Source organism: Protopterus annectens, chromosome 4.part1 (assembly GCF_019279795.1).
Source record: "Protopterus annectens isolate FY-2018-M chromosome 4.part1, PAN1.0, whole genome shotgun sequence".
In the NCBI taxonomy this organism is placed as follows: Eukaryota; Metazoa; Chordata; order Ceratodontiformes; family Protopteridae; genus Protopterus; species Protopterus annectens.
The window spans coordinates 821,152,227-821,224,315 of record NC_056734.1 but is presented as its reverse complement, the minus strand read 5'-3'; positions in this window follow the sequence as shown (position 1 = coordinate 821,224,315).

The window sequence follows — 72,089 nt, the reverse complement described above, 5'->3', positions numbered from 1 at the left end:
CGTCTACTTTATTAATCTTCTATTCTACATTCCCTTTTTATGATCTTATTTTTTATTGTGAAATTTTCCATATCTGGATGCCTTTGCCTGCATTTCTCTTTGAATATCTTTGGGGCTACCTTCTTTCTGTTGATTAATTTGGTTTTCTCCTTTGCATAAATTTTGCTCTATATTAGATCTATCTTTCCCATGTCCATATTTCTTTTTTGTACCTTTCAAAAGTCTCTAGATTTTGTTCTTTATATTTTTGCATTTCCTTCATCATATATAGCAGTTAGAAGTCAGAGGTGGACTGGCAGATCTGTGTAGGTGAGTGCTGTTAGTGAATGCATGTGATATAATGAAGGACTTATTACAGGGGAGTATGCAATTGGATTTTAAGGTGATGGTTAGAATACATACTAATGTGGAAGATTTAAATTGAGTAATGGAACAAAGATCATTAGGACTAGTAAAGAGTACAGGAGAATAGAGGGGAGAGTATATGTTTGGTCAGGATAGTGGAATGTGGTTAACATTTGAGGAGGGTGGAAGAAAAGTGGAGGATAGTGTGTAGTGGAGAGGAAGTTTAATGATGGGTAGGATGGAAGAGTGAGAGTTTAGCATGGTATGGAAATTATAAGTAAATGTAAAGCAGCTTAAGGTATTGTAGGATGATAGGTATATGCAGAATAGAAGAGTTATGAGGGTAATATAGCCAGGAGTTTTATTGAAGTTATCCTGGCGTTATACATAGGCAAAGCCAGAATTGTGCTAGGAATTGTCTAAGGATCCATTTGAATTTGTGTTTGTTGTTGGACTGTGTGGGAGGTAAAGAATTCTATATTTTGGAGACATGATTGGAGAAGTGAGCATCCCCAGCAGAATTTTGTTATTTAGTTATAGTTTAGTTTAGTATTATTTCCTTTGAAGTGGAGTGGGCCTGTTGGCGAGTAGGGTTGTATCATATTTCATAGTGCAGGGCAGATTTTAGAGGAGTGTAAAGTGTTATACGATGTGGTAACATTGTAGTGTTGTAGTTGGTTGGTGGGTAGCCATTTTAATTGTTGTAGTGATGAGTCCTGTGAGGGAGATTTCAGGCAAATTTTGCAACCTTATTCTAGCACTGTTCTAGCTTTGCTTTATGGGTTGTTTTAAGTCTGAGTGTACAGGAGTAGCATATAATAGAGTAGGAATCAGATAAGCTTTAGCAAGTCTTTTCCTCATCTTGTCTGTAAGAAATATTTTACTTGATGTACTAAGCCAAGTTTTTGATGTTTTTTTTTTTCATGGCTGTTTGGATACTTACTTCAAATTTCATTTTTTTTTTTCATCTGAACACACCTAAGAGTTTAACATTTGGAAACAGTTCTGTTTTAATATTTTTAGCTGAGATAATGTTAAAGTTGATTTTGGAATGACAGTGGAACTTGGGAGTGAGGGCGGCCACAGTTGTGCAGCGGTTAGTGTTGCAACCTCACAGCAAGAGGTTTTCAGGTTCGATCATCGGCTGGGGTGCCTTCTGTGCGGAGTCTGCATGTCCTCCCTGTGGTTGCGTGGGTTTCCTCTGTGTGTGTGTGTGTGTGTGTGTGTGTGTGTGTGTGTGTGTATGTGTTCGTGTGTATTCCATGGAAGGTTGGGCACAGGGCTGTAAAACTCCACTGCCAATCATAACCAGACAGGTGATCCACTGTGGTGACACCTAACTGGGAAAAGCCAAAAGAAGAAGAAGTGGAACTTGGGAGTGAATAGGAATAGTTCATTATTTAGGGTTTAGTAGAAGTTCTGAGTTGTGGAACCAGTTGTGTTGCAGAGGTACAGGAGATCAAATAGGGTTTGATCCTTAATTGTAGCAGGGTCAGACATTGATGTCCATGTAGGAGTCTATAAGAAGTATAGAGTACAGGGATATATGTAAACCCTTCTTGGTATTAGAGGGTCTGTAGACCAATATTTTTTTATTTACTAACCTCTGTGGCCTTTTTAGCTGTGTGATATGTCTGGATATGTGCATTCTGAAGGGAGACATTGTACCCTATAACTTGAATGATACAGATTAGTACAGAGGAATGATAACTTTTGATCTGAGTGATGTGCCTTGAGGTGACATGTGGCCTGATAGAAGAATTTTATTGCTACTTAAGCTATGTGGTGGTCAAAGGAGAGGGAATTGTCATCCAGGGTGCTAAGACCCCTGACTACTGTGTCAGTTTGGAGTGAGGTGCTGGCTGTACTGTAAGCTGCAGATGAGAGGAGTTTAGTAAATGTGATAATACTGCACTTTTTCTGCATTTAATTTACCCTTTTCTATACACACTTTGTAAGAATTAGTTCTTCCTTTAGTGATTTTGTATCTGGAGGTTTTCATACACTAATGTCCAGATGACAGTCATCAGCAAATCTAGTTAGGCATAGATCTGGAGGTCTGAGAGGTGTATGCCAGAAATTTGAGATGCCAGTACTGAACTGTGAGGTACACAGGTAGTTATCTTCTTGTTTTCTGAGGTGGCACCTTCTATCTTAACTGTATGGGTTCTTTTAGAGCGTTTAACATGTAAGTGTCAGCAATGATATCTTTTAGCTTATTCACAATAGCGTTGTCGCCTCACAGCAAGACGTTGTCCCGTTCGATTCTCAGCTAGAGCGTCTTCTGTGGAGACATGCGTGAATGGGCGTACCTTCGTTGAAGGTTGTGCGTTAGGGCCAGCAACTCAGCACGTAAAAATCAACTGCCAATCATTAGCAGACTGGAGTTCTGCTGTGGTGACCCCTAACCGGAAAAAAGCCGAAAGACACAACAACAACAATACCAGAACTGGGGGATGACATGAGATGCCTTGGTCAAATACACTCCATGGACTGACTTATCAACCAACCTTTAACTATTGCTTCCATGACTTTTTCAAAGAAGTTTACTAAATTAAGTAAACGTGACCTACCCTTAACAGAATCTGTCTGTTAAGGATCTGGTTGTGCAAGGTTTTCAGTGTAGTAGTTTATGAAGTTAAATGCAATGTATTCCATGGCTTTTCAGATTAAGATGCTTAGACTGATGTGTTGTTAATACTCAGGACCTGTAGTAGGGTCCCCTTTTTGAAGGGACATTACAGCCATAATTTGCCATACTTGGAATACATTATCCTATGACTCAGATTAAATTAAGTCTAAGATGGATTGCATGGGAGGATGTTTGGCATTGTGTATTAAACATCCAGGTAAACTGGGCCTATGATGTAATATTTTCAGTTTTTGAGAGCGCAGTCAATATCTGTCCCTTGATATCTTGGGAGAGTGTTAGGAGTGTGGGGATGTGTGACATATCAGTTACTGGTTCAGGAGTAAATTTAGTAAATTTATCGTTAGCTGTGTCTTTAGAACCAGAGTAGGTGATGCAATTTTGGATTAGTTGAGAACATTATTGGGCATTATTTTCGTTTTCTGATGTACTTAGAGAAGGGTAGCTTTAGATGCTAGTTTCACTTCTTTTGTTTTTATCTTCTAATGACAGTTTATGTTTTTGCTGATTCTTTTGATAGAGTTGTACATTTAGATTTTCTATAGGAATATTAGAATTTTTCTTTCATTATAAAGCTTGTTTTTACTGAGGTTTATTTTTAAATGTTCCCTTGTATTTGGTTGGTTCTTGTGGGGACTGTTAGATTCATCCACTTTTTAAGATGGGGCAGAATTAATTTGCATAAGTAGCAGTTGAAGCTGTACGCAGACTGTTATTGTAAGTAAATTTCAAGTGCTCATCATAAAGTTTGTCCATTTGAAGTCCTTAAATTCTGAATTGTTCACTGCAGTCATGTTTAAGACTTTAAAGAAAAAGTTCAATTTGTAGTCCAATTTAATCAGAGATAATACTGTAAGAGCGGTACATGTAGGGGCTATGTTGCTAAGGGTAAGGTTTAGAATATTCCAACTCCTAGTTGGCTGGGTTGCTATTTGTCCCAGGGATTTGTCATTTATTAAGTCCAGGAATCTTTATGTGTATCCTATTTTTGAGTTGTAGGTGTACCTGTTCTGTACATAGATAATTGAAATCACCAGTCATTAACTTTTTTGTTTTTTAATGGTTAGTTGAGGGAGTACCTTTAGGAATGTCATGTGGTTCTGTTGGGTAAGGGAATTTGTACTACAGCCGGATGCAAATTGATAATTTATTTTATCTAGGGTAAGCAGGAGTTCAGCAGGTTTTGTTTCTGGGTTTCATGGAATCTGCCTAGAGGAGATGTGGTTTCCTGACAAATATGGAGAGGCCATCACAGCTTCTACCAGTTCTGAATTTATACTAAGTACTAAATCTCAGTAGAAGTGTGTTGTACACTGGAATCAGTCCCTCTTCTGACAAAGACATGGATGTGTTTTAGTCATCGAAGAGTCTGAAGATCAAGAAGTTTAAACTTCTGACACTGAATAGAGAAACCTGATGTATTCAGAACTGCAATGTTTGATTTTATCAGAAGAGTTAAGATGTCCATTAGCCTGACTTTACTTTAAAGACTGTGGAGCAACAGGGCCATTTGCCAGTAGAATTAAGCTATGGAGTGATACATGTATGCCATCTCTTGCAAAGCAAGTTGGACTACCTGTCTCCACATCCTAGGTCTGCACATACTGGATCACCAAGAATGACTCCAACTACTTAGCCAGTTGTTGAAGCAATTGTTTTCCATGAATTTAAAAATCATTCTTTGTGAACAGATAAAGCACACAAATTAGAAACAGCTGTGCCCAGAAATGGACCATAAGATGTTTGCATTACTTAAGTCTTTTTATCCCAAAAATTAAACATTTAAAATACTATTTTGATAACAACATGCGACTAAAGTCCCAACTATAATATTAAAAATCCAATCAAGTTAAATAAACCTCAGTCCAAAAAGATGCGTGACTTTCCAATGAGCAATAAAATGAAAGTAGAAATTCAAACAAATAAATCCATGTAAGTTAGCAAATTGTTTATTCCAAACGAGTAAGCGCTTTCGCCAAAGGCTTCTTCAGACTCTTTACACAAACTAAAACTTTGAACATCACTTTTAAAACCAACAAAAGCTTGTGATAGGATCTCTATAATCACATGTTTCCTTCATTTAAAAATACAGTAACCCATTAAACTCAGTTCCATGAATGTTACCTTGTTCAGCTAAGAAAAATACTGGTATATTAAAAGTAAGAACTGAATAGTTCAAAATAAACATACATAAAAAAACATACATAAAAAAACATACATAAAAAATGCATCGGTGCCCAAACATACATTATATTATATTAAACAATTGAGTATATCTCAGAGCCTTGTCATATTTACTTATCATCTCATGGTGCTTTAGGAAAATCTCGTACTGAACTTTCAGGCAGTATATATCAAAAAAGCCATTTCAGACTTGGTTAGTATAACCCAAACTGCTTGTAATGCACATATTTACAAAGTGTGACTTTAGATATTTCCGTGTTTTACTGGAAGTTCATACTATCCAGAGTAGACTCGTAAAACAGTCAACAATTACAGGTGGTTAAAAACTTGTATCACATTAGTTAGGCTATTCTCGTATAAATCAAAAGTTAAAAACAGTTTTTCAAAATTACTTATTTTCTGCAGACTCTGAAACGCTTTTAAAAATCACAGCACAACAAAGTATTCCTTGCGCGTATGTGCCTGATTAATTCTTGAATGCAAAACAAAGAACGCTACTGTGCGTACTTACGTACCATAGCGTTCATAAAAATAAACATTGTGTCTATTTAAAAAAAAAAGCCGATTAGGCTTACAACAGGCATAAGTACATGACGAGCTTTTCAATAGCTGTCCATTAGTTCATGCCTTAGTCTCTTCAATCTCCGTTAATAAACAGGGACATTTGACATTTCAGGATGTGAACGTAACTTACAAAAATGTGGGTGGAAGAATGCTTCAACAATAAACGAAGCAACAAAACGTCTATATGGAAACAGAGCAATATCTTAATAATTAACTTGACTCTCGTACAGATCCACAATGGTGGAAATAGGCACACTGACTTAAGCAACCATTAATTGCACTTTATAATTGTTACATCCTTGATACCCAAATTTAAAATATAGACATTGTGAAATGTTAAAACTCTTATGTGGTGAAGCGGAAAATATAGGGAAGGAATACATGAGGGGGAAGGGGAAAATGGGAAGTATTTTGGCACATATATTCTGTTAATCCCGAATGGCATCCTGAGGTGTCTTACATTAGTTTTATAAACAGTACTTTTCAATACTAAATATATGTGTGCAAAGATTCATTTCTTATGACAAATGTTGAAAGTATATGAAATGCCTACAATATGTCTGAGTATATAGATAGGTCATCTACACCATGGTCATAATGTTGTGAGGAAAATGTACCTAACTAATGTGGAATTTAGAACAGTTAGTGGGAGATCTCTTTACCTCGTAATCTTCTACTTTTCAAAAATGGCTTTATTTGGATTTTATCGTTAAGGCCTGGTGGTTTATCGGACCTTAATCTTATGATCCATCTTGTTTCTTGTTCTAAAGTTCTGTTAATTAGATCACCACCTCTGAATCCTTCATACACACATTGAATGGTACAGAACTTAAAGGAATGACTGGTACCAGTTGAACTTTTATGTCTAGCCAATGCATTGGTTTCTGTACCTACTCTAAGGTGGTACGTGTGTTCCCTAATCCTCTCCTTAAATGATCTATTTGTTTTCCTATGTAGTAACTATTACATCCTAAACATTTAGCCATATATATGACATTTTACTTTCACAGTTGGTGTTAGTGTTAAAATTGTAAATGCGTCCTGTAGTAGGGTGCTCAAAACTAGTTTCTTTATTAATATAAATACATTGATTGCAATGACCACAGGGTACTGTGTTTCTATTCACTGTCAACCTGTTAACTAGTGGATGTCTTGGTCTACATAGGATACTCTTCAGATTGGGAAGGTTTTTATAAGCTATACGAGGTGTGGGGCCAGCAATCTCACTAACTTCTATATCTGAATTCAAAATACCCCAGTGTTTCTTCATAATGCTTTTCACTTGCAGGCTCATTTTACTAAAAGTAAGGTTAGCTCTAACTTCATTCCTAGGTGAACCTGAGCTAGTGGTCATTGCTTCATGTGCCATAAAATATGGTTTCGCAGTACTTGTTCTTAAGGTCTCCACTGTGTTAATAGTGTCTAATATTTCTTTTTCTTTGTAACCTCTCTCCAGAAATCTCTCCTTCATGTCCTCTATTCCTGAAACATAAGTTTCTTGTTGTGGATTCAATCTAGATACCCTCATAAATTGTCCTTTAAGGTCGTTTTGAAATACATGGCGGGATGCATACTTTGTCTATGTAATATATTGTTTCTTTGGCAATCTTTCCTATAAATAGTTGTGTTGATCATACCATTGGTCATTCTAAATACTTCCACGTCCAAAAATGGAAGATTGCTAACTGAGAAGTTTGCAGTAAATTTTAAGAAGTCCGTGGTATTGTCCAAGTAAGAAACAAAGTTTAATAGGGAGGGTTCATCTCCAAGCCATATAAAAAGAGGTCGTCCACAAAACGACAGTACATTGCAGCATGTTCTATAAATGATAGATTATTGAAGAGAAAAATATCTTCCCATCTGGCCATGACTAGGTTGGCGTAGCTATTTGCACATGATGTGCCCATAGCCACGCCATCCTTCTGTAAGTAAATGACTTCTTCAAATGCAAAGACATTATTAGTTAATATAGTCTCTAATAGCAGGGTCACAAGGTCAATCTTTCTATCAGTGAAGTCTGAATGTGCTTTCAAATATTCAGTGATCAGTCTTATTCCTCGTCATTGGGGATCACTGTGAATAAGCTAACCACATCAAGTGTCACAAAGAAAAATGTTGGTTCGTATCCAATGAGTGAGTTTGAGAATATAGGTCTAAAAGAAATTGCTTACTATCTTTCAGGATCTTCTTATTACCATTAACTAACAGTCTAAGTACACTCTCTAGATAAATAGATAGGGGTTCTGTTACCCACCCTTGACCTGCAACAATAGGTCTAAATGGTGGGTCTCTGCTGTTCTTATGGACTTTAGGAAGTCCCTGTATGATCGGTATAGTGGGATTGTTCACCTTTAGGTATCCATACAGCTCTTGTGTTATGTCATGCGATAGTACCAGGTCATCTAGGGTATTGTAAACACTAAAGACCATGTTATTTAAATTAGCCTTAGTTACTTTTGTATATGTAGTTGTATCTTCAAGCATCTGAAACATTTTATTTGCATAGTAAGTATAGTCCATAATGACAACCGGTCCTCCTTTATCTGCTGGTCTTATTACAATAGACCTGTCATTTCTCAATGAATTCAAAGCTTGCCTTTGTTTATAGTTTAAATTACGTCCATGTTTGGATGGTTTATTCTCTTGATGACTTCTATATATTTCATCTTCCACTACATTCCCAAATACCTCTATAGTCGGGTTCAGTTGTGGAACATATGTACTATTTGGACGATGCTTACTCATAACTTGGCTACTATCTGAGTTGCCAAAATCCAACCTTAATTGTAAATTCGAACATACATTTTGTTTCTATAATAGTATCTACTAGATCGTTAGGTTTTGTAGGAATAAAACCTAGGCCTTTACTTAAGACCTGTATTTCATATTCATTCAGTGCCCTACCAGATAAATTCATGATTAACGATTTTGTCTCCCCACATTTTCTTGATTGTGGGGCCTAGTTGTTCCTGTTCGTCTATTGAGCCTTTCCTTTTCTGTCTCCCCCTGCTTGTGGACCTTCTTTTGTCCAAAAAATGGTTCTGGGCTATGGGGAGGGGCCGGACATCTGTTTGAATTGAAAATGGCACTGTTTGCTTTTGGTCTAACTACTGCTGCACCTGATCTCTGTACGTCTGTGATGCAACCTGTCAAACTCTCACCTAACTCACCTTGGTTCTCTCTCCCATTACTTAGTATCTGTGAGGGGCTGTGAGTCTCTGTCTCTATATGATTAGATTCTGTCAACTGTGGATCAGGTCCTGTGCTGTTTCCAATAATTGGAACTTCAGGACCATCACTCTGTTTATTACGTGGGGTGAGTTTGTTGGACAATCTATTTTCTGTGTTAATATTTTGTTGATAACTATCTGGTTTGTTAACAGGTGTGGTTAAGGTAGTATTCCTGAAACTTTTACCTGTTACACCTGATGGTCTCTGAGATCCATTTAAATCAGAATTGAAGTGTGAGTTCGGGTGTCATTTCCCTGGGCCAAGTGAAAACATTATTATTTCTAAAATCTCGTAAATCCCTGGTAATTTTACTTTTTCTGGTCTAACATCCGTTTCTCTAAAAATAACACATCTTCTATAACTTTTCTTAGTTTACTCATACATATTTCATTATTACTATATTTGCATTCAAAATCTTTAAACAAATTGTTAACAACCAATCTCAATCTCTCCTCTTCAGGTAGGTGAAATTCAATCAAAAGTTTCATATAGCTAAAACTCAACTCAAGGTTGAGTTGCTGCCAACGATATAGAAGATCTGGCAGTGAAGTACCAGAGGTGGGCATTTTTAGTACTCTTAGCCCACGAGGTATGATTTGCTTATTTAAACATACTTCAAAATAATGTCTCTGAACTTGTAGTTTGATTAATTTAGTAAACACAGTCTCTAATTCATGTAAGTCTTTGGAAACATCCAAGTTAGTCATACCTAACTGAGTATCAGTTCCTCCATCTACGACTGGATTAAAGTCCATGAGTAGGTTTGTACTCCCAGAGACACAAGTCTTAAATCTGTCCAGGACACTTGAAGTAGGTTCTAACACTCTCGGTACATAAGGCAGTTCAATATTCACATTACTTTCATTCGCCATCCTCACTCTCTGCAGCTCTGACAAAAGTAAAAAGTAAATGCACAAATCCAAAATTCAGAGCTGCTGTTAGTTGAGGTAGGATACTCACGCTAAAACACTAGTTAAATAAAAACCTGCTTTATCAATTAGTAAAAAAATGTATTTTAAACAAGTAAACAGCATCATAATTAAAACATTATAACTTTATCAACTTTCTGTTTCAAATCATTTTGTTTTCAGAGTAATTCAGACTGCTGTCTTTGTTGTTTGCATCTTTTTAACTGCCAGCAGGAGTTATTGGCAATGTTTTCTTTGTCTTGGAGGTAATGAGGCAGAATTAATCAGTTTGTAGATTTTGTAAATAAACACTACTAATTTTATACAATTTACAAACCAGGTAATTTGGACATTCTGTTGTCTTTCAAGATATCAAAATTTTAGTTGATTCAGAGAATGATGCAGTAAGCACGTCTCTATTTTGAAAACCAGCATTTAATCACATTTCTGTACTCAATACCAGATGCGGCAAATGAATTACAGCTCTTAAATAATACAACAGTCTAGCAGTCCATTTTGGTGTGTTGTTTTTTTCAGTTTGTGCTATTAAAACACACTCCAGCATTGTTTTGGTGTGTAATCAGTTAATGGAAATTTCACTCTTTAGAAATGTCTATGGTATTGCAAGTTCTTTGCTCATTGCACAGTATAAACCTGGTTAGAAATAACCAACAAACCCAAGATGCTGAACTAAAGGAAGTGTAGAATTTGGAGTCAGTATTACAGTGTCGAAAGACCTGCTAAAATCCCAAATGGCTGAGTGAGCGGATGTTTTCCCAGGGGAAAAAAAAAATCTCTCGGCCGTACACACAAAAAACACACTTTCAAACCCTACAACGTTGGGAGCTTTACCCCCCCCACACACTCTCCAATGTGGGGGGCTGTGCCCCCCTAACTAAATATACCAACTACGAGATCACACTACAGTGGGGAAAAGAGCAAATCCCCGATGACGGCTGAGCGATTTTTCCCCCTGGGAAAAAATTCACTGACTCGGCCAGTCGGGATTTTAACAGGTTGATATTTCCATGTCGACTGAGATGTGTTTGGTGAGCATGTCTTTTTTAACAGTAATATAGACCCAGAATTTGCCAGTACCACTCCTAGTTGTAATAGTGAGACCATTACAGAAACAGTGCAGCCAAGAATTAACAAGAAGCTAAATCAGATCAACCTATAGTGACAACTGCATAGTAACAGCAGCAGCAGCAAGAGATCAGCTAACAGCATGCTGAAGCTCGCACTGCAGCTAATGGCAAGTAACTGTTAACAAGAGCAACAGGTAATAGAAGTAATATAGCGCACAGTTGGCATACTCATGACAGCTGAGGCGACTTGCAGTACAGCTAAGGGCAGTTAATAGTTAACAGGTATAACAGACCATCAAATCATTATTTGATGAGTTAAGTAGCACAGAGGGTGGTGCAGTGCTGCAGCGATTAGTGTTGTTGCCTCACAACAAGTTCTCTGGTTTGATTCATGGCTAGGGTGCCTTCTGTGTGGAGTCTGCATATCCTCTTTGCATTTGCATGCGTTTTATCCCACATTCCAAAGACATGTGTCTGGAGCATTTATCCCCAGGCATCTGCTGAAAATGGGCTCTGTCCCAGTTGGACTTTCCCAGTAAATAAAAATAAATAAATGCATCTGTAGAGTACCCTGCCTTTGGTAGTTGCACAGCTCAGTGCAACTTAGCCAAACAGAATGCAATGGCACACAAGTCTCAACATTTTAAATAGCAAGAAAAGAAGTCCACCTGTTAAATCAAAGCCCAGCTTGTTCTCCGGTACAGTAAATTGCTCAAATGCTTGCCAAGTACTTCCTCTTTCAAAGCAAAATTATTGCATTTCAAAAGCAAAAATCCTTTAAAGAACAAACACTGTTATATAATCAGAAGTATTAGATTAACTATTTAAAATAAAACAAAGGAGTATTTTCAACCTCCCTGATGTTATTCTGATCAGTGTTTGATCAGGTCCAGTAACCAGAATTCATTGATGAACCTGCAAATGGAAGAACTACTGCAATAAACATGGATAGATTGAAAAGATGTATACTAAGAAGCCAGTGGCAGAAACCATCATAAGAATGAAGGTAGAGAGAGGTTAGAGTTTGGGAGAGAGTCCTGTTGAGAAATAAAGAGCCATAGTCATGAAAGCAAATGCAGTGAGACTGTGAAGAAGGAGGAACCATAGTCCTGCAGGTAGATGCAGTAAGACTGCACAAGAAGTCTTGAAATGGCAAGAACTCACTGAAACAAATTGGTGAGTAAAGCTCAGAAATGGGACTTGGATAGCATGGACTTGATTACAGGAGGAGAATGGAGCCAGAGTTGCAGAACCCCTATAGACAAAAATAGATGGTTAAAATGGGTCTATGAGTGAAAAAGTGCGAGGCAAAATCTGAGGGCTGATGCAGTCATTCATTTGTGTTTCAGTACCTACTATCCACTTCAGTCATAGAGGAGCTTATCCCAGGAAGCAGCAGGAGTAAGGCAAAGAGACAGTTTTAGAAAGCCAGTCCATCAAGGAATGTACATACAGACTTGTTCACATACCCATGGACAGTTTAGAGGATTACAGATCCATCTAGTATTTTTCTCTGGAATGCAGGAGGAACCCCTCTCTCAAGTGAAGAACAACACAAACTCAGGGAAGACATGTGGACTACACACTTGAGGCACTCTAACAGGCTACTGAGCTAAAGCCTTGCCCTAAATATTACTAGACTGTATTATCACACTTAGTGGCAGCACAGTTGTGCAGCGGTTAGTGTTGTCACCTCACAGCAAGAGATTCAATGGTTTAATTCATGGCTGAGGTGCCTTCTCTGTGGAATTTGCATGTCCTCCCTGTGTTCTGTGGGTTCCCTCCAGGTGCTTTGGTTTCCTCCACATTTCCAAGACATGCTGCAGGTGGACTGGACATACTGAATTGGCCCTAGGTATGTGTGTGTGCTCGCTTGTGTGTGACTTCTGAGGAAGGTTGGGTGCTGGGCTGGCATCTCAACAAACTTTACTGCTACACATTCTGTGGACCAGTGATTTACTGTGGTGACCCCTAACAGGAGTAGGCAAAAGTAGAAGATGATTATCACACCTAGTACCTAGCCTAATTGGACTGAAATCCCCAGTAGTGTGCTCACATTCCCCTCAGCAAAAGTTTGATCCTGTGTCTTGGCCAACCTCCAATCAATCCAAGACTGTCTCATTGCCCTGCACTTTGAGAACCTGCATCAGTGGAACACTAAAGTGCTTTCAGCTACACTAGTTCTCCTCAGCAAAAGTTTCATCCTGTGTCTTGGCCAACCTCCAATCAACCCAAGACTGTCTCGTTGCCCTGCACTGTGAGACCCTGCGTCGGTGGAACACTAAAGTGCTTTCAGCTACACTAGTGTATGTTAGAGTTGTATTTAATCTGTCCTCTAAACTGAAGACTCCTTCCCCTTTCATTGTACACATGCACACTACTGCCCCCCCCCCCACATTTTTTCCTCCTATTGTGGTCAATTACTTAAAACTACCTTCTCTTGGAAAAAGTTTACCTATATACCTGCAGCCCATACTTCAATTGTTTTTGCCTGTAGAAGTGGTGGTCCTTTTCACCACACTGTACAAGATTAGTAGAATCTATAGTATATATCTATAGAATAGTAGAATTAGTAGAACCCCTAGAGACAAAGATAGGTGGCCAGGCAGGAAGACAGCTGGTTACAATGGGTCTATGAGTGAAAAAAGTGCAAGGCAAAATCTAAAAGCTGATGCAGTCATTCATTTGTGTTTCAGTACCTACTATCCCCTTCAGTCATAGATGATCTTATCCCAGCAAGCAGCAGGAGTAAGGCAAAGAGCCAGTTTGAGAAAGCCAGTCCATCAAGGAATGTACATACAGACTGTTGTTCACATACCCATGGACAGTTTAGAGGATTACAGTTTCATCTAGTATTTTTCTCTGGAATGCGGAGGAGCCCCTCTCTCAAGTGAAGAACAGCACAGACCTAGGGAAGACATGTGGACTACACACTTGAGGCACTCTAGCACGCTACTGAGCTAAAGCCTTGCCCTAAATATTACTAGACTATTATCACACTTAGTGGCAGCACAGTGGTGCAGCGGTTAGTGTTGTCACCTCACAGCAAGAGGTTCAATGGTCTGATTCATGGCTGGGGTGCCTTCTGTGTTTAGTTTGCATGTTCTCCCTGTGTTCTGTGGGTTTCCTCCAGGTGCTTTGGTTTCCTACACATTCCGAAGACATGTTGCAGTGGATTGGACATACTGAATTGGCCTTAGGTGTGAGTGTGTGCTTGTGTGTGCCTACTGAGGAAGGTTGGGTGCTGGGCTGGCAACTCAACAAACTTTACTGCCACTCATTCTGTGGACCATTGATCTACTGTGGTGACCCCTAATGGGAGCAGGCGAAAGGAGAAGATGATTATCACACCTAGTACCTAGCCTAATTGGACTGGAATCCCCAGTAGTGTGTTCACATTCCCCTCAGCAAAAGTTTCATCCTGTGTCTTGGCCAACCTCCGATCAACCCAAGGCTGTGTTGTTGTCCTGCACTGTGAGACCCTGCGTCGGTGGAACACTAAAGTGCTTTCAGCTACACTAGTTCTCCTCAGCAAAAGTTTCATCCTGTGTCTTGGCCATCCTCCAATCAACCCAAAACTGTCTTATTGCCCTGCAATGTGAGACCCTGCATCAGTAGAATACCAAAGTGCTTTCAGCTACACTACTTCCCCTCAGCAAAAGTTTCATCCTGTGTCTTGGCCATCCTCCAATCAACCCAAGGCTGTCTCGTTGCCCTGCACTGTGCGACCCTGCGTCGGTGGAACACTAAAGTGCTTTCAGCTACACTAGTGTATGTTAGAGTTGTATTTAATCTGTTTTCTAAACTGAAGACTCTTTCCCCTTTCACTGTATGCATGACCACTACTGGTCTCCCCCCTTTTTCTCTTCCTATTGTACTCCTAGGTCAATTACTTAAAACTACTTTCTCTTGGAAAAAGTTTACCTATATACCTGCAGCCCATACTTCAGTTGTTTTTCCCTGTAGAAGTGGTGGTCTTTTTCACCACACTGTACAGGATTAGTATCATAAGATTTGTAGTTATTAGGAAGATACTGTACTACACTGACCTGGAATTGACTTAGCTTGGTTTTCCTTCTTTTTATCAGCTGACCTAGTCCAGTTTTTCTGACTCACAACCTTGTATTACTTTGTGTCTCCCCCACCTTGAACCTGCACACCTCCCACTCCTGCTTACAGAGGTCTCAAATAACCTGATGTAAAAAGGCACCAACTTTTGACTTAGCTTTTCTACCTTGCTTCGTAGGAATTCCCAGTGGTGTGCTTGCATGTAAGTACTACCTAGTATTGTTTTTGTTTGTGATTCTTATTGGTATTTTTTTAAAGTTCATCCTAAGGGCTTCTGTAACCACTCTGCCTCCCCAAGAACTAACTTTAAATGTGTGTGTACTCTATTGTAAAATAAAAACATATCCTATACCTACCACTGTTATATATTAACCGTTTGTGCATTGCTAGCAGTCTACCATGGATTTTATCTCCCTTTACTCTCATAGGCTCTTTCCCCCTCATCTGAGTGCTTGTAGCTTACCATTGTACTTACTCAGGCCACGAAAACAAGCAAAACAAACTACTTCCACTGAAACACGACACTGGAGTGGCAAACAAGCAAACCAGGTCGGCGGACTTGGTTTGCTCGTTTGCAGCTCCAGTGTTGTGTTTCAATGGACTTACTCAGTTAGGCAACCAGGTGGCATTGTTCAACCACTACCTATCTTTTAACTCATTCACTCCGGAGCAGCTCTGAAAAAGCTGCCTGCTTAATTCCACCATAGGAACAACAGTGCAGCCTGAGCTTCTTTTCAGAAAATCCATTTCTAATACCATACAGAAAACAAATGTTCATAACTCTTTAACTGTAGGAGGTAGACTAAAAATGTAAACGCAGAAGTTGTTCAGCAGACACTGACCTTTCCAACAGTATAAATGTTGATAGTGCATATCAAAGTCAATATTAAATATTTGTCAAGGAATGCTGATATTGTGCATATTTTTTACCTTTTGGAAAAGCAAAGCACAATATCTTGGTCAATGTACCATGTAGCCCCATACAATGTGTATTTAATTTGTTAGTATGAATATCAGCTTTAAAATGATACCTTAACCATTAATGTGTGATGCTCCTTTATGGAGATATTTACAGAAATATGATTAATATAATATTTCTCATAACTGATAAATAAACAAAGCATAATATCTCATCACCTGTAACAGACAGAGTCTACATATCTGTGTAGAAGTTGTGCGTCTCAATGTCAGCTTCAAAATGATGCATCATTTGTGTGATCACCATGCTCCCTTGCAAAGATATGGGCATAATAATGAGAAGTATTGGAAATGTATAATTTTCATAATCCTACAAGACTAAACAAACTGTGATATATGTAGATGTGTACAGTGCACAGATATAGTTCTTTTACCATGTTGTAAGGAATAACACTGTCTTCAAAATGAGATATTACTAGACACACTGACATGCTCCCTTGCAAAGTTATTTACCAAAATATGAAAAAAAATCATAATTTCCATAACCTAACTCCAAAGCAAACGTTGATATATGCACATGTCTACAACAGACAGCCACAATTCTTTTACCATGTTGGAACCAGCAATACTGTCTTCAAAATGAGATATTACTTGACACATTCAAGATGCTCCCTTGCAAAGTTATTTACCAAAATATGAAAAAAATCATAACCTCCATAACCTAAGTCCAAAACAAATTTTGATATCGGCACACAAGTACAACATACAGGTACCATTGTTTTACCATGTTAGAACTATCAATACTGTCTTCAAAATGAGGTATTACTTAGTACATTCAGATGCTCCCTTGCAAAGTTATTTACCAAAATATGAAAAAAATCATAATTTCCATAACCTAAGTCCGAAACAAACTTTGATATCTGCACATCTGTACAACATAGAGGCACAATTCTGTTACCATGTTGGAACCAGCAATACTGCCTTCAAAATGAGGTTTTACTTGGCACATTCAGATGCTTCCTTGCAAAGTTATTTACCAAAATATGAAAAAAAAAAAACAATTTCCATAACCTGAGTCCTAACAAAACTGATATATGTACATGAGTACAACATTCAGAAGCAGTTGTTTTACCATGTAGACACATATGATTGTAAATGTACACATTCTTGGTGTAGCCAACATACTGCTGAATTGGTACATGTAAAGAGAAAAAGCACGGTAAGGACCGCCATTCCAGTAATGAACCCAGGACAGGCATGGGACTTCAGTGGCAGGCAAGGCCATCTGATCTGTCCAATAGCTGTGCCGACTACCCACTCAGCTGATACCACTGCAGTCTCACGACCTCCTTCAGTGTCAGAAGTCTGCCTTACCTATGCCTTTTCTCTTTACATGTGTCCATTCAGCACTGTTCCCAAGGGATCAAGTTCTGTATTACTAAGCCCTTCCTGTCATCTAAACTCTACACATGCCTGATAAAAGCAGAATAAAAAAAAATATTGCAGGATGGTTACTGACATATTGTACATGCTAGAACTCTCCTGAAACAGTTCTTTCTCAGCATCTTCACCAGCTCCTTACCACAGTTATTTGCCAAACTCATAAAAATATATTTTACACAACACATCTCATAATAGAGTTTTACTTACCATACTGGTCCCTACTTGGTCATGGGTGTTTTCTATTCTTCTCACAAGCTGCATATTACCAACCCTGCATAGCTCTCCTCATGCCATTGTGGAGGTTAGTCAAGAACAAGGCAATGCCCTCCTCAGTTAGGTGAATGCCATCCCTTCTGAACAGGTAAACATCTTCTGCTGTGATGCTGTCATGACAGATTGTAGATTCATCAACCCTGTGCATCAAGCCATGCACAAACCCATTCTGTAAATGTCTGGCCTTGTGTGCTGCTCATTGACTGTTTGCTGTTTTCCACATCTGTCGAGGATTTATGTCAGACCACACAAAATGACAACATGGCCACCATGACTGCAGGTGTTCAAAAATTGCTCTAACTTGAAACCGTAGCCTTCCGAGTGTTTGACTGATGACATCATTCCCTCCAATGTGCAGCACAAGGATGTCGGGCTCAGGGTAGATGGAACACTTCTCTTCCAACAACTGCAGTACTCCACTCCAGTGCATACCTCTTCTTGCAATCCAGTATACCTTCACCCTGGATGTGGGGAAGATCAGGTTGGACTAGTTTTCAGTTCTGGAGGCATGGCTGGCAGCCCAGTGAATGTAGAAATGGCCACATACCCACACTTTTACTTGTCGTTCTCCTGATCATGAAGCCATGTTAGTGTCAGAAGGTGGAAAACTGCACAGGAAAGAAAATGCAAACTGATTACTACTGATGTTTGACAGATCTATTGGAAGAATACATATATATGTATATCATAATGCATTACCTGGTTAGACCATCCAAATCTTCACTCCTATCCACAGGGGTATTATTCTTTTCATAAGGTACATGTAAATCCCCTCTAAATGAACTACAGACAATGTATGCAGATGCATCACCCTATATCCCAAGAGAGGCCACTGTCATACTGAAATCTGTGTGTATATGTATATATGTGCAAATACTTCATGTACATACATACACACATATCGATATACACACATATATGCACAGTCACATATATATATATATACAGGAAAAAAAATCAGGGGTTTTGGAGGATAGCTAGTTGATGAAGAATGGGGGGTGGCTTGCAATGACTGCAAGCAGAGAAAAAACACAACCTGGCTTGTGCATTCATCAAAGTGATAACGACTTCTACTTATGTGAATAACAGTGACAGCAGCTGAGACTTTTACCAGAAAAGTGATAATGACTCACTGCTATATTGTAACTGCACTTATTGCTAATGTGATAATGACCTTCCTTTCAGTACTGCAAAGTTATGCATGCTCAGACAAAGGTGATAATTGCTGCACATAACCTGTTGACTAGGCATTCATTATATTACCTTGTGCAGCTGTTGTGTAACACAGACTCATTATCAGCACGAAGAACACCTGAGTAATTCAGTAAAATAGTACAACACTTACATATTACTGACCCCTTCCTCCCACCTAAATTCCACACATGACTAACAAAGCCAGAAAAAATGCACAAAAATATGGTAGTTCCATGCTGGCAGTAGTCAACAAATGATAACCTTTATCTCACTCATCCAACTACTAATCACAAATAGAATAAAACAAGCAGACGTGATTTATTTTCTGCTTATTTTACATTATACTATTAATTAGTCAGTGGTGTATCTGATGTCTTATATGCTGGCATATTACACTATAATTACATTTATGTGCTGTATTCTAAGTAATGTAACCATACGTAATTTTTAGAATTAATTTCTATGTTTCCCCAGTAACCAATTCACTTGTTTGCATTGTGTATGCACAAGCACCAAAATGGCACAATAAAATATTCTGACCAGCGGTTACTTCAGCAATCAGACCATGTATGCACAAGCACTTCCCTGATACACAATGAATTATTTCCCCAAGCAACATCCTCATTACTATGTCCAGGTATACATGCACCTAAATGAAATGCTTCCCCCAAACAGCTCTTCACTAACATTTCCTGGTATGTGCAACCACCAGCATCATTACTTCACTCAAGCAACCCCTTCAGTAGAATGTTGAGCTATGCACAATCACCAAAATTAAACGCTTACCCAAATGAAACGTGTGTAACATTTATAGTATGTACAACCACCAAAATGAAGCATTCACCCAAGCGAGCCCTTCAATATAATGTAAGCACAGGCACCAGAATGAAAGATTTCCCCAAAACAACCGTTCAGTAACATTTCCTTGTATGTACAAGCACCAACAGGAAAATTTCAGAAACAAACACTTAATGTGCAGGTGGGAAATTGCATCACATTATCTGTTGAGTGGCCGTTCATTATATTCCGGGTACAGGTGTAATACAAGACAGTCATTACCGTCTGTTTGGAGAAAGACCAGAGTAATTCAGTCAAACTGGTACAGCATTTATATCTTACTAAGCATTTGATATACCATGGAACACAGTGAAGACCATCAAACAGTGGTTTATGGAACAACAGTGATGTTGCAAAGAACTGGACGTCCCTCCAAAATTTATGAAAAGACAAGACACTGTGGATAAATACCTTATGAGAATACTGTCTTCGGAGGAATTAACTACAGCCTTCTTATATACAGCTAAGAAAACCAGTGATGGCACTCTGCCCAGTTTCCTGGTAGTGGGCTAATAGAAGTCTTCACACAATCATGGGTAAAACAAATGTTCAGAATGGATTTATGCTAAGTCCTAAGCAAATAATTTAAAAAATCATCAGCCAAAATATAATTTCTCTTGCTGCATACATGGTGTGACCTACATTCTGTATAATGTCAAAACAGGGAGCTGCCTAATGCATCAGAATGTAGATGCAATCAAATCCATGGAAGTAGAATAGCATTTTGTCTAATACCGAGAATAGCATTTTTGAGTGAATTTTGCAGTGAACTTATTAAAATCTCTAATTATGTTAAACTGTTTAACTTGTTATTGTTTTATTGTAATTGTTGTATGTACATTTGCGTATGTTTATAATGAAAACAAAATAAAAATGTTTTCGGAAAAAAAGAAAAAGCATGCTCATTTAAAGGTACTTATTCTAGCAATGTTCCAAGACAAATGGTGCGATTTGGAACCCCTTGCCCCCCAATATCTTTGGTTTGGACGGTTGACAGGTATTTGCAGTCATCAGTAAAATTATAAAAATGGACGTAGGACATGTACCCTTCTTTTCTTCAAAATTTTAAGTCATCTTGATTCAGATCTCATTTATGACAGATATGCTGTCTCTTTTTTCTTGTACTGATTTTACCTCTATCACATCATCATTTAAGAGCTTTATCATACATCTGTCTTTCCATTTTCATGTGAAACTATACATAATGTCACCACTACATTTTCTGAACACCTAACTAGTAAACCACTATTCCATTTCCATTTTGTTTGCATGAAAAAGATTTTTCTCCGCTTCATCTACCTTGTCCTACCTTGCTCCATTTTGTAAGCCACATTAATACCCAATCAGCCATCTTTCATACTTTCCACATCCTGTCTTTATTCAGTTCTTGTCCTTCAGCTTTACTTTTTCTCTTTCATTTTAGATCAATCCACTGCTATGCCCATCTTTCATTCAGCTGTCTTGTGCTCACAAAAACTAACCTTCTTCTTAGTTTCTGCATCTAGCTTAGCGCAATAATTTTTACAGATGCCTTTTCCTATGTTCTCCATCTACACTTCTACTCATAATGTTGTATGATCTGGAAGACCCATGCCTTCCTTTCTTTGTTGTACATGATTACAACACCAGTGGTCAGAAATAAACCTGTACAACACAAACAATCTCCTTGTGTGCCCCAATTCTAGTATTTGTTTTTGTAACCTAACACCCACCTCTTACATTTTCCCTCTTTGCCTTCTGTTCAAGTCACATAAATTGCTGTTGAAATCTGCTGCCTTCAACAACCATTACTTGCATCACACAAAGGCTTAATTTTCAGTAATACCTTTGGTGTATATATATTAACATAGTTTGCCCGTTATAGGCTGCAGTCCTCCAATTATTCCCATAAGCAGTTTCAATCTTGACTTCACTTTGACAGAAATAACTGTTAGTAACCACTCCTCAAGGGGACCAGATACATTCAAGTTTCTTACAAAATGTTACTCCTGTAATTTGTTGATGTCTTTAACACCTGTTTATTTCTTACCCATTCCAGAACCCTGTTAGCATTGAGTGACAAAAGTTTCATTTTTCAAATACAGGTTTCTGGTTAAAGCTTTTGTATTTTTCCATATTCTTCCCATTTACCCCTTAACCCGTAGTTCCCAGTTTTATGTCTTCCAGCTCTGCTTCAGTTTCCTCTTCTGTAGCTTGAGTAAGAGCTGCAAATCATTTCTGTTCATATTATTTGCTCTGTCTATAAATGCTCTTTTATTAACATTTACTTCCCACTCTTCCTCCCATCACTTCTCTGATGTATTTCTTGTTCACATTGTACTCCACAAACACTTTTCATTTATACCATTATTTTCCTAATTTCACTCTCTGAAGTTGTTTTACTACAACCCCAAAATGACCCTCACATCTGCACCATATGTACATTTTAATATAACACTTTTTTTCCAACTCCATAATATTTTTCTGGTTCCCCCTCTTTCTGTAGTGTTCACAAATTAATTTATTATGGTTCACTTTAAAAATGTTGCACTTACTTTTTTGTTGTTGTCAGTATGTCCATTTCACCAGTGGCTCTGAATTTCTTTCTGCAGATCGCTGGTTAACAGTTACCGTTATCGAATGCGCAAGGGATTATGGGGCGCAATCGTTACTTTATGAAGTGGGGTAGATTGCTAGCTTAGTGACCAGCAGGGTCTAAATGACTATCCAGGAAATTAACTTCCCTTCAAGTGGCTTAGGCTGTCGCCAAATCATTGCTTTAGCTTTGGAAAGAAATGTTACCTCACGAGGTACTTTGCAAAGTTAAAAGGTTGGATGTGTGCATAAACACAGACACACGTGCACCAGCACGCGCACACACACACTATTACTGTAGAAAAACGCTAGTGATTTTTATAAAATACATTCTGCTGCTTGGATACTTTCTATTTTAAACTTTTGAAAGGGGAATCAGGACCTCATCTGGTATGCAGAATATCTAGGCTGTAAAGAGTTTAAACATTTAATCTGTCAGCTACTACCTAATAATTAAATACGCATAATCTGGAGAGTGTTTCATCTCATTATACACCCACAGCAAGTCGAAGACAGAATGATCATTTCTGTTTACCTATTAGTGCGCTGGTTCTATATAAATGTCAGAAACTGTTAAAAATATGATCTTTAAAAGCAGCTCAAATGGAAAGCATTCCGAACAGCACTTGTTGAAGAAAACAGAGTTGTACAGCTCACAACTACATTTTTAGGAACTGGAATCAGGCACGCAATCTACTGGTGTGTTTTTAATTACTCTTAGGTTTCTGGAATCACCCAGCACAGTCGCAAAAGACACAGCTACAAAATCAGCTAACACACCTACCTCTGGTGATCGATAACACAGTTTCAACTATCTCCCTGCAATTCAGTAGGATCGGAGATGAAAAGATTCCGGTGCCGATGTTTCTTTGAAGAACCAATGTCCAGGATAAATAGAGGGATCCAACAGTAAATTCTGCAAGAAGATGAAACGAAAGGGAATATCTACTGTTGGGTCCCTTATTTAGTCAGAACAAAGTAGTATTGCGTGGCCACTACTCACTTGACTAACAGCATATGAAATCGGAATGCTGTGGAGAAGTACAGACTCCGTTGTAAGCCATTTTTCTCGGGAAAGCCAAATATGAACACCATGTAACTCCACGCTAAAAAATAAGATGACAAGGTAACTGACAAAGTTCAGTTACTTTGTCAACTTAATTGTCAGCAGTGGAGGTACAATATGACTGCAAAATTAGCTGCGCTGCTAGAAGGCACTCGGGTGTAACTACATGCAATTCCTACCGTCTCACAGCGCGCTCGGATGTAAGCACAAAGGCACCATGAGACGGTAGTCGGGTTTAATGAGTTAATACAAGCCAAAAGTACTGTAACTGTGCTATTAATTTATCACTGCCCTGTTTTAGCCCTATTAATACTTACTATATTCTACTAAAGTGCTACTGCCCTGTTTTCAACTCCTATCAACTCTCTGTATCCTTCTAATTTCACACACACAGTGCCTTATGCCAGTGCCTCCTTATCTCTGAGCTAGTTATCAGTTAACTTCACTGATAACGTTTCACTAACTTCTTCCTTCTCCTTGGCTCTTGGCTCTACCCGCTCCGTTCGCCCTGTGGGCTCAATCCACTCCCCTACCCCACCCCCAATTCCCACCCAACCCCACTACTTCTACTTTTATTTCAACTACTTACCACCCACTCAAGAAAACCATCCAGTCAAAGCCTTCCCCTCTTTACCCCTTCTCCTTTCGCCCACAGTCAACCATCCAAAGCCTTCCCCTCTTTACCCCACCTCCTTTCACCTACAGTATTTAAATACATCACTAAATACATCACTCTTTGTCTACCCTCTCTCACTCCACAGCTCTTCTCACTAGCTACAAATTCTCCCATATTAAACTACCTTTTTCTAACCATGCTTTCCTTACTGTTCCTAACACTCTGATCCCCCATTTCCCTCCTACTACTCCTAACAACTTTTTACCATGTCAGCTCCTATACCTCCAATCAGCTTCCACTCTCTACTCCTTACCATACTCCTACACAAAACCATCTCCTCCCTTACACAAATAATCATTTCTTTTCCATCTCCTCCTCTCTGTTTCAGCTCACCCCTCTGCACCTTTTTAATCCTAAAATTATTTCCACTACTGCTAAGACACTTACTCTTAAACAAATACTAGACCATCCAGAATACTCTAAATCCAAACCAAAGCAAACAAATAGCTTCCTTCAATAACCTTGTCTTAGCTGGAGACATTCACCCAAACCTGGACCTAACCCATCCACAAAAAACAATTACCTTCCCCTTTCCTCTAACATTTCATCCCCCTACAATACTCTTAAATTTTTCACGCTCAATGCCCAGAGTCTCAACAACAAAGCACATCAGTTTCAAGCATGGCTAAGTCATAACCAATCTGACATTGTAGCCATCTATGTAACTTGGCTCAAACCCCACATCTCTGACTCTGAAATCTTACCCTCTGGATTTCACACTCTTAGATGTGACCATCCAAAGATAAAAGGTGGCGGTGTTGCATTAATCTATTCCAATCTACTTACCTTAATTCCCCTACCAAACCTCATTCCTAAATTCGTCAATGCAGAACTAACAGTCGATCTATTAAAAATGAATAATCACAAAAGACTCTGTATCATCGCCCTTTATATCCCACCCAGAAATAACATCTCAACCCTTGAAGAAATACACCAATGGGCCTCAGCTGAAATTAACCTTGAAACTTACATACTAGGTGATGTAAACATTGACTGAAATAAAATCAACAGTCCCATACCCTCCCTGTTAATTAACCTCTTTAACTTTACTCAAGTAACCCACTTTATCACCAGAACCAATAAAACAAATCCCCCAGGATCCACACTTGACTGGATCTTAGTCACCCATCCAAATAAAATTACCAACTCTGGCACCATCCCTGACTCTATTAGTGACCACCTCCCAGCTTTCATTTATTGTGCAACCACCTCTCATCCACACCAACATCAATATATTCAGACCCACAACCTTAGTTACTTTTACCCCAAACCTTCTCTAACTATCTCAAACAAATGAATTGGAACATTCTAAAAACCCTTCCACTCGATAAAGCCATAGACCACTTTACTTCTGCATTCCTAGATGCTCTAAATTCCCTAGCTCCACCAAGGAAAAAGAGAATAAAAACTATAACTGCCCTTTGGTTTGTGACACCCATGCCCTGGCCCAGCAATCAAGGAGCCTCAATCCTCACCACTAACACCAGTGAGGGGCATCTCATATAGGAAGAAAGGATAACAAATACACACAGTAAAGTGAAATTTCCTTTAAGAGCACACAGAGATCACAGTCAGTCCGGGGCTGGTTGCTCCCTTGCTCTCCAGGTCCCCAATAAGACTCCCCACTGGTAGAGCCATAGGGTCCAGATCTCAGCCTAGTGGACAACCTAAAACCTCCAGCACCTTCTCTGTCCAACCTGTGCTTTGTGTCCCTGCCCAAGTAGCTGACACACACACACACACACACACACACACACACACACACACACACACTTACACACTTTGAGAAGTGTTTATACAACCGCAAAGACACTCCTGGCTTTTCTGACTAAAAAACAACTTCTTATCCCTACCCAACATGACATCTGACCAGGAGATAGCACCATAACAGCTCTACTCTCATTCTTAGAAACTGTCACTCAAACCAGAGATTCTGGGAGATTAGTATCCACGGTGCTCCTAGATCTCTCTAAAGCATTTGATACTGTTTCCCATCAGCACCTTCTAAGTCACCTTTCAAATCTAAATCTCTCCCAAAACACTCTTTCCTGGTTCTCAAGCTATCTGTCAGATAGATCTCAAGCTGTGAAATGGAAAAAAAGGCACCTCACCTTTCTTACCCACCCCTACTGGAAGGTCAATCCTCAGGCCAGTGCTGTTTAATATCTTTATCAATAACTTTCACTCTGCTATTCCTAATGCCAAAGTCATCCAATATGCAGATGACTCTACACTTGTCTCAGATTGCCTTCTCAACTACTGAGATCTGGATGCGCCAAAATCACCTTTCTCTCAATGCTAACAAATCTAATATACTACTATTCACACCCTCAAAATCTTTCTCTTTTGATTAAAATTTCTTCCAAGTCCTTAGCCAAAGCAACTCTCCTATTGAAGTTGTTCCCTTTCCAAACTACTTGGTGTAACTATAGATGAACACCTCAAGTTCGACATCCATATTCAGCAAAATATAAAGAAAACCCACCATAAACTAGGTATGCTATACAGGAACAACCACTTTCTCTCTACTTCTACCAGGCATACTCTGGCCTCCTCTTACCTCCTTCCCTGTCTTCTGTACGGCGCCCCGCTACTAACTAACCTATCCTCTTCCATCACTTCCAAACTTGAAAGCTGTTATAACAAAATTTCTAAATTTGCCACCAAAGCCAAACATTCCACTCATCACTGTGTTACCCTCCAATCCTTCAACTGGTTAGAATTCACTAATTACCTGGACTTCCTCCAGCTCACTACAGCACATAGACTATTTAATCCAACCAAATGCCTCACTCTAACTAACATCTTTCCCTCATACACCCTAAATAGAACTCTCAGATCTGAACACCAAAACTTAATTACTGTCCATCAACCTAAACGTCCTGCTGGACAACTTCTCCTCTCCTTCTACTTATGTAAGAAATGGAACTCTCTCCCTTCCACACTAAGGACAATGTCAAACACAAACAACTTCAAAACTCAGCTTTACATTTTCCTCTCCTCCAAATGGAAAGGTAACTGCATTCTCCCTACCTAGAACTCTTTAACAAAAGCCCCTGGGAGGGTATCCTCTTGCGTTCCTAAGCACCTTAAAGGTGGCTATAACCTTCTATAGCTAATTCCCATATGATCTCTCAAACTCTGTAAATAGCTTTTGACTTTAACTGTGTGAATTTGTTAAAATGTATCTGCACTATATTCTTCCACTATGGGCAATATTGCTCACGCTTTGTATTATTTAATATGTATTTATACTTGTACTTTTATTTTTTTTATTGGACTGCTATCTTTACTGTAATGTCTTTCTTGGAGCCTTTCTCCCTGGACCGCCACTGAAAATGGGCTCTCTGGGCCCAGTGGACGTCCCTGGTAATCAAACTGGAAATAAATAAATAAATAAGTTTGCTGACTGATGACTCTGTGTGTTTCATAATGGGATATCTACCAACTAAGTATGCTTTCTCAGGGTTAAGACGGCACCATCATCCTGAAATGTAGTTAAGGTGGAGAAAAGGAGACAGGAGCCAGGAACCCAAAATGTTCCAGGCTGCAATGAGCTGATGCAGCTCAGTGAATTTGAATATTGGTATTGTATTTGTGGTCAGAACTGAAGTGCTTAACACAGTGTGTGTGTGTGTGTGTGTGTGTGTGTGTGTGTGTGTGTGTGTGTGTGTGTGTGTGTGTGTGTGTGTGTGTCATAAGCTGCAGCAGCTGCTTGTTACAATTTAAAAGTAAAGAATATTGTTTTTATTTTTTTCCCAGAACTGAAGTGCTTTATTATTCAAATGTTTTGAATGAACTTTAACATCTGCTTGCTACAGTTTAAAACAAAAAAGAGCATCTGATAATGTAATTTTCATTCATTCCTCCAGTGTTGGGTTTGGATCCAGTCTTCGGATCTCACTTGGTCACTTCTTCGAGATTGCACAACACTGAACTCATGTTTCTCCCTTTACCCATAATGCAATAGACACTTAACATATCCCAGATCTCGTTTGCCGCCATAGTGTTCAGATGCAGATTGTGAACTCTCGAGTGTGGTTTTCAAGTTTGTGAATTTAGCTATTATTATTCCTTAATGTTGTTCCTATACTTTTTATACTTATTACAACTATTGTCTTTACCTCTCTTTAACCCCTTTTTATCTCAGATTATAAACTTTACATTGCTTCCATACTTTTAAGAGTATTTTCAATTACTTTTTTTGTACTTCTTAGTACTCTCCATCAGCTTCAACTTCGTCTCCATCCACGGAGGCACCTCTGAAACAAACAAAAGAGTTGGATCAAAGTGCTTTGTATCTGAAGTCAAGATCCAAAAATATCCCAGACACATTCTTCTCAACTGCTGTCAGAGCCGATTACCTCTCAGCTCCCATCATCTTTTCTGGAGCAGTCTCCCCATCACCATTCAAGACCCTTGTCCATGGCTTCATCCCATCGTCCAGGAGCTTCTCTGAGGCAGATGTGGATGGGGGGATGAGGAAGTTCCTCAGGATGCAAATACAAATGGGAGTCCTTTCGGCTCTGACCCCATCAGGTCCGGAGACCCTCATTAGTACTATCTATCCATTCTTAGCTCCTTCTTTGATCTGTGCTTTCATTTCGGAGATTTCAGAACCAAAAGCCTTGGAGTAGTCTTCTGCAGATCTGAGGTTGCTGTCATCTTTGACTCTGATGGTGTCTATGAGCTGTCTAGCCCCAAGTACTTCAGAGCTGGATGACTCTCAGAGCCGGTTCCAGGGTGTTGGATTTGACTCTGAAGTTGTCTGAGCCATCTCTTCCCCTGGGAGGATCTGCACTAGATAGCTGGGCTTTGACTCGCTCCTCAGGTGGTTTGCCTATGGGATAGCAGGGGCTGATGGTCTGTAAGCCTGCTTTGTCAGATCTGTTGGTTTCTGTTACTCCCCAGCACTCTGCCTTCAAGGTAGTGGGGAGAGCTTTCACTATACCTAGAGTTCAGACCTCTCTACCCTTCTCGGCTCTGACTTCCCAATCCCATTTGAGTTTGCATCCAGAGCCTCAGTCATCCATTCCACAGGGGAGAGCCTGACTGACCTGGTCTCCAGATCATCCAGCAGGGTATTATTATCACTTTTGATACCACACCATAGCACCCCACTGAGGAGGTTCCATGGAAGAGGAAGTGCAAAAAGATGCACTTAGACTCTCCACAAGAGTCTGTCACTGAGGACACTGACTTTGATGAAGGGGAAGGGTCCCCCAGATCTCCATCCAATAATGTTTTTTTTGGAGACATCTTAAAACTCTTAAAACAAGGTCCCTCGATAACCCTTCAAAAAGAGGAGTGTTTTTTCCTGCAGGCCTTTGGAGCTGGCCCGTCTACCTCCTGGGTGACTCCACCCACCAAAGAGCTCATTGATTTAGTCTGAAAATGAGCATGGAAGGAAACAGACACAACTGAGTCAATCCCTAAAAGACCAGACAGGATCCTGGTACTACCTAAGAATAGACCACACTGGAGTAAAGGAGTACCCGTTGATGCTATGGTCATAACGGTGTCCACTAAAAAGCAACTGGCAGAACAAAGTTCCTCTGTCCACCTCCCCTAACAGGGAGTCCAGGGTGCTGGATAGGTTTTGGGTTGCAATAGATGTTAAAGGTTTGTATATAAATATCCAGCATCAGTTTGGAATTGAAGTATTAAAATATTTTTTAGGAGGTAGTCCTTTGACCTAGTTTATTTTTGTCTCACATATAATTTTTTTGAGTTTAATGGAAAGAGCTATCATCAGATTAAAGGAACAGCTACGGGGGTGTCTTTTGCCCCCATGTATGCTAATCTTTTTATGGGACTCTTCGAGATTGAGCATTTGTATAAACTGGAATTTTTTTAAACATCATGTAGTCAAGTACTACAGATTTATAGACAATTTAATTTTTTTTGTGTGAGGCCAGTGAGGCTCTAGTTGAGTAGTTTGTTTGTGATTTACAACAAAGTAGATTTGGTTTGGATTTTGATGGATTGGTGCTAAAGTTGTTTTTTTGGACGTGGAATTGTTGGGCCATAATAGTGGTATAATAAAAACAAATATACATAGGAAATTAGAAAATTTCAGCCACTTTTTGTGTGGTAAAATTTGTCACCCCCCTCACTTAATTAGGTCCTTTCCCTTTAATGAATTTTTACGTATTAGTAGATAATGACAGAGATGTTCTTTATGTTGAATTGTTAAAAAATGGCAAGATGTTTAAGCAGAGGGGATATGATGATAAACTTGTGCAAGAAGGTATGGATACAGTGTTTTAGGACAATGTTATATTGCAACACCCCCATATAGAGATACAACTAGGTCCAACATAAATAATAATTTAGATAGTTTAACTCAGAGAATGTATTTTGTAACAACATATAACTTGTTTAATGATAAAGTAAGTGATATTACTCTGTATTATTGGAATTTTCTTCTAAAAATAAGGATCTTGTTAGAATTTTACTAATAGGCCTTCTTGGTCTTTTAAAAGAGGTAGAAGTGTGAAAGCTATGATTGTACATAGTCATTTTTTGTTACCTGAAGTGTCACAGGATATACAGCCCTCAAATTTGGGATTAATACCATGTGGACATTGTTCAATTTGTAGTTATACTGTGCAGGCATTTACTTGTATAAATAGTATTAATTTTAGGCCAATTGAAATATTCTGTTGCAATACAGACGGTATTGTATACATATTATAATGTGACTGTAGTTTTTTCTATGTGGGTGAAACTAAGAGAACAATTATAGTGAGGTTGCAAGAACATTTAAGGAATATTAAAAATAAAAAGTGGAAAGTCCTTTGGCAGTCCATTTTGATTTATGCCATGGAGAGGATGTTAGTTATTTAAGGGGTAGTATTTTAAAGAAAGTTAAAACTTTTCATGGCATGGTTTTAAAAAAGCAGTTACTGTATAAAGAAGCAGTTTTTATTTTGAAGTTTGGAACACTGGTTCCTAAGGGTTTGAATGTAGATCTTATTTGGAAATTGTTATTATAATTATATTGGATAATTGTTTAATTATGCTAATTAATTTTGTTAGTATGGTGTATTTAAGTGTGCTTTTGTGTCCCTGGCACTAGAGTGTTGTTATTTTAATAAACTAGTTTGGATTTGCTGGTATTGTGGTTTCTTATATATTTTTCTTTTTGGTCAGTTTGGAAAGTTTAGGAAGTGTGCCTGTGCTTCAGTGACCTTCGCCCTTAGGTTGGTGAATTATTTGGCATATTTAAAAAATTCAAAACAGTTAGTGAAAAAACTGAAACACTGACAAACAACATGGAAAGCTACCAGGGAAACTCTGTAACAATGAATGTTTTTTAGAGCTTTCATTCTTTTTATTAAATACACAACTTCTTCAGAAAATAAATAAATGTAAAGTAACTCCAATTTAAAAAGATCCGGCAATATCAAGGCCCGATGAACAAGTAGTTCAATACATGAGAGCTTTTCCTTTGCCTATCACCACTGATTTGAAGGCAATAAGAAAGATTGTCCAGGACAACTGGAAGATAATCTTGGGTAGTCTTGAAGTGATAGCAGCTTTGGTTCACAAACCATGTTTCACATACAAAAGGTCGTCCAATGTCAAAAGCTTGCTTGAAAAAAGAAAACACCATTGCCCTAATGGAACTACCATTGTTGGCACCTTTAAATGTGGTGCATTTAAAATCTTTATAGATACATTAGTAATTGTTCCAGCATTTTCATAAAGAGTACAAACAAAACCATTACAGCTAGAAGCAAATATAATTGTAGCACACCTGAAGTTTTTTATGTAGCCCACTGTGAGACATGTGAAAGTTTTTACATTGGAAAGACAATTAGAAAGCTTTCCAAAAGAATGTATGATCACGTGTTGGCCATAATGAAAAAAGACAGTAATAACACATAGGCCAGACACTGTTTAGTGTGTAACAACTTTAGGAAATTTACCTTTTTTATTAGATAAGGTGGACATAGAAAGATTTAAAGGTAATTATAACATTTTTCTAGAGTGAAGGGAAACTGACTGACAGGGAATACTCCAGGCTAGTTGCCCAACACAATGCATCTGAAATTCTCCAGGTGCAACTAACACTAGGTAAGACTGCAATCCAAATTGTAGCTTGCTACAGATCCCCCACCATGCCCCAAGATTCTCACTACACCTTTCTAAACATACTGGAAAATATTAAGATGCAACCAAACACCCTAATACTGGGTGATTTCAACTACCCTGCCATTAACTGGGAAAACTACTCGGGTACCAACACCTTTTCCCAACGGTTCTTGGAATTCATAAATTCCAATGCCCTGGATCAACTAATCCATTGTCCCACCAGGGGCTCCAATATCCTAGACCTGGTCATTACCAACATGGTAGATACATGCTCCACACCAGTGGTCACCCCCTCACTGATCAGGTCTGACCATAAGCAAATCACGAACCAGACGGTTAAACACAGCACAACACGATAGTGAAAAAAGAGTTGGTACCACAAAAGCATTCAAGACGGCCTTCTTCAAATAATGTCCACCAGTTTGTTGCACGAACAGTACTCTTGTAAAAAAATGGTTCACGTTTGAACAGACAGTACTTTTATTAAAAACAGATCACGTAAAACACTCCAAGCGTTTTTCGTTCGGAACAGTGTCCGAACTTCTTCAGACAAACACTGACACTGTTGAAACTCCATATTTAAGTAGTGCATTAATTATGACATCATTCGTAATTAATCAATTAGTTAGGTTAGATACCTAAATCAAACCAGTTAGATTAATTAAAATAAGTAGATTAATCCGACTGCTTAAACTAGTCCAACCCACTCAAAGATACATACACCAAGTCCAATATATTAAATGGTCGCCAATATATTTAAAAAATATATGTATATAAATGCATTTGCTTTCCTTTCTTTAAAACAAGTGTGTAATAATCCTTATAAAAAGTCAATAAAAAAATCCAACTATCATATGGTCTAAATAAAATTATAACTACATACAGGTCTTCTTTAAATAACACTTTACATACTTTTTCGACTAGTCAAAAAAGAGACCTTTCTTCCTATGAACCTATTAGTACATACAAAATTCCCTTTTCTAATGCTAAGGTTTTCCTTAAATTCATGGTCAAACATCCATGGAACTTATAAACAAAGACATTGGCAACCTTCAAACACTGGACCCCACCCAGTTTGGGTTCGTGAAGGGTCGATCTTGTTTCCTGAACCTGAATGACTTCTTTAAATCAGTCTCCAGAGATGTGGATGAGGGTAAGGCAGTCCACACAGCCTGTCTGGACCTCGCCAAGGCCTTCAAACCATCCCCCACTCTGGAATCATAGATAAACTTACTAAGCTGGGCATAAATCCCTATGTCACTCTATGGATTGCCAACTGGCTTACTGACAGAATCCAGACTGTAAAAATAGCCGACTCCAAATCCAGCTTCAGACAAGTGACAAGTGGAGTACCTCAGGGTTCAGTCCTGGGACAGCTCTTGTTTGGCATCTACTTCTCTGAAGTACAGGCCAACACTAAGGGACTTTGGCTAACAAAGTTCACAGATGACTGCAAACTGGGAGCCATTATTGAATCCCCAAATGATGTGGATATTCTACAAAAGGGCCTTACAGAAACAGATGCTTGGTGCCAGAGCCATGGGCTCAAACTGGATTCAGGCACCTAGGTGGTGCGACATCCACCTGTGAGACAGCTGGATGTGGACACATGGCAGGATGACAAATTAGCTGCAGTGACAAATGACTGTGGACAATTCCCTGTCAGAATTGAGGAAACCCCTACACCCTAACCACAGGTGGCACATACAAACCCCCACAGTGATACACTGTGCACCCCCTTAGAAGCCACCATGTGCAACTGTCAGCAGAACATGTGGCTGGCATGGCATGCCACGTGGGCATGAAAGTGGTACCATGTAACCTGTGTGCTGTGGGCAAAGCCTTTATTAATTGAATATGCAATGTGATGTGTGTAGTGCTTGGTGCGTACTAAACTCAAATAGTATCACAACTTGTAGAAATGTGCCGCAGCACGGAGGAAATCCTGCACCTCACTGTAGTCACACTTATGTTGTAAGATGTGCTTTAGGTGACGCTCCCTTACTACAATAGCCTTTCTACGTGGTGTTACAGGCATCCCCCTCAGAAGAGATTCATGTTGGGTATCAGTCAGGTTCTGCTCCTGCTGCAGAACACACAAAAGGTCGGCTAGCTGTACAGTAGGGCGTCCCAGTAATACCTTCAGCCGACGATGCCACGCCTCCACCTGGTTGTTAGTCCACGGGAAGTTCATTTCTGACACATCAGACACATTCCAAAACCGCAAAGGGTATGATGATGGCATTCGTGTCTGTGCTGAACAGTGGGATGCATACTTGCGTAGTCGGCCTCGTACATAATGATGATCTAGAAAAACACCAATTGGCTGAGCACATTCCGGTAAGGAAGCCACAATGTCCAGAAATGCAGAGACAACATCATCCAATGGTAGGAATGCCAACGCTATTAGCTTGCGGATGGCAATTGAGAATGCAGTGTCCGTGCCATACAGGGCGACAAGGTGATGATGCTGGATCTGACGCCAGATGATCTGTGCAAAATGGAATAGGCATCCCTTCAGAATACTCCTAGGGAATGCCTTCCGGCTGGCACGTATTGCTGCCTTCTCAAAATCGGTCATAATATACTGTGGAGACAAAGTGCATCCCTGATCAGCAGCCATACCCTTCAGTACTTCCCACAAAGCGGTGTATGCAGACTCCAACTTCCGTGTCATAAGACAGCACACCAGGGGTACAATCCTTGTTGAGGTGGGGGTGCCAATACATCCATGCAATGTATATAGCTGGCGACATATATCAGCCCCTGTGGGGAAGGTGCCATCTCAAAGAATGATGTCGGACCTGCACAATTCTGTCAAATTCTGGGTAGTAGTAAGTAGAACCAAAGAATCTGTCCCATCCATATCCAACCATCTACGGAGGATGAAGCTGCCACTACGGAGTGGATACTGGCTGACATCAATATCCGCAAGTGTTGCTGGAGGTGTAGCCATGGATGCCCGTGCCTGCTGCCGTACCCTGGTTATGCTACGCCGAAGTGTTGCATGACAAGGCATCTCCTGTAGTACGTTGTCATCTGCTGTGCCTAGGACACCCTGCATTACCAAGCTTGGCAATTCATTACCGGTTACTGCCCTCTGCCACAGTTCTGCTCGCAGTGTAGCCACATGGGCCATTGTTGCATCTGGGCCATGCTGGTGTGGCAGTGATTTCAGCAGTTCTTCCCCCTCTTCCTGGCATACAGTGATGGCACATCCTCTGCATGCCTTTACTCTCCGCTCGATATATCCCCAGTACCGTTTCAGTGGTGCTTCACATTCCAAATGGTAGAGGTATCCCTCAACCACCAGCATTGGTTTACCACATTGGCTGGGCACTGTGGTGTATCTGTTGCCAAGCAGACCGGGGCTATACAGATACATAGATTCCAGCATGGTAGCAGCACTTGTTGATGGCCTCTCAGTATCCATTTCAACCAGGCTAGCTGGGAATGGGATATACAACCAGCCTTGGAGCAAGTCCCTTCCAGACGGTGGGTTACTCGCTGTACAACACCTTGTCTTGTACCATGTGTAGTAGCACTGTCTGCCACAGTGGCCCTCTACAGCTGTGTACACGCCACCCGTCTCTGACTGCCTCTCCGCTATAGTGTCACTGTTTGCAGTTAACACAACCCTGGTGTTGCAATATGCTTGTACTCTGGTAGGTGTCTACAAAGCCTAGTTGCAGCAAAGATTCTCACTGTACTGCACCAGCCCCCTTTAACTCCCAGTTCTTGCTGCTGGCCAATCAGGGTGTTGGGTCCAGTCTCAGTTTCAGTGGCAGAAGTTACATAGGGAGGTACCTGTGTGTTGCACCCTTGTCTGCCTACATGGGACTGCGTACTTGTGTACACCCCTATTGCATGGACAAATGGATGGGTTTGGTTACACCTGCAGGACATACACTACCATGGTGTGGGTGGTGGGTTAATACTACTGTATGTCCTGCTACTGGGTTAGCAGTCCATGCTTGACCAGGTTGGCATGTTCCCACCTAACACTGCGCCCAGGGGGCACTACCAGGACAGGTACTGTTTGTTACAGGCATGCCTCTCATGTGAGGTGGTCCTATGCTAAAGCCCTCATGCTGTGACATGATTCCTCCATGTGCACAGACTGCTGTTTCATTAGGCTGTACTGTGTGTGGGGTATGGAGTCTGCAACTAGAGTGTATATCCCTTTAAGCTCTTAGCCTGACACATGACTTAGTGTTGTATGCACTAGTTCACATGGTTAGCTGTGCTGTGTTGTGGATTTTACTTCCTGCTTCTTTGGGACCATTTGCTGTGTTTTTGTGTTCAGCAGGGGCTGTGGAGGTAAGTGATACTGTTGTGTGTGTGTTTGCTGCACTTGTGTGGCACTACCGATGTGTCGTGTGTCTTTTCAATCGGTTTCCCGTTGCCAGCCGTGTACACTGTCACTTGACAGCCTGCGTTTACACTTTAGGGGCCATCTGCATTTGTCAGTTTTCCTGATGCTGTAGGTTTCCACAGCGGGTCTTTCGTTCGGCAGCACCACTCTACGATCTAGCAGTGCTGCGGCCTTCTGGTTTCGCCGATGTAGCTCACGGGCATTTGTCTCGCGATCTACACGCCGGAACCTGCTCAAGCTTAATGCCAAGAAATGTATAGTTATCCCCTTTGGGAAAAAACGTGTACCCATGAATTACCACATAGGTGGCAGTATACTAAACACCGAAAGTGTGATGAGAGACTTAGGGACACAGGTGGACAGTGGTCTCACCTTTGATAACCCATCGCCACAACAGTCAGGAAATCCTTCTATGTGGCACACCTCATCACTAAGGGCTTTTCATCTAGAAAAAAGGAGGCCATTGTCCCACTGTACTCATCCCTCATTAGACCCATTATAGAGTACAACACCCCATTTGGTATGTACCTCACAAGACATCGGCAACAGCTGGAAAGGCTGCAGAAATACCCCACTAAAAGAATCACAGGCTTAAAACAGATGCCCTATGCTGACCATCTAAAAAACTCCAGCTATACTGTGTGACATATCGTCTACTCAGAGGTGATCTCTGCTTAACATACAAGGCCATGTCAAACCCTGAGCTGGTGGACATGCTCCACTTAAAGAAATCCCAATCCCTCAGAGCCACACGCTCCAGGGATCTAAACCTTGTCATCACAATGAGCAAAACATGCTGGAGGGATAGGTTCCTGACCCAGAGACTCCCCATACTCTGGAATAGACTGCCCATACATGTCAAGCTGAGTGCCTCCTTGGCCATCTTCAAAAGGAACCTTGATGATTGGATGGGAGATAGGAAATTCACCCTGGGGATCATGTCCGTCGCCCTGCTAGACAGGGGTCCAGGGAAGTAAATATTGTGGGAAGAAATATCCAGGGAATTGTTATGGCTAGGCTTGTATAAGCCCGAGGGCCGATAGCCTAGTACCAACCTATGAACCTATGACAGATTCGACTTGCTGCTGATAAACCACCATGGCTCAATGAGCAAACCAATTTGAAGTGTTTTCTTTTGACACAGAGGTTGTAAAAACATTGTTTTAATCCTGCTAAATGTTTTTGTGCATTTTGCACATTTTATATTTTTTCTATACTATTTTTACTGATTAACATTTTAGATCAGGTATTTAAGAATTTCAACACGCATCCTTCGTAATAAGATTATGTTGCTTTAAGATTTTTTTCTGCTTTCCATATGGTGTTCTGATTTGTTATTATGAATACATGATGCATTGGCAGATCTTTTTAAACTGGAGTCGCTTCACATTCCTTTATTTTCTGGAGAGGTTCGTACTCTATTTAATAAAAAGAACAAACGTGCTAAACAACATTTATTGTTAATTTCCCTGGTAGATTTCTGTGTTGTTTGTCAGTATATGGCACATTTCATGAGACTTCAGAGGAATTTAATCAAAGAACTTTCCAAATCCCTCTATGGGACCATATCCTCCAAGGTAGAGAGTACTATTTCCTCACAGTTGGCTACCCTTCAGTCTATTTGAAACTCTTCCATGAGGCTTAACTCCTATGCAGCTGAAGGTACCCCACTGGTGGCAGGTTCAGGCATTTTCATTAAGAGACATGCCTGGATGAGCTTAAGTGATTTTGCAGAACCCTTCAAATCTTCTTTCATCAATGCTTCCTTTGACAAAACCTCCTTGTTTCGCCCCAAAGTGAAAGACACTCTCTAGGTGGAAACAGGAAGGGTACACCTTGTATGCTGTGGCCGTACATTTTGTACTCCTCAATGGACCTTTTCTAGGAAACAATGAGGTGGATGGAAAATGTGCTTCAAAAAATCCTAGAGCCCCTTCCAAGATCCAAGTGGAGACAGTTTCCCCAGGAGCAGAGAGGGAACTCAAATGGAAGATGCTGTCCTCATGGCAGAGGTGGTCCACATAATCAGGGATCCCTACTCTGACAGATCCTATCAACGCTCCTGAAAGGAGGCCCAACTGTCCATCTCTGGAGGCAGTTGGGGGTCATCTATGCCTGCACCAGAGAGCCTGGCTAGAAATTACAAAAGGTTCATAGGTGCAGAGCATAATATCCAGAGGTTATACAATGCCATTTTTCCATCCACCCCCCTCTAGTATAAAACAAATTCCACAATGTTCCACCCAGTCAGAGGGAAGCAGCAGCACTAGAAATAAACAAACTACTAGAAAAAGAGAGTCATCCAAGCGGTCACCCCAGACCTGACAGAATCTGGAACTTATTCAAGATTAGTGCCAAAAAAGACAGGGGACTGGAGACCAGTCTTAGATGTCAGCAAACTAAATCAGTTGGATCAACATACAAAGTTTCAGATGGTCATTGTTCAGTCCATTCTGCTGTTTCTGCACAAGGATGACTGGATATGCTCAATAGATTTTCAGGATGCGTACTATCACATCAAAACAAACAGATGATCCAGAAGATATATATACGCTTTATTACCTCATTACCAATTCAGACCACAGCCCCCAGGGTGTTTACCAAGTGCGCGAGTAGTTTCAGCTCACTTGAGACTGCTGGGATTCTGAGTGTTTCCATATCTGGACAAATGGCTCCTGACAACTCTGATCAGGCATCAACTAATTCAAGCATGGAACTACTTACTGCAGCTGGGGTCTCATCTGTGGATTTCTGTCGGTTACAGCAAATCTCTACTCAGTCCAATGCAGACTCTGGAATTCATTGGTGCTCTCTTCAATACGGTGACTCAAGTAGCTTCTCCCCCTCTTTCTTGTATTCAAATAATTTGGTTCCAGGTCAAAAAGATCATTCAGATTTCTTCTCTTTCAGCAAGTCTGATATTCCAAGTATTGGGATTCTTAACAGTAGCAATCACCCTTGCACCACTGGCAAGGTTCCATATAAGAGTCTTTCAATGGATATTTGCAACTCAATAGTCTGTTCAACAATCATTATCCAGTCAGGTCAAAATAATGCAAGCTTGCAAAAATTGCCTTCTCTGGTGGTCCACTCCAGTCAAATACAAGAAGGCTGTCCCTTTGTTCTCCCTCAGCCAAAGGCCACAGTGACCATGGTTACCTCTCAGATTGGGTGGGGGAGCACTTCTTGGGAAGGACAATCCAAGGCACATGGTCCCCTGAAGAGGTTTACATGCATATCAATGTCCTGGAGATGAGAGCTGTTCTCCTAGCATTGCAGGTCTTCCAAGACATTCTCCTATTGTGATTCAGATGGACAATATGTTGATGGTCTGATGGATCAGCAGACAAGGGAGAACCAGATCTTACTCTATTTGTCGAGAAGTTATGAGGGTATGGCAATGGATGATCTCATCCAATCTCTTTCTGATAGCAATGCACATCCTGGAGAAGTCCATGATTGCAGACAAGTTAAGCAAATCTGTTCTGATGCTTCATAAGTGGTCTTTCAACATAAATGTGGTGGAGAGGATTTTCCATTGATGGGCCAACCATGCTATGACCTTTTTGCATCTCCCCTCAACAGCAAGTGCAGCAGGTTCTTTGTCCTGATCCCCCACTGGGAAATCACCGAGGGATGCTCTACTTCACGACTGGCCCTCTGGTCTGCTTTATGCCTATCCCGCATTACCTCTCATTCTCATATTTCTCCAGAAATCAATTCAGTTGAAGAGCACAGTTATCCTCATTGCCCTGTACTAGCCTCATCAGATCTGGTTACACTTCCTTTGGCCTCATCTTCTACATCCACCTTTGATTTTGGATCCAACTCCAGACCTGCTGTCTCACCTGACATTCATGATTCATCTGGACATTTTAAGTCTCAAAAAAAAAAGAAAAGATTTTGTTTTTTGGGCACACAAAAATTATTTAGATCCCTTCTTAGCACCAATTTCTAAAGTTCTTGATTTTTAGCTACAATTTTCTTTAAGTGGCTAACTCCTCAAGTGTCAGAGTACAATTAACAGCCATTTCCAACTTTCATATAGTAGTAAATAACTCATACCTTAGCTTCATCCAAGCTTTGCAAAGCCTTTCTCAGAGGAACCTATTTACTTAGCCCCCCTTTAAAGGATCCTTCTCCACCTTGTGATTTAATTGCTGTTCTTCAGGCCTTGATCCAACCCCCTTCAAACCATCAGCTAAATGTGAACTAAAGTTTTTGACCTGGAAGATTGTTTTCCTAGTTGCTGTTACTTCTGCTGGAAGAGTGCCTGAACTTCAGGCTTTGTCTTCTAAGCTTCCTTATTTAATTTTTCACAAGGATATGGTTTCTTTATAGACCAATCCTTCCTTTCTACCTAATGTGGTGTCAGAATTCAATATTAATCAGGTTATGAAGCTTCCAGTGTTCGTTCCAAATTTTTCCAACAAAGGAGAATATATAATACACCTTTTGGATGTTCACAAACAGTTACATTTCTACCTTCACAGAACCAAAGATTTGAGGAAATCTGAACAATTAGTTGTTTCCTTTTCTGATTCAAAATTAGGCTAATTAATTTCTAAAGGGACTTTGGCCAAATGGTTGGCTGATTGTATTACCTTTGTTTATAGAAAAAGGGGTTTGTCTTTACCAAAACCACCAAAAGCCCATTCCACAAGGTCTATGGGAACTTCCTCAGCCTTTTTTGTCAAGAACTTCCTTGGATGAAATTTGTGCAGCATCAGCCTGGTTAATCCTCATACTTTTATTGCTCATTACAGATTGTATCTGGTCTCTAGGAGAAGAGCATGCTTTGGCTCAGTTGTGCTCTCAGAATATCCTTCCTTCGAGTCCTCCTGAAATTTAGGTAGCTGGGGACTCTGTCCCAACCGTTGAAGAATGAATGTTAATGACAACATCAGATAAAAAAACGTATGCACTCACCATAATGTTCCATCTCTGTTGTCCATTTTCATTCTTCCTTAACTTCCCAACCACCAACCCCCTGCTTGCATTACTCCTAGAAAAATTGAAGGATATTGGAGGAACCTATGTTCCTTGTTTGAGCCAGTTTCCATCTTTTCCTTATTTTCCACTGTTCTGTAAGTCTGTGTGCAGCAAACTGGATCTGAAGTATGTTAGGTGACTAGGGCATTATGAGTAAAGGGAGGAACTTGAGAGTTCAGTGTTCTACGATATGTAAGAAGTGTCTGAGTCAGATCTGAGGATCAGATCCAAACCCATTAGTTGAGAACGAAAATGAACAACACTGATGGAATGTTATGGCAAGTACATAACTTTTTTTTAACTGTAAGTAGAGCCAGATCATGGTCAAATGGGGCCCTAGGCAGGGTAATGTATCTGGACCCCTGTAGCCAGGCAGCCCCAGGCCAGCACCCTCCTTCACAGCCATTCTAGTGCTCTATTACTTGGCGATGTCTCCCCATTTACCATAAACACTATTCAAATTTGTCTTTCTGTGTGCATACTATTTTTTTTCTTTACTACTACAATGATTAAACATATTTGGATTTAATTTAAAACTTATTTCAAATTTTAGAACACAAAGACTGATAGCCACTTGCTAAACAAAACAGTACAGTCTCATAGTGAAAACAGACTTAGCACAAGCAACAGCAAACATCTCTGCCTTTGAAACTCACATTTAATGAAACTGCATTGAAACCCACATTCATAAAAAATGCATTTAGCCAGTGGCAGATTGTGTAACTCTGGACTGTTTTCAAACCACAGGCTCCATCCACACATTTGTAAGACCATGCAAAAATGCATGTATTCTTTAAATGATCTTCCTGATTGTATTTAATTATATTTCTCAAGTCTGATGTTGTCCTTTTCATTCTTTACTCAACTGATGGGTCTCAGATTCAGCTCGACCGTTTCTACCAGATTCTTGGATCCAAAAACTCTCGAGCTCCTCCCTTTACCCGCAATGCCTTGCCAGCCTAACATATCTCAGATTTCATTTGCTGCCTTTCATTTTCGGATACAGCTCCTGTCACTCTTGAGCTTTTGGTAGTTTTTCTTGTAGAATAGTAAGTTTAACTTAAAATTTTAAATCAAATGAATATTACAAGTACATCCAGGATTGAAAACAAATATAATAATGTTCCTTTATATATAACTACCTATAACGATTCGTATAAGAACATAGAATCAATAGTGAGAAAGAATTGGAACATGCTGGTAAATGAAAGAACTTGGAAACAAATTTTTCAGGGATCAATAAAATTTGTTTATAGAAAAAGTTCATCTTTTAAAAATTTATTTGAACATAAAGGAAGGATGGATAAATATAATAATAGGATCAAAGGAAATTTTAAATGTGGAAAATGTACTGTATGTAGCCATATACAATGTACAGGTATTGATGTGATTGTAAACGGTTGCAGAATTAATATAAATGGGCATTACAATTGTTATACATCGAATGTTGTATATTTGGCCTTATGTCAACAATGCAAAGCTTTTTATGTAGGAAAAACTAATAGGCATTTTAGAGAACGGATAAAAGAACATCTTTTAGATATACAACACCGTAAAACAACAAATGCTTTGGCCAGGCATGTTATTGATAATGTACATCATAAATTTATGTTTTGTGTTATTAATCAAATAAAATATGATCAGCAAGGGAAAATTATTAAATATCATTTAGATATGGAAGAGTTAAGATGGCAACTCCAATTGAATTCATACAATCCACCAGGGTTGAATGAATATTTAACGATTATGCCATTATTAAGAATAAACAAATTAAATGGCACATAAAATATCCATGTGGGTTTATTATTATACAACATTTAGCATTGTGATTGTTGATTGATTGAATAGGTGACACGGTAGTGGATGTTGTAGTAGGTCACTATTAATTGATATATACATATATAATTAGTTTAAAATATGTTTAACATGGTTATATGGAAACAAAGTGTATAAATTTATATTATTTTTATTATGTGTAATTTATATTATAATTATGTAAACACATTTCAATAATTGAGCTAATTAAATAAACATTATATATTATTATTATCAATATATATCAATTTAGGATTACATTTGATACAATACCTTTTAAAAGGCAATAAGATATGTTTTGTTTAGTTATATTAGTTTTAATTTATATATAGAAGTACCACCATGACTTGTTAGTAACATTTAGGTAGTTATAAGTTTTAACTGCAATTATATTGTTGTATATACATTTATATACATGTTTATGTAAAGTAATATATATTTGCAATGTTTTAGGATATGCTTAAGTTTTTAAGTTTTTAATTGTAAATAAGTTACATAATTAAATGATGTTTTTGGAGCAGATTTTAACATATACAACTATTTTATAAGTCAAAGTTGGTGTCCCTTTAAGGAATGAAGTAATTAACAGAATGGAAAAAGGGAATTGATATCAATTAAGCAATTTACAACATTTAAAACAGTATATAAATGTGGTGGAAAAATTGTTGTTTGTATTCTGATGAAGTTCATAGGAACGAACGAAACCTAGGTAAATAAAGGACTCTTCTGTGTGGTACGTTGTGGTTGTGTTCAAGAAATCAATTGCAGTTTTGCCTAGCAGTGAAGGTTTATCTTGTAATTAGCTGTTATCATCTACTTATTGGCGTTAATTCCATCTCGCTGTCCAGGGAGAGAGTTTTTTGTGTTCGTTTTGGTTATTAACTTAAAATTTTCACTGCTACTTTAATTCCATTCTCTCATCTACCTCCCTTAACCCTTCTTGAAGGGATCCCCTGCAGACATTCGACCTCCATCCTCTACATCTTCTCTCAGGTCTTCTAGAAGTTTATCTAAGGCTGACATGGATAGAATGATGAGAAAGGTTCTCAGAGTTCAAATCCAGATGAGGGAACTCTCAGTTCTGACTCCCACCAGATCAGTGAACCAACATTTGTCTACTTCCCCTTTGGTCTCTCCTTTTCTAATCTGACCCACTGTTTTGGAGCCTTATGATCCAAGACCCCTGAGGGTGCCATCATCAGATCCAAAGACAAGTCTGTTCTTTGACTGCAGTAACTTCCCTGCGATGTCAGACTCCGACCCTTTTGGAGCTGGAGGACCCTTGGAGCCAGCACATCAGCAGCAGATCAGAAGGAGGGGGGATACGGTTGACTGCAAAGCTGTTGGAACCATTTCCACCTCTTGGGTCTTCAGTGCTGGACAGCTCGGATCTGACTCCTTCTGATGGAGCGAGGTTGCAGGAGCTGATATTCAGGAATTAGCAGCTCCTTTGCCATTGACTTAATTTTTCCACAGGTACTCTGCCTTTGAGGGTGTGGAGAGTGCCTTCTCTTTATCTAGACGAGGGATATCCCTGCCCCCCTCAGATCAGACAACTATACCACCTTTAGTTGTTAGCTCTGAGCCTCTTTCATCCATTCCACTGGGACAGTCAGTCTGATCAAGTCTCTAGTTAGTCTCTCAGGACATATTCATCTCTTCTGATACTTCCCCAGACCATCCCATTGAGAAGGTTCCTCAGAAGAGGAAATGAAAAAGGAGATATGTAGATTCCCCTCAGGAATCTCTCACAGAGGACACTGATTTTGATGAAGGGGAGGAGGTCCCCCAGATCTCCACCTGAAGATGTCTCATTTGGAGACAGTCTAGAACTTTAAAAACAGAAAGGTGATTGGTTTTCTGATATCCCTTCAGAGGAAGAATCGGTGTTCCTGGAGGGGTTTGGGTCTGGCCTGGTTATTTCTTAGGTGAATCACCTGGCTGATAAACTCCCAGAATTCATTTCTTGCTGTGCATAGAAGGAACCTGATACTATGGAGCCAATCCCTAAACATCCAGACAAAATTTTAGCTCCTCCCAAGGACAGGGCACACTGGAGCAAAGAGGTTCCAGTTGGCACCATGGTCATGATAGCAGTCACCATAAAAGAGCTTGCAGAACAGAGCTCTTCTATCCATCCCCATAACAGGGAGTCCAGGGTCTTGGACAGATTTGTTAAATGAGTGAACACTTCAGTAACCTTTGCTCTGCAGTTGCTGAATTACCTGGCACACTTTACAAGATTACAGAGAGATTTGACTAAATAACTTTTCAGATCTTTTTCTGGGTACAAGTCTGCCAAGAACCAAAATAAAGTCTCCTCACAACTGGCCACCCTTCAAGTCAGTTTCCTTTGCATCCATGAGGCTAATCTCCCATGCAGCGGAATGTACCTCAAGGGTGACAGGTTCAGACATAACTATTAGGAGACATGCCTGGATGCGACTATGTAATTTTACAGAACCATTTAAATCTTCATTTGGCATTGCTCCCTTTCATGTATCTTCCTTATTTGGCCCTAAAGTAAAGAACATGCTTTACAGATGTGAGCAAGAGTAGACCCTGTCTGCTATGAGCATACATTTTTCTACCCTTCAAAGACCCTCCTCTAGGAACCAATGAGGAGGTAAAAAATGTGGTTCCATAACTCCTAGGGTCCTTTACAAGCCTCATGAGGAGATAGTTCTCCCAGAGGCAGTGGGGGGAACTCAAACGGAAGACACTGCCCCATGACAGAGGTGGACCACAGAACCAGGGCTTCTGGAACTCCTTCTCATACACGTCCTACCAGTACTCCTGAAAGGGGACCCAACTGCTACCATATGGAGGCAGTCAGGGGTCATTTGTTTGTGCACCAAAGAGCCTGGATGTCCATAACAAAAGATTCATGGCTGCAGAGAATTATATCCAGAGGTTATATCATACTATTTCCCAAGTTCCTCCTAAAAGTATGAAAAAAAATCCCCAATGTTCCACCCAGTCAGAGGGAAGCAGCAGCATTAGAATTAGAAAAGCTCTTAGAAAAAACTAGTCATCCAGAGGTCCCCCCAGACCAGAGAAGATCTGGAACTTATTCAGGATTCTTCTTAGTGCCAAAAAATACAGGGGACTTGAGACCCATCCTGGATCTTAGCAAACTAAACCAGTTCATGTAATATTCAGGTTTCCAGTCAAGGTTCAGTCCATTCTGCCAATACTGTGAAAGGACGATTTAATGTGCTTGATATATCTTCAAGATGCGTACTATCGCATCAAAATAAACAGGTGCTTCAGAAGACATCTGTGATTCTGGATGTGAGGAATTGGTAAAAGGAGTAAAGGCAGAAGTAGCTGCTATGGAAGATGAGGCTAACAGGGCAAAGGATAAGGCATGAAAGTGGTTGAAAGGATAGGTGAAGAGCACATTGCAATGAGGTTAGCAGAAGAGCCACAAAGGTTATGAGCACAGCAAAGGCAGAAGTTGAGAGTTGTCAGAAGATATCTAGGAAATAAATGGCTTTTCTAGGTGCATAGTAGAAAGGAGGAAGGATGGACAGGCCTGGCTAGGCTGAACAAAAATAGGAGAGGAGAGGAGATGAGATCACAGCGAAAACACATAAATTTACTTTGCTTCCTTTACAAGGGAAAACAAGGGGAAAAGTGTCATGCCTATAGGAAGGCAGAGCAGAATGGGACTGGGACCAAACATCAGGATAGAGGAAAGAAAGTGGCAAATGAAATGAATGCTCTTGGGGAGGATAAAGCACATGGATGAGATGGACTGCAGCCAGAAATCTATGTAGTGCAGAAGTGACTGGAATGAGTGGTACCCATTGTACAAAGGGAATTAGGAAATATCCATTGTTCTACAAGTGTCTTTGCTTAATAGCAAGGTGAGGGAAAGTGATAGGAGGGATTTCTAAGAAGAAACCTGGTAGCATTTCTAGAAGGCAGCTCTCTGCAGATTGTCGGCCAGCTTCAGTTTGTGGATAGAAGGCATTGTCAATCAAATCTGATCGAGTTATACGAGTAGGGTACAGGTGAACTTAACAGGGCATTACCAGTACATTTGGTTTCCTGTGGACATCCACAGGACCTTTGATCCTAGCTTACAGTGGAGGCTGACTGTGTGAGTAAGAGGATAGGACTAGGGATGAGGAACTGTTTTGCTAAGTGGTTGAAGGGCAGAAAACATGGGTCTGTAATGACAGGTCAGGTGTCAGAAATTAGGGTGATTAATGGGTTTGTCCTGGATTCAGTACTGTGTAGTGTGTTGTTGCAGACATGTCTGAGGAAACAGAACAAAGTCATCCTGCTCTGTGCTCACATAAATATACAGCACTGGGGAATGGGAGAAGAATCTAGGGAAGAATTTGGCATGGCTGATTGTATAGGCAGAACAGTAACAGTTGAGGTTCATTGCAAGCAAGCAGAGCATTTCACTTGGGCCACACAAGCTGTGGTGTGACAAATGAGCTGGGGCAGAACTCTCCCAGTAACAAAACAGGAAAATGTGAGCTGAGGCAGAACTCCCCCAGTAACAAAACAGGAAAATGATCTGCTGTTTTGATCACATCAGAATTAGACCATTGGGACCAAGGGTGCTGTGCAGAGGCAGCAGCAAACAGAACTCTGTGGTTGTATCCTCAGGGAGATAAGAGTACAGAAATAAAAAGGGTGACACTTCTATTCTGCAGGGTCTTGGTCAGATAACAGCGTGGGTACTCTGTGAAGTTCTGGAATCCACACAAGGAAAGGAACATCAGGTTACTGAAAGAAATCTAGAGGAAAGCTTACCAGATAGATCCCAGGAGATGAAGGGGAAGGATATGACCAGAACAGAGAGCTCTTCTCAATCAACACCAGAACAAAGGACATGATACTGGTGTACAGAATTATGTCAAGGAGGTATGAAGGGGGCCATCTTTAATACGAAGAACAGAGGAGGAAGAGGGTGTAAGCAAGTTATAGGAACCAACTATTCCCTTAAATACTTATGCAGAGAGGGTTATAGACTTGTGGAACTGACTTCCAGATTGGGTATATGAGAGGAATGCACAGGTATATTCAAGATGGTATGGTATAGGTGAAGAAAGTGTAAGAGGAACGAGAAGTAGGATGAGGAGAAAGAATGCTAAATGTGTGACTTGTTGTCTTCTTCTGATGTCAAGCAAATATAATAAAAAATGCAACAGTCTAGAGGCTTTAGGAAGACTGAATAAAATGCATAGTGTAAAATGACAAAAAATATTAAAAAGAGCAAGATATCACATAAAAAGGGTGTAGGAGATGCACCTATTAAAATATATGCCCTGGCATTATAATGTGCATCAGTATAAGGAACAACCGGAAGCTGATTTGAGATAGTAGATACTAGACAGGGAGTTTGGTGAGGACTGGTTAGAGTAGGGAAAGAGCATCCAGAAACTTTCTTGAAATTGGTAGCGAAAAATGTCATGGAAGGTAGGATTGAAAGAAGAGATGTTCATCATATTCACTATTGCAGTCCTTATATTTGGGCTATTGTGCATGTGCAGGTATTCTGTGCCAACCAGAATTCCAGAGCTTCATCCTCCCCAGAGCTCTGGTCAATATTATAAAGGATAGTCAGCTGACAATATTTTCAAATCTTTCTTGCCATGAAGTGTACATAGCTGTATGTGTACCACAGTGCTCAGTCCATTGGTCAGCCTACTTCCAGTAGCCACATAGGTACCCCATAGGGGATGACCCCCCCCCATTGTATTATCTGCTTTTTTGGCTCATGCCAGATTATGAATCCAGTCCTAAGAGTATTCTGTTAAAATTAATTGTGTGAGGTGTTGAAAACAAATTCCCCAGAAGGTTTTTTATGATAGGGTTTTTTCTGCCTTAGCCAAGAGCATGAAGTGTAGTTCTGTCCACAGTGTGTTGCTTTCACACTGAGGGCAAGCTGCAAAAGAAGTGAGCCTCTCCATGAGTTTGCATCCAAAAAACGGGTGTATGCCTGCTTCTAAGCCACTATGGAGGTTGCCAAAACCTCCAGGAGCCTCTTGCTTTAGAAAAACAAACACTGATGAGAGAGAAAAGTATAGGTAAAATTAAGGCATCTCCAAAAAATCAAGAATCCCTGGTCTGATGGTCCTATGCATGGAGAGGAACTTTGACAGCTAAAGCTTGTGAAGTCGGCATTGACCATGGCCTATAGCTTGACCACTATACAGGAACTGTAGCCATTATTTTTTACTCATCCTCATACACCAACATATCTGATGTGTCTTCTGAAATCAAAGGCTTTTTTGAAAGCTAGAAGGCCAGATATAGAAGGCCCTTTTTGAATACTAGTATGATAGATTTGGACATGTCTGAGGTGTTTGTTGGGCCCCCTCAGAAAAGCATCAGATGAACTGGCATATGTGGCTCAGATCATGTGGTTCTAGATGATGTCTTTGAAGACATATCTCTGCACCCAGACTCTCTCCCACCTGCCCCAAGGAAACCAGATTGCTTTTATATGGTACTTGACACTCACAAGCACCTCTACAAGAACCCACAAGCTGATCCCTCTGCAGTATCAACAGAAGCCACTAAGGGTCCACCTAAGCCTGCTGCTAGACATCCCCTACCTAATGACAGGTAAGGTAGATTACTAGACAGGTTTGGAAAAAAAGACTTGTACTTCTGCTACTCTCTGTATGAAGGCCCTCAATTGACAACTTAATATGTTAAAATACTTAGTTATTACAGGAACAAATAATTGCTAAGACATTGCAGACAAGGCCTTAGAAAGGGACATACATGGCACAGCTAGAGCAGCACTGCAGGTTTCCAGGCATTCTGTCAAATGTGGTTAAGATGCATTAGATGCATTATGAAGAGCAGCTGCTACTGGCTCTGTTATTCGCAGACATGCCTGGCTGAGGACCCAGCCACTTTCTGACCAAGTAAATGCCAAACTCCTGGATGCCCCACTGGATAAATAATTCCTTTCTTGGGCCATCTGAAGAGAAGGTTTTTGAGGAATTGGACAAAAAGGAGATGCAAATAAAACTATGAAAGAATTTTATTTGTCTCCCACCGTTAGATAGAATGGAAGTTATGCTTCTAAGCAAGATAAGGAGAGGCCTGCCGTATCAAACAGAACAAGACTATCTAGAATATGGCAACCTGAGCAACAAAAAAAGATAAAGCCAGCAACTGGAAGGCTGTAAAAATTAATTTATCGGTCAGAACATTATTCAGACTTCATTCCCAGACCGGTTTCAGCATAGAGTTAGCTTAGCCTTCTTCAGTGTGATAAAACAGAAAGAAAAAAGAAATCCTTTAATACAGAAATGTTAATTAGATACAAAAATCATTAAGCATGATTGGTGAACTCATGAATAAATAAAACATTCATTCAAAGATGTTCATTAAGTCCTGGATAAAAAAGAGCACCCAACTTAATTATCCATTTTTTCTCTTTGATATCTAATTTCTTATGCCAATCTGATTTCACTGTACGATCACCTAAAATTTTATCAATAACAAAAAAAATGAAACCTAGCTGTGGAGTGTTTTAATGTATGTTTATAGAGCGCATTGCTGGGTTTTTTACACCTTATATCACTGAGATGCTCAGAGATACGTAACTTGAATGGCCTTGATGTTTGTCCTACATAAAAGCAGCGGCAACTGCAGCATGCCATATAAATTATCCAGTCACTATTGCAGTTAGCAAAGAATTTTATATCATAAACAGTGCTACAGTTGCTACTTGAAAACTCTTTAGTCTTTAAAACATGATTGCAGTTGTTACAATGGCCACAAGGCACACATCCAATAAGTTTATCGCCAAACAAAGTGGTTTGTGTAACCTGTAACAGCATACATTGTGAATGGTGTTTATAGTGATTGAAATAAGTACCTAGGTTTTTACCTTTCCTAAAAGAAAAAGAGCAGTTTTTTTGGGATAACAGAAGATAATGCAGGATCAGCAGACAAAATATTCCAATTATTCTCAATAATATTAATAAATTGCCCAGTATTCCTTCCATAAGTGGTAGTAAGCCTAAGTGGAGTAGACGAAGAGCAACCTGGTTTTTGTTTATATGTTAACAAATCATCTCTGGTCAGTTGTAATGCATACCTTTTAGCAACTGTGACATGGCCTAGTTTATATCCCCTGTTATTGAACCTCTGTACTAAGTCCTTGCTATACAAATGAAAAGTACTATCATTTGAACAATTATGTCTCATGCGTATAAACTGAGACTTAGAAATATTCCTGGCAATGTGTTTTGGATGAAAGCTGGCACTGATATTGATACATTGCACACCATGGATTCCCCCTCACCCAAACGTAACAATCTTGGGGTCTCTTTAGGTCATACAGGAGGGGGAGGAGAAGGAGGGGGGCTGAAAACACCGCAAAAGTCACAAGCTTACAGAATTTAATGGAAATGCTTACGAACAAATAAACACTACTACATTTCTGATATTGTTTTAACTGAACAACAAACCACTCTTCTCAATAAAGGACTTTCATTTATACCAGTTTTTTTTATTTCAGAGGAAAATTTTGCTCAGGATATAGTAAGCTTTTGTAGATTGATTAATCTCAAGTTATGTTTTCAGGGTGATCAATCACCTGGCTCTTCAACTGTTGGTTTTAGATACCATCCTTCTACTTTCATGCCTCCGATGCATCCATCTGTCAGCTTATTTCAGCACAGCATTCTTAAAGAATTACATTTTAGCTCCTATATAGGATCATTTTTATCAAATAACATGTCTAAATCTGAGATGGCATGTTTGGAGGAGCTTGTTAATAACAAACAGTAATTATTAAAGCTGACAAAGGAGGAGCTGTTGTGGTAATGAACTGGACTGACTATGACAAAGAAGCACATAGACAGCTTGATGATGCCAGGTACTACACTAGGATGCCTCTTGACCCAACTTCTATGTTTAAACAGAAAATTAATATATTTTTAAATTCAGCTGTAGAAAATGGTATTATTACATCCAATACTTTGAAACATCTTACCATTTCTGATCCAGTCAGGCAATATATCTACTTTCTACCAAAAATTCATAAAGATCTTTCAAATCCACCCGGTAGACCTATTGTAGCAGGAACTGGCTCTCTTATGGAGCCTTTGTCTGAATATTTGACAAAACATCTCAAACCTCTACTTTCATGGGTCAGATCCAGGATACAGGATACCACACAGTTTCTCAGCATCATCAATGACATGCAGGTTGAAAAAGATTGGTGGCTTTGCACTCTTGATGTGAGCTCACTATACACCAACATACCTCACTGGGCAGGCTTGCATGCTATCGAATATTGGTTGAAAAAATCCAATATGTTCAAACCTGGCTTTAACACATTTTTGATCATTTTAACAGAACATGTGTTAACTAAGAATGTGTTCTTCTATGACAAACAGTGCTACTTACAAATTAAGGGTACTGCTATGGGGGCTTTGTTTGCCCCTATTTATGCTGACTTATACATGGCATACATTGAAGATCACATTATTTATGATGACACGCATAATTTATACCTTCCGGAAATTGACATCTGGAGTAGGTATTTGGATGATTGCTGGATGGTGTGGAGGGCTGACGTTGAATATTTATATGAGTTTGTTGAATACCTGAATGATAACATATGGGGGTTTCATTTTACAATTAATTTTGACCAAATGTTATTACCTTCTTGGATGTTAAGATCACAAGAAATCTTGACAACTCCCAAAATACTGAGGTATTCAGAAAGTTCTCTCAATACAACACCTTACTCCACGCATCCAGCTTTCATCCAAAACACATTGCCAGGAATATTCCTAAGTCTCAGTTTATACGCATGAGACATAATTGTTCAAATGATAGTACTTTTCATTTGTATAGCCAGGACTTAGTACAGAGGTTCAATAACAGGGGATATAAACTAGGCCATGTCACAATTGCTAAAAGGTATGCATCACAACTGACCAGAGATGATTTGTTAACATATAAACAAAAACCAGGTTGCTCTTCATCTACTCCACTTAGGCTTACTACCACTTATGGAAGGAATACTGGGCAATTTATTAATATTATTGAGAATAATTGGAATATTTTGTCTGCTGATCTTGCATTATCTTCTGTTATCCCAAAAAAACTGCTCTTTTTCTTTTAGGAAAGGTAAAAACCTAGGTACTTATTTCAATTACTATAAACACCATTCACAATGTATGCTGTTACTGGTTACACAAACCACTTTGTTTGGCGATAAACTTATTGGATGTGTGCCTTGTGGCCATTGTAACAACTGCAATCATGTTTTAAAGACTAAAGAGTTTTCAAGTAGCAACTGTAGCACTGTTTATGTTATAAAATTATTTGCTAACTGCAGTAGTGACTGGATAATTTATATGGCATGCTGCAGTTGCCGCTGCTTTTATGTAGGACAAACATCAAGGCCATTCAAGTTACGTATCTCTGACATCTCAGTGATATAAGGTGTAAAAAACCCAGCAATGCGCTCTATAAACATACATTAAAACACTCCACAGCTAGGTTTCATTTTTTTGTTATTGATAAAATTTTAGGTGATCGTACAGTGAAATCAGGTTGGCATAAGAAATTAGATATCAAAGAGAAAAAATGGATAATTAAGTTGGGTGCTCTTTTTTATCCAGGACTTAATGAACATCTTTGAATGAATGTTTTATTTATTCATGAGTTCACCAATCATGTTTAATGTTTTTTGTATCTAATTAACATTTCTGTATTAAAGGATTTCTTTTTTCTTTCTGTTTTATCACACTGAAGAAGGCTAAGCTAACTCTATGCCGAAACCGGTCTGGGAATGAAGTCTGAATAATGTTCTGACCAATAAATTAATTTTTACAGCCATCCAGTTGCTGGCTTTATCTTTTTTTTCTGGGTATTTCTCTTGGCCGTGCAATTTTCTACGTGCAGGGGACTGTTTTTTGCTTAACCTGAGCAACACCCTAGACCTAGGGGATCCAAAGACTCTATTCCCCACCAGAGAACAGATGTGACTGTGCACAGCTCCCTCTCCCTCTTTCCTTGCCCATTCTTACCCCTTTCCCGCATCTCTTGCAGGAAGCCTTTTTTCCTTTCTGTACCAGTGGAAACTCATCACTTTGGGCCAGTGGATCCTAAACATTGTAGAAAAATAAGACTTCATTCAGTTCAGACATACACCCCTCTTATAGGGATGGCAAAGCCACCAAAAGATCAAAAGGGTCTCCTTCATCCCATCTTGCAGGAACTCTTCCAACAGGCATCTATTCAACTAATCCCTGCTAAGGAAGAAGCAGCAGGTTTCTATTCCAGGATATTTCTAGTATCAAGAAAGGAAGGCACTTGGAAACCAGTTTTAGACCTCTCAAAGTTAAATATGTTCCTAAATATTATCAAATTCAAAATGCTGACCCTTGATCTTTTTGGAAGCCTGTTTGTCAGAAGGATGCCTATCTTCACATTCCCATTGCTAAGTAGCACAGGAGATACCTGTGGTTTGTAGCAGCAGTATTGCACTACCATTTATGTGCTTTACCATTTGGTTTATCCACTGTATCAAGAGTTTTCATCAAATGTCTAGCTCTGCTTAAAAGCACATTGCAGAAAGCTAAGAGAGCACATTTACCCCTACAAAGACAATTGCCTTGTCCAGAAAAAATCCACCCTGGAACTTCAGTCTTACAAGTTACCATGGATTGCTTTTAGGGTGAAGGACTCACTCAACCTCTGCAACCCAAATTCAGCCTCAGCCGAGAATTCTTTTTCTGTGCACATTGATAGATTCTGTACAACAAAAGGACCAAGACAAGGTGTCATTTCTGACAGACTATCTACTCAGCTTACTGCCAAAGTAGACAATCACTGCATAAAATGTAAAAGGCCTTGGGATACATGGCATCATGCATCCTAATGATTCCCCTTGCAAAACTGCATATGAGGAAAGTCCAACGGTTTCTGAAAAACACTTTGGAACAACACTCTCAACTTCTAGAACCCTGGTGCTTCATTTACCCTGCTTGAAAAGGAAGCTTTTTCGATGGAAAGACACCAACAAGCTGAATCCAGGGGTAAATTTCTGTCTAACAAAGACATATAAGACCACCACCACAGATAGTTAGCCTGTGGAGCAGTTCAGAGGTAGCCTGTGGAGCACACTCAGGACTCATGATGGTGTAAGGTATCTAGATCCCAGAGCAAAGAAAACTTCACATAAACTGTAAGAAATTGCTGGCAATATTTCTAGTGAGTAAAGCCTTTCATAGCAACCTGTCCTCAGGGGGACTGCAGATCTGGACAGACAACACCATAGCTATGTGGTATATAAACAAGCAATAGGGAACTCATTCCTACCCCCCTATGCAGCCTAGCAATAAAGATTGGTGATCACTTGCAGATCACGAAAGCCAATAACTCTGCTGGTGAAGCACTATTCTCTTGCACCATAGCCAAATTATGGAACTCTCTCCCACCCACAATTACCTCCTTACCATCATGCACCCACTTCAAAACTTTACTAAAAGCGTGCCTAAAAACATGCTGGCTATGCCCTTGCACCTTCCTCTCTAATATCACCCACCCCATCCAACTACTACCTTTCTTTCCACCCCACTAACTACCTTGATTATAGTAAGCTCAGATGCTCATAAGCCTAGTACTTATTACACAGCAGGAACTTCTTATTGTAACATTTGTTAATGTCTGTTATGTACTTCGCAGATAAAGATTCTAGTTGTCTACTGATATACTATGTTCGTCATCTGATATACTATGTTCGTCATCTGTAAATATGTTTGTAATTAATTGCTATGTTAAATTGTTAATTGCTATGTAATCCAATGTAACTACTGTCTGTTTATTTTAACTGTGGAGCTTTTCTCCCCGGGCCTCCACTGAAAATAGACCTACATCCAGTCGGACACTCCTGGTCAACAAATGTAAATAAATAAATAAATAAATAAATAAATTGGTCTCTTGACATAAGAATTGTAACTGACACTTATGGAATCCTACATCACGAGCCAAAGCAACACCTCAGCAGATTTTTTGACCAGAGACTTTCTGGACCCCAACAAATGGATGCTAAAAAGGGCAAACTTCCTGGGCCTCACCCAACAATGGGGACACTCCAGTATAGACATTTTTGCCTCTCATCAGAACAGAAAATTACAAAGGTTCTGTTCCAGAATCCAAGAGACAGGGACATGGAGAGCAGACGTCTTTTCCTTCAAATAGACAGGTCTCTTTCTTTATGCCTTTCCACCAATTACCTTGATTTCCAGGTTACTGATAAAGGTAAGGTCAGACAATCTGAGCATGATACTCATAACCCCCTTCTGACCAAGGCAAAATGTGTTCATCCTTCTCTTCACTGTCATCGAGGGGAGATATTACATTCTTCCACAAATGATAGATCTGGTAACCCATCTAAAGGGGTCTGTCATTCATCCTCATCTTACCACCCTGGGAGGACTGATTTCTGACACCAAATAATGCTAACTAGTCTACAGAAGTGCTAGCAATTCTTATCCAATTGGAAAAGCTTTTTTTTAGTGCAAGAACAAAGACTTTAATCCTCCTCATGTGGACATAAACCTAGTGTTTGAATACCTTTCGGGATTGTTTCACCAGGATCTTTCTTATTCCAGTATTAAACTAAAGACCTCAGCCATTTCTGCCTGTTTTAATTGCTCCCCCATATCTATTCCCACCCCTGAAGCAATTCCTAAAAGGGGTCATACATCCAGTGTCCCCCAGGAGAAGCCCTGTCCCTACCTAGGACTTAAACTGTACATTAGAAAAACTTACTTTACCATCTTTTGAGCAGTTTCTGCTCCCCTTCAGAAGCTCACTTGGAAGACCACACCACTGATAGCAACCACTTCAGCCAGGTGGGTCTCAGAGCTGCAATCCCTGATTTGCAAGGAACCCTTCATTGCGTTCCACAGGGACATGGTAACCTTTACTAACCCCTTCTTTATGCCCAAAATGGTGTCAGAACTCTCCTTGAATCAAGCTATTCACTTGATGGTGCTTTTTCATTACCCACAAAATAAAGCCAACCAAATTTTACATTCCCTAGATACACACCAACAAATCAGGTATTACCTGGACAGGACTAAGTTCCCAAATAGAAAAGAGCAACTATAAGTGGCCTTTGCAGAAGGAAAAGAAGACAGACCTGTCCACAAACAAACTATCTTTAAATTGATAGCCAACTGCATTAATTTCTGCTATGCCCATCATAGTTAGACAATACCAGCCCATGTCAGAACCCACTTCACTAGACACAGTCAGCTTGCACTGCCTTTCTTAAAAGTGTCTCTTCACAGGCCATCCTGGAAGCTGCCACATGGACATCTGTCCACTCATCTGTATACAGCAACTTTGTTGATCTGTCCCTTCGAACCTGTTTGAACACCAGTATGAACAATAGTGGACTAGGAGATGCTCCCTTACACCCACTGAGAACCTGTTTGTGAGACCAAACACCATTCGTACTCGTGTCGTTGACTCCTTGTACATAGCCTGTACTAAGTCTCCCAGTGTTGCTGGGACTTCAAATCACTATAAGACTACCCAAGTCAGCTTTCTTGGGGCCTTGTCATATGCCCACTTTGACTCTTTCTTCATCTGTATTTTTTGTGTGTTGGCCAGCATCAAGCCATTTGCCAGACAGCAGTCTAGAATGGCTCCTCCTTCTTTATTCCTTTTGCCTCACCCATGTGGACTCAGGTAGTCCTCATATCCTGTTCTGTCTTTCCTGATATGTGCATTCTGGTCACCCATTTTCAACACCAGTAGGCCATGCAACTGCTGTCTGAATGCACTCTTTTCTTAACTATCACTTCCCTGCTGTGGGGTATAGGCTGAGATTATGAATACTACCCTGTCATTAGGCTGGAATATGACTGCCATGAGCTTACATTATTTTTCTTCTGATCATTCTGATGACATTTTAAGTATGAAAGGAGACCGAAGTTCAAGAAGACAGATGAGATATGCAGGCTTCTGATGGCATCGAATCCCAAAGCATTAGGAATGATATTGCAGATGCCTTATATTTACACAACTCATTTTAATTGTATCCTAGTAGGAGAGGAGCATCTGTACCTCTCTGCTTTAAAAACAAATTAAAAAAACACAAGTTCCAGAGAGACAGCGGTTCAAAAGAGCTTTACTAGATACAATCACTAGTACCTAGGCCTTTCACCTTCAAAGGATACAAAATTACTAAGCACCTCATTAGTTATACAGGTGAACCCCTTCATAATCACATGTAATTAATCACCTTAAAGTATCCAACAAACTTGCAAACTTATACAATAAATATTTATTTTGTGGATATATAAATATGTTCTTCACCTAATACAAAAACAAATTCAAAATTGACATTTCAAAATTAACAAAGCATTTATAAAAAAAACTTTTTAAGTAACTTTGTTTAACAACTTTTTAAAATGACATTTCATATCAAAACCACATTAATTCACTAAGTTAACCTCAAGGTTGAGACCCCTAGGATAAAGTTTGAAAATTCAGATTTAATTTACTTTCTAACTCATTTAACTTTTTACCGACATCCCCCCTCTATGCAAAGCTGGTTGTGCTAACACTAAAAAAGAAAAAAACAGTCATCTCTAGCATGTGTAATATTAAAATGTTCAATCACTGGACTTTTCATGTTTTTGTTGTGGATGTCCCCCAAATGTTCCATTATTCTTACTTTTACAGCCCTCTTCATTTGTCCAATGTACCATTTAATGCTGCTGGGTCTACACCCCACATGAATTACAATAAAATCTTCCCTTGGAAGTGAGTTTATGCCCATTTTTGCCTGTGCCTGAAATGTCCCTAATCTTACCACATACTTTACAGTGCCCACAAGCAAATGATCTTGCAAACTCTTGCGGCACATTGTATAGGGCCATCTTTAACAATTCTTTTAAATTCGAATATCTTCCATATGAAAATTTCACAGATCTAGGGAATAAGTGTCCTGTTAACTCATCCCTACTTATAATGTGCCACAAATCCAAATTTGTCCCTTTCACTACCTCAGAAAACAAGGAATACTTAGAAACAAAATATAAATCTTTCTCATTATTAACGTGGGCCATAGTACTAATAGTACACTTTGTAACATCCTTTGTTTTTACCATAGTGTCCTTAAATAAAGCCCTCCTGTTTTCAACTGTTTTCTCCAGGGCTTAAACTAAAATTTCTTCCTTATATCCCCTTTCTTTTAAACTCTCCTTTGCTTCTAACAAAAATGTAACATACACTTTTCTTCAGAGGTATTACAGGCAGTTATCTTAATGTTCAATCACTGGACTTTTCATGTTTTTGTTGTGGATGTCCCCCAAATGTTCCATTATTCATACTCGGAGGCTCTGATCAAAAATCTACCAAAACAGCAGAGGCCACCAAAGCAGACACCCAAACAACCACCACCTCAGAACACAACACCTGCAACACATAGACCTCACAGTCAGAGTGTCAAACAGTCACAGCCCTTAAGGCCAAACACAATGCCAGACACACTAGTCATTGGTGACTCCATAGTCAGACACACTGACGTCCCGCTCACCAGACTGAGTAAGGAGAAGGTCACAGTAAGCTGTCTGTCGGGCGCTAGAATCCGCCACATAACGCAAGCACTCAGGTCTCTCAACAGCAGGTACAAATATGACTCAGTCATTGTCCACGCTGGTGTAAACGACCTGAGACGTACCTCCTTGGACTACATGAAAGAGACATTGAGGAGCTCTCTGATTATGTAGCCCAGGCAGGTATGACCCTGACCTTGAGCAGTATCCTACCTTCACCAAGAATGATGCCACAATACAGAGATAAGATGATCAGCTTTAACAATTGGCTTAAACACTGGTGTCATTCAAAGGGGATCCAGTATCTGTCTGCCTGGGATGACATGCTGGACAAGCCACGCTGCCGCAAGGGCGGCTTGCACCTGTCACCCTGGGATTCGGATATTGGCAAAGGCTCTTGCCACCCCATAGTGCCTTTTTAGGCAAGGCTCAAATTCTAAACCTACCACCCTAGAACACAAAAAGGAAAAAACTAAGGGTAATGCTGCTCAATGCCAGAAGTCTAAATCTCAAAATGCACGCACTCGAGGCCCTTCTCAGTATGGAGAACATCGATGTCTGTGCTGTGACAGAAACCTGGTTCAAGGCTCCTGAGAGCACCCCAGCGCTATCAGGTTTTACCTCATATCATGCGTTCCGGCCCCAAAATCCGGACAATACCAAGAAAGGAGGAGGGGTATCCATATTCATCAAGGACACCCACACCTCAAGACTGGTGGCAACGCATGATGCATCGGAGACCATCCAGGTGCAATTAACCGTAGGCAAGACTGCTCTGCAAATTGTAGCATGTTACAGGCCACCCTCACAAACTCAGGAACCTCACATGGCCTTCCTGAAAACACTAGAGGGATAAATGTATCACCAAACACCATCATACTAGGTGACTTCAATTACCCTAATATAGACTGGGAACACTACTCAAGCCCAAACACCCTAGCCCAAAAGTTCCTGGAATTCATAAACTCAAATGCCATGGAACAACTAGTCACCATCCCCACAAGAGGAGATAACATACTTGATCTCATCATCACGAACATGGGAGCACAATGTTCAACACCGAAGTATACCCCTCACTGGTGAGATCAGATCACAAACTAATCTCGCTGGAGGTCCTCATCCCACCCCACCTGAAATAAAAAGACCACAGTAAAGAACTTCTCAAAGCCGACTTCACACTTCTAAAGACTATTGTGGTCTCCTTTAAGGCCCCGAACGGCGGAAAACAGTACTCAAGCCGCTGAATCACTTACAAATGCCTTCTACCAGCACCTGCAGGACTGCATGGATAAGGCAATCCCAAGCAAAACAAAGACTCTTTGTACCAAAGGCAAGCGTCCAGTCTGGTGGACCCCAGCCATAAACAAACTCTACAACAAAAGGAGGAAGCTACTACAAGATAGAGCAAAATCCTTAAAAGGTAAGACACCCTTGATCACTATAAGTAAAAAATTAAGAGCTCTCATAAAATCATCTAAAGCAAATTTCGAGAGAAAAATAGCTAAAGACTCAAAAGACAATCATAAGGCCTTCTTTAGCTATGTTAGAAACCTAGGAGGTAACTCCCAGATATGCTCAGAACTAGTTCAAAATGATGTGAAGATTACTGATCCTACAGACATTGCCAACATACTGGCTGACAGGTTCAGTGCAAACTTCTCCCCCCTCCCCAAAGGAGAGATATCTATACCAAACGATTGCAGCCCCCAAACATCTCCAGCGCCCAAGTGAGAACTGCTCTCTCCAAAGCAAAAACACAGAATCCATGGGACCTGATGGTGTCCCCGGCTGTGTGCTCCACGAACTCAATGAGGAATTAAACCCACAGCTAGGACAGCTGTTTAATCAAAGTCTTACCTCTGGATACGCATTACCCAGGAGTGGCGCACTGCAACTGTGGTCCCACTTCACAAAGGCGGTGCCTCCACCGACCCTGGAAATTACCGCCCATTAGCTTGACAAGCCTTATCTGCAAAGCCATGGAGAGGATCATAATGGACCTCATAAATAAAGACATAGGGAATTTGCAGACTTTGGATCCAACCCAGTTTGGCTTTGTCAAAGGCAGATCATGCCTTTTAAACTTGGTTGACTTTTTCGAAACAGTCACCAAAGCCATTGATGAGGGAAAGGCAGTCCATACAGCCTACCTCGATCTGGCTAAGGCCTTCGATACAATACCCCACTCGGGTATCATTGAAAAACTCATCAGCTTAAATGTTAACCCATACATCACAAGATGGGTTGCAAACTGGCTGAGTGACAGAACCCACAGGGTCAGAGTTGCTGGCGCCATGTCAGACTCAAAGCCTGTCACAAGTGGTGTCCCACAGGGCTCAGTCCTGGGCACACTCTTGTTTGGCATCTACTTTTCCGAAGTACAAGCAAACACAGGAGGGTTATGGCTGACAAAGTTTGCAGATGACTGCAAACTGGGTGCCATAGTAGAAAACACATCTGACACAGATATCCTTCAGAAGGGTCTCACAGAAGCGGATAACTGGTGCCAGAGCCACGGCCTAAAGTTAAATGCCAAAAATGCATAGTCATACCCTTCGGGAAAAACAAGGTTACCCCTAGCTACCAAATAGGTGGCAATCCACTGAGCACAGAAGAAGTTATCAGGGACCTGGGGACCCAGGTTGATAGTAGTCTGTCATTCGACACCCATGTAGCTAAAGTAGTCAGGAAGACCTTCTACATTGCCCACCTTATCATGAAGGGATTCTCATCTAGATCAAGGGAGGTCATAGTCTCCCTTTACTCATCACTCATCAGACCAATGATTGAGTACAATGCCCCATTGAATGTGTCTGACCCGACACTTGCAGCAGCTGGAGAGGCCACAAAAGTTCCTCACCAAAAGGATAAAGGGTCTCAAAAATCTGTCCTATGCTGCCCGACTGAAAGAACTCCAGCTCTATTCAGTCGCCACGCTTGCTCAGAGGTGACCTTTGCCTAACATACAAGGCCATGTCAAACCCAGATTTGATGAATATGCTTCACCTCAAAAAATCTAGATCCATCAGAGCCACAAGGGCGGGAGACTTAAACCTCGACACGGCTATTAATAGGACGTGCTGGAGGGATAGATTCATCACCCAAAGACTCCCTATGCTGTGGAACAAAATCCCGGTACATGTGAGGCAGAGCACCTCGCTGGCCTTGTTCAAGAGAAATCTTGACCAATGGATGGGAGATCGCAGATATACCCCAGGGATTACCTCAGTGTCACTGCTCGACAGAGGCACAGCAAAATAATGGGTATAGTTCCCCATACTAAAACGATGGGCTAGGCTTGTAAATGCCCTCGGGCAGATAGCCTAGTATGAACCTATGAACCTATGAACCTATAAGGAAGTGAATCCATTAAATGGGGGGAATGCATGCTATCAGCATGCAAAAAATTGTTAACTGCAGTAGGTTTCCTAAATGGTCTATATTGAACCCTATGCAAGCCATCTGTATAAAATTCCACATCCAAAAATTGAAAGTAAAAACTTCCCTTCATAATGGAGAACTTTAATCCATGATCATTCATGTTTAACTCAGAAATCAAATGATCAAAGTCTGATGGGTGCTCCCTACAAATGAAAATGAGATCATCAATGCAATGTTTATAAATAACCGCATGATTCCTATAAATTTCAGAACCATAAATAAACCTTTTCTAAAAAAAAAACATATAGATAATTGCATACATAAGAGCATGGGGGCACCCATCACAGTCCCTTTCTTTTGAAGGAATATTTCAGTGTCAAACCTGAAATAATTGTGCATCAAACAAAACTCAAGCAGCCTGACTATAAAGACAGTGCGGGGACCCTCACCCATTATATCCCAAATGGCTCCCAAACCTCATCTCAACTGAATGTTAGTATATAATGAACTGACATCTACCAAAATCCAGTAATAACCCTCCTGCCATTTTATTTGGCTTGCTATTTCACATAGATGTTGAGTACTTGTAATTTTGTGCTGGAATCTTAGCTAGATATTTCTTAAGCATTGAATCCAAAAATATCCCTATATTTTGAAAATACAAATCCACCCCAAAGACAACGGGTCTCCTGAATAAATCCATCAAATCCTTATGCAATTTTGGTATAACATAAAAAATAGGGTAATGAGGTTTCGAGATATACAGTTTTTTAGCATCATCCATCGATAGAAAACCTAATCTTTCACCCCTTTCCAACAATTCAAAAAGTACATCATTGAAAGCAGCCACTGGACTATGTTTTAGTTTAACATAATTCTCCTGAATTAACAATTTGTAGGCCATCTGATTGTGTTTAACTTTAGACATCACAACCCAATTTCTACCCTCATTGGCCTGCTTGAACACACATTCATCCATCTTACCCCTTAATTTATTCAAAGCCTCCCATTCACATTTGGTGAGATTGTACAGTTTTTTGCCTTAACAAGCCTACAATATTCATATTCAATTTTTTTTACAAATGACTTGCTCAGGTAAACATACAACAGTAGACAATTTATTTGGCATAAAATTACTCAAGGTGGGTAAAGAAGAAATCACAAGCTTACCATAACCTGTATTAAAATGTGTATCAATTTCCCCATCAGAATTTTCTTCTAACCACTCGCATTCATAAATGGAAACATTCAACAACGGTTTGACATCTGCACCAACACGAATAACCCCTTCATTATTCTCACATCTTTTTTAATCAAAATAAATAATTAAATGCAACTTTCTACAATTTTTTTTGATTTCCAACAAAATCTCTGCCAAAGTTGGAATCTTAGTTGGAATGAACTTGGTTCTCTTGCTCAAAAGATTCACGGCAGATTCATTTAAATGAATATTAGACAAGTTTACAATTTTCAATCTGTTTTGATTGCTTACATTAGAATCAAAAGTATGCAAACCACAAGGGCCCAACACATGAGAATCAATGCCCAGTTCAAAAGAAAAATTAGCTGCAACTGATGCATTCTTGTCACACCCAATGCCATCAGTGAGATCCGAATGAACCGCTAGAATTTTTTCCTTTTGCCATGATTCTTTCTGCCCCTTCCCTGGTTTCCCTGAGAAAAAGCAGTCTTTTCTTTACCTTCCAACTATGAAGAGTCCAACAACTCTTCTCCCTCTATAGTCTAGAAGGAAACACATTTCTTAGACATAATATCCACCAAAGAGACCGACGAGCCTCTTCCAGCAGCCATTGCTTCACCCCACTTCCTGAATACAAGTTTAGAGTGCCCACGAGGTGGCTTGTGCTGCGAAGCATACACCAAACCATTACAAAAGTCACCCAAATCTCAAATCAACTTCTTCCTCTTGCTGTAAACTGTTTCTAACTCCAATTTTTCAAGTTTAGATTTAATATCACTCATTTTCACAGAAAAAGCAGTTTCCGATAACTCATTTGCCAATTCACATTGCAGCTTCACAATTTGAAGCTGCAACTTCTCACTGTTCTGCATATTCCTATTAACTAAAATATGGATCCAACCCAATGTACACTCCAATGACATTTTCTTCCATTCATCCAGCAAATCCTGCTCATCTTCAGTAAAGTCCCAAGCAGGAAGCTTATAGACCCTCAGGCCTCTTGGGGTGATATTTAAACTTAAGTATTTCTTCAAAGGTTTAGTGTCAAAGTATGAGTTAAGTTCTTTAGTCATAAGTCTTTCTAGTTGCTCAAAAGATATATTTTGATCAGTCTCACCAACAGCCAACCACTGGTCCCAGTCTGCTAGTTTTTCCACTCATTCCTTCAGTAACTCAATAAACAATAGTTTATTATACTTTACTGGGGTTCAAAATGCCCCTGTAACCACATCAGCTCTATCCAAGGACATACCAAAACACTGCAAAATGCATATCCAAGAAACACAAGTTCCACAGAGACAGTGGTTCATAAGACCTTTACTAGATACGACCATTGGTACCTCAGCGTTTCACCTTCAAAGGATACAAAATTGCTAAACAGCTTATTATTTATACAGGTTAACCTCTCCATAATCACATGCAATTAATCACTTTAAAGTTCCCAAAAACCTTGCAAACTTATACAATAAATATTCATTTGATTTATTTTGTGCATATATAAATATATTCTTCACCTAATACAAAACAAATTCAAAATTGACATCTCAAAATTAACAAACCTTTTATAAAAACTTTTTAAAATAACTTTAACAACCTTTTAAATGACATTTCATATCAAAAACACATTGATTCACTAAGCTAACCTCAAGGTTGAGAACCCTAGGATGTAAAGTTTTAAAATTCAAAACTAATTTACTTTCTAACTCATTTAACTTTTTACCAGCATCCCCTGCTATGCAAAACTGGTTGGGCTAACATACTAACAAAGAAAGAGTCATCATCTCCAGCATGTGTAATATTAAAATGTTCACACACTGGACTTCTCATATTTTGCTGCGGATGTCCTCCAAATGTTCTATTATTATTACTTTTACAGCCCTGTTTATTTGTCCAATGTACCATTTAATGCTGCTGCATCTGCACCTCATGATATAAATTACCCCACATGAATTACAATTAGATCTTCCTTCAATATTTGGGAGCTGTGCATATATTCCCCATTGTTTATGAATTGCTTATCCAATCTCTTTCTTCCCAATGCTTTCTAACCTCCTCTGATTGATTCTTATAGTCATTGTGCAATATTTTGTAAGCTGTGCTAATTATTCCTTTTTTAACAGCAGCTTCTGTTTTAGATTTTACTAAAAAACTCCACCTGTGCTGGTCTTTCACTTTGGATCCCCCTATTTCTTTCTCTTTGCCTATACTCTATCAATCCTTGATAGGGAAGGCAATCTCTGTCCTGCAGTCCAAATAAGTTCTTGGCCTCTTCCCATTCTATTACCTTTACCTCTCTAATTATTTCCTCCCAGTACCTTGGTTCTTTTACAATTTTTTAAAAGCATCAAGGTACTGGAAGCAGATAATGGTACCTTTTTAAAGGTTTTCTCCAATAAATGTCTACTGTCTGTATCCCTAATTGCAGTCATCCCCATTGGCAGAATCTCCTTTTTCCATTCCCATGTTGGCTTAGTTCTTAGAATACTTACTACTGCTTTATGAATATAATATTCTTCATGGTTATTTTTATTCTCCTTAAGGATCTGCATCCAAAATCCCAGTCTCTTCTTGTTTCTTGAGCTTCCGCAGTTTTATCCTTTCCACTTTGAATTATAGGCTTCTACTTGTACTATTTATAGGAGCCTTAACTGTGTAGCCCTGAAATACCCTCTTAAATCGGGTAATCACAACCTGCCATGTTCATTTGGAAGAATCAGCTTATCCCACTTGACTCTTGCAATCTTCCCCTCCCAGATGAAATCCTTTAGCTCTTTATTAATTGCTATCCAGAACTTCTCCTCTGGTTGATAAAAATATGCCTGACCTGTATATAAAAGTAAAGGTACTAAAACATTTTAACTGTTTGTATCCTGCTATCCATATCCATATAACAGAGCTTCCAATTTCTCGGTTTTTGTGCTATCTTTTGTTTAGTCTCTTTCCACACATCTTTAGCTCCCACTACATAATCCTTTTTAATCCATACTCCTAAGTACTTTTACCATGTCTCTATAGATATGGATATTACTGAACCAATTTGTGTGTGGGTACATAATTTACAGCTATTGCCTTTGTTTTAACTTCATTAATCTTGTATCGAAAAGATTTAAAACTGCCTCAAAATGTTGCACAACACTGAAATATCCTGATCTAGTTTTATCAGGTATAAAATAATATCATCTACAAATAGAGCCAGCTTTTCTTGACTATCATACCAATTATATCCTTGAATTTATGAGTCTTATTTTCTTTGCCAATGGTTTTAAATATAGTGCAAATAACAAAGGAGAAAGAGAAAACCCCATGCCTGGTTTCTGTGCTTAGACATGATCAGAGAAGAACCCACCAACTTTAATTTTCACCTTCGATCTCTCATATATCCTCCTAATAAGCCTTAGAATTTTATCAGGGGAATGCAAATGCTTCCATTGCCCTGCTCATAAACTCCCAACTTACTCTGTCAAATGCTTTCTCTGGATCAAGACCCACCAACAACAGTGGTATTTTCTAACATTCAGCTTCCCTCTGGATCATCAGTGTTCTGTTAATGTTGTCAAATGTTTTCCTCCTCGCCACAAAACGACATTGGTCCATATCTAGCAATTTTGGCATCACCTTTGCCATTCTTTTAGCCATTATATATGTAAACAGTTTGTAAACCTGGATGGTACAGTTGTGCAACAGTTGTGTTGTCGCCTAACAGTAAGAGGTTCTCTTGTTTGATTGTCAGCTGGGGAGTCTTCTGTGTGGAGTCTGCATGCCCTCCCTGCATTTTTGTGTGTTTGCTGTGGGTGCTCCAACTTCCTCGCACATTATAAAGACATGCATCTGGAACATTTCTCCTTAAGCCTCCTCTGAAAATTGGCTTTGTTCCAATTCGGACTTTCCTGGTAAACAAATGTTAAATAAATAAATAATTAAAATAAAATAATCATGGTTTAGGATTGAAATGGGCCTGTATGAAGCTGGATCTGATGGGTCTTTACTCTCTTTAGGTATTACAACCACCACTGCTTTCATCCAGGATGTTGCTGCTTCTCCTTCTAGATCTTTATCATGTTTTCCATCCTAGCTTCCAAACATCCACAGGAATACATCTATTCCTGGTGACTTTCATGTTGATTTGTTATATACATCACCATTTTTATCTCATCTCTCCCTATCTTAAACTATTAATAATTGAGCCTCATCTACCTCTAAACTTAGCATATTTAATTCTTCCATAATCATTTCCATTTGTACCTTTTCTTGATCTCCATATTAATCTGCTTTATACAGACTTTCATAAAATTTACAAGATATATCTAGTACCTCTACTGGATCTCTTGTTATTGGCTCCCTAAGCTTGGCAACAACCCCTTCTACTTTCTGTTGCCTGATTCATTGGGCTAAAAGCTTTTGTGCTCTGGCATTATTATCAAAAAACAGTTGCTTAACATCAAGCTGTCTAAACTCATGCATATTATTGAGGTAATCCTTTATTTTATGCTTAGCATTCTGCAATTGCTTATCTTCTTGTTCTGTGAGAATCCCCCTATTCTGTAATACTTCAACATTTGTCAGTCCCTCTAAATAATTCTTGTTGCTTAAGCACATTTCTCTTTCTTTTATTTCCACCCTGTTTTTAAACTCCACTTTAATTTTATCCCACTCCCTTGCTATATTTTCAGAAAAAAAAATCTCTCTTTTCTAATAACCCCTGAATAATTTCCACTACTCATTCCTTAAATTCCTGTCTTTTTACCCAATAGGTGGGAAAGCACCAGTGTCTTATTTTTACTTCATTACCCTGCATTTTTAATTTAGTTCTTATTGGCTCATGAGCTGAAATAGTTATTGGGTGCATATCAAACCATTAAATTAAATACGCGTGTTCCTGTCAAATGTAAGTTCTGTCTATCCTAGCCAATGTTTGTGTCTTGGAGAATAATATATAAATTCACTCTGAACTCCTACTACTGAATTCATATCTTCCATGCCAAATATTTTCATAAATTTCTTCAAAAATCTACATATTTTTTAATATTTCCCCTTCTTGAGCCCCTAGACGCATCTTCCTTGCTGCAAATAAAATTTCAGCTCCCACCTACAAGTAATATTCCCCCGCTAAAAAATTATTTCTCCCAAAATTTTTCTTAAGCTCCATTATAGCAGTTTCAGATGGAATATAAGTATATGCCAGTGTAATCCTCCTCTCTTGCCAGTAGCCCCTTAGTACCACATATCTACCATTATTATATTTTTTATCCTCTTTGATCACTATTGGAGCTCCTCTTGCAATTAATAGAAGTACTTCTATTTCCTTTGTCCCAGGTATTCAGCTGAATAACCATCCTGAAAATCTTTATTAAATTTGCATGTTCAGTTCTTTCCAAATGTGTCTCCTGTTGCATAGCTATTTGGACTCTTGTATATATCTGTGAGACCATTAACATTTAAATATAATATTGAAAGGGTCATTATGTTAAAATTCCTACCTTTTATTTAAACAGTTGTTTTGTTAAGGATCTGGTTTTAGTTTTTGTGTTACATGCACATACTAATGTTTGGCAGGTTGACCTTTTATACAGTTGTTTCTTGTCATATCCATTCGAGCCTATGTCACATCTTACAAAATTTTTTTTTTATTGAAAGCCCTCAAAATGCACCCCAACAACCTATTAACTTAATACTTAACACTCAAAACTATGTACATCCTCAGATATTGATGTTTTACATTCCTAATAGGAACAATTGTCCCAAACTCCCAAACTGACAGCCACACTCACAGACTCGAGTTAGCCTTAAAGGAACATTATCCATGCTAAGACGCATTGTACAGCCTGTGCTTTTACTAAGTGCCATCTGATTTTGCCTTGTCTTTATTGCTGTCCCAGAATGAGAGAATACTTGAATGCTTTCAGAAAACATTATCTCCTAGCCATTGAAAGAAAGCCATTAAAAGAAGTATTCTGATTTTACTGCTCTTTATCAGATTATCTCCATGGGCACATGAGAACTAGATGCAGAGTTACTTCTACAAGTAGTAATTTATTTATTTATTTATTTGCTAGAGGAGAGCTTTATTATAGTCAATGTTCTTTTAAATTTATTTGCTTTTTCTTAAAACTTGTTACTAGATAAAGCCAAGAGCCTTTATCCAGCCATTCCCATGTGCAAGAATGAGACAAAAACACATAACATTTATTGTAAAAAAATTTTTTGAACAGACTTTTTTTTTTTACATTGCAGTGCATACATTTCTTAAAACTGAAAAATGAGAAAAGAAAGAGAAAACAGGAGCACCTGTTTACTTTAGTACCCCCATTACACTTGAATATAACTGAGAAAACTACTTTATAGCATGCAGATATCATGCACTATACAAATATTACTGTCAAGAACACAAATTTGTTTTACTTACAGTTAACTTTTTCTTTCCTCTTCCCCTCTCCTAAGGGTCCCTCCAAACATGAATGACATAAAACAAGGCATGTGCTTTCGGAGTCCCCTACAAGTTTAATAAAGTCAAAAAAGTAATAAATCCAAGGCAAACACTTGAGCAGGCAGAAATGACACCAAGATAAATCCAATAACTCTTTAATTTAGTGCTTTCATCAGTTATAAGACTTCTTCAGAATGCATCAAATTAAAACAACACAGTTTAAATAATCCCCCTGACCAATCACTAAAGCAGACATTACATCATTTCCTCACCACTCGGTGATGATATTAATAATTCATAATACAAATATATATATATATATATATATATATATATATATATATATATATATATATATGTGTGTATATATATTAGAAAATATAAAAATGAAAAATAAAAGAGGAGAAATATAGAATAAATGTACAGATTGTTAAAACATTATTATACATATTAATGTATAATCTATAAAATTATGCATGGTTCATACCATAAACATAGATTTAAGTCTTAACAAAGGGCACATAGAAATTTTATCATTCAGCCCTGGGGCTTGGTAAGCATTTAATTTAATTTGCCACTTCAGCTCCATAAACTCCAAAAAGTCGTCAACTGGTTCCCCACGTGGCCCCAAATCAACTTGTTCCACAACAACAAACCTAAAACCATGATGAGGGTAGCTACTAATATGTTTATATAGGGCATTTTTGTCATTTTTATGTTTAATGTCATAGAGGTGCTGGTAGATTCTTGATCTAAGTGCATTTTTGGTTTTTCCCACATAGTAACTCTCACAGGAGTCACATGTTGCCACATAGACCACCCCTTTACTATAGCAATAATGTTTTTTTGCAGTTTTTAAATTCCCAAACTTTTTAATCCTAATACTCACAGCATCCATCATGTAGGGACATCTTCCACACCTGAAACTACCGCCTTGCTGCTCAGAGTTGTTATTTTTTTCTTTCTAATAATCCTTTTAATGAGGTGTCCTTTTTATATACAACTATAGGTTTATTCCCTATTTTTTCTTGCACATCAAGGTCAGTGTAAAATATTCTCCAATATTTATTGATAATGTTCTTGATATCATAAAAATTAGAAGTAAAAGTAAGTGTTAATGTACGTCCAAAACCATGGGGCCTAATTTCTCTGTTAGTCCTTCCATCCATATTTTTCTTAGCTAAAAGAGAGAAAAA